Source organism: Echiichthys vipera (assembly GCF_963691815.1).
Source record: "Echiichthys vipera genome assembly, chromosome: 2".
Lineage (NCBI taxonomy): Eukaryota > Metazoa > Chordata > Actinopteri > Perciformes > Trachinidae > Echiichthys > Echiichthys vipera.
In genome coordinates this window covers 16,998,529-17,070,433 of record NC_139827.1, presented here as the reverse complement: position 1 = coordinate 17,070,433, position 71,905 = coordinate 16,998,529, and the positions used below count along the sequence as shown (strand labels likewise).

At 39.8% G+C, this 71,905-nt stretch overlaps 2 protein-coding genes and 6 pseudogenes across 13 annotated transcripts; 1 reads left to right on the top strand and 7 right to left on the bottom strand.

The window, feature by feature from the left end:
- Positions 1–331: 331 nt before the first annotated feature.
- Positions 332–3,260, bottom strand: LOC310964194 (annotated as a pseudogene). The gene is made up of 4 exons: positions 3,167–3,260; positions 1,274–1,446; positions 620–723; positions 332–497 (listed from the first exon to the last, which is right to left on the bottom strand). The product of its transcript is annotated as an uncharacterized misc_RNA (transcript).
- Positions 3,261–7,379: 4,119 nt separating this feature from the next.
- Positions 7,380–8,821, bottom strand: LOC310964187 (retinal cone rhodopsin-sensitive cGMP 3',5'-cyclic phosphodiesterase subunit gamma-like; annotated as a pseudogene). The gene is made up of 4 exons: positions 8,809–8,821; positions 8,530–8,702; positions 7,603–7,706; positions 7,380–7,497 (listed from the first exon to the last, which is right to left on the bottom strand). The product of its transcript is annotated as a retinal cone rhodopsin-sensitive cGMP 3',5'-cyclic phosphodiesterase subunit gamma-like (transcript).
- A 3,441-nt stretch (positions 8,822–12,262) lies between these two features.
- LOC310964177 lies at positions 12,263–14,387 on the bottom strand (annotated as a pseudogene). The gene is made up of 4 exons: positions 14,303–14,387; positions 12,862–13,034; positions 12,504–12,607; positions 12,263–12,380 (listed from the first exon to the last, which is right to left on the bottom strand). The product of its transcript is annotated as an uncharacterized misc_RNA (transcript).
- Positions 14,388–17,295: 2,908 nt separating this feature from the next.
- LOC310964167 (retinal cone rhodopsin-sensitive cGMP 3',5'-cyclic phosphodiesterase subunit gamma-like) lies at positions 17,296–19,575 on the bottom strand (annotated as a pseudogene). The gene is made up of 4 exons: positions 19,560–19,575; positions 18,553–18,725; positions 17,537–17,640; positions 17,296–17,413 (listed from the first exon to the last, which is right to left on the bottom strand). The product of its transcript is annotated as a retinal cone rhodopsin-sensitive cGMP 3',5'-cyclic phosphodiesterase subunit gamma-like (transcript).
- A 2,999-nt stretch (positions 19,576–22,574) lies between these two features.
- LOC310964157 lies at positions 22,575–24,675 on the bottom strand (annotated as a pseudogene). Its single transcript has 4 exons — positions 24,591–24,675; positions 23,156–23,328; positions 22,798–22,901; positions 22,575–22,692 (listed from the first exon to the last, which is right to left on the bottom strand). The product of its transcript is annotated as an uncharacterized misc_RNA (transcript).
- A 3,721-nt stretch (positions 24,676–28,396) lies between these two features.
- Positions 28,397–30,634, bottom strand: LOC310964148 (retinal cone rhodopsin-sensitive cGMP 3',5'-cyclic phosphodiesterase subunit gamma-like; annotated as a pseudogene). The gene is made up of 4 exons (XR_014593863.1): positions 30,631–30,634; positions 29,617–29,789; positions 28,637–28,740; positions 28,397–28,530 (listed from the first exon to the last, which is right to left on the bottom strand). The product of XR_014593863.1 is annotated as a retinal cone rhodopsin-sensitive cGMP 3',5'-cyclic phosphodiesterase subunit gamma-like (transcript).
- Positions 30,635–32,589: 1,955 nt separating this feature from the next.
- LOC310954839 (retinal cone rhodopsin-sensitive cGMP 3',5'-cyclic phosphodiesterase subunit gamma-like) lies at positions 32,590–33,115 on the top strand (the record flags this gene model as incomplete). Its single annotated transcript, XM_083924526.1, has 2 exons — positions 32,590–32,699; positions 32,998–33,115. 2 exons carry the CDS (start codon positions 32,590–32,592, stop codon positions 33,113–33,115), a joined length of 228 nt encoding a protein of 75 aa, XP_083780652.1.
- Positions 33,116–36,689: 3,574 nt separating this feature from the next.
- On the bottom strand, positions 36,690–71,619 carry rbfox2 (RNA binding fox-1 homolog 2). Of its 6 annotated transcripts, none has more exons than XM_083928957.1 (13): positions 70,560–71,619; positions 63,006–63,056; positions 49,784–49,990; positions 48,190–48,360; positions 47,632–47,685; positions 47,400–47,492; positions 43,540–43,627; positions 42,223–42,279; positions 41,956–42,109; positions 41,313–41,358; positions 38,775–38,863; positions 38,434–38,506; positions 36,690–37,708 (listed from the first exon to the last, which is right to left on the bottom strand). In XM_083928957.1, the coding sequence occupies exons 1-13, from the start codon at positions 70,809–70,811 to the stop codon at positions 37,664–37,666; spliced, it is 1,380 nt and encodes a 459-aa protein (XP_083785083.1). In that variant the 5' UTR covers positions 70,812–71,619; the 3' UTR covers positions 36,690–37,663. The 6 variants fall into 6 exon arrangements, 4 of the variants coding, with proteins under 4 accessions (XP_083785083.1, XP_083785084.1, XP_083785086.1 ...); XM_083928958.1 differs by having other exon boundaries at positions 48,190–48,357; XR_014593526.1 differs by lacking the exon at positions 36,690–37,708 and adding an exon at positions 40,826–40,862 and having other exon boundaries at positions 38,488–38,506.
- Positions 71,620–71,905: the final 286 nt, after the last annotated feature.

Sequence of the window (71,905 nt, the reverse complement as noted above, 5' to 3'; positions counted from 1 at the left end):
ATTTTTCACTGAGGAGTGAAGGGTTCAGCAGCTTCAAGGAGAAGAGCAGAGCAAAACATTTCAGGGATATCACAATGATAGATGTAAAACCCTCTTTCATATTACAAAATATCCATTTGATTCATTTTTTTCCTCTGTGGAAAAGCTCAGGTCCAGAGCTGCTGACACCACTTGTTATGGGGACGTTGGAGAACTGACGAAAAGGCAGATAAAGATCATGAGACAAGTGTAAATGCTGGATTTATTTTATTTCCACGTCAAACCTCTAAATATTAAAATGCTGTCTCATCTCAAGTACAAGATTGTCAGCAGCTCAGACGACAGTTGGATTACATGAGGGACAATAGTGGCATTAGGGGTAATTGCAGAGGGAAGAGGGTTAAACAATTCCATATTTGGCCAGGTCGCCGAGCTCCATGTCCCCGAAGGCTTCCCATGGGCAAACCACTGTGATGTCTGTGCCAAGACCCTCCATGCCGGGGATGTCGTCTCCGAATCTGAGTGCAGAGGATAAAAAAAATCTGATGAGTACAAACTGGAAGATTTTTTTCTTTCTTGAAAATAGGAAAATAAAGTTAAGACTTATGTATATTTGCGTATGATCTTAAATCCATCTCACCCCTTCTGGCCGGGTTTAGGTGCCTTGCTCTTGAAGGTGCGCATGGCCCTTGTCTTGAATCTGGGTGGTCCCTTCTTGTCGGCGGGAGCTGCAACGTCTGCCATTTTAATTAGTTACTGAAAAGAAAAAGAACAACATATATCAGATCCATGCAACATATTGCATATTCTGCAGCGTAGAATTACTTTTTTTGTCAATGGACTTGCTTTGATAAGAGCAGAGAACAGCTCCAGTTCCTCTTACATAAACTTAAACAGGGCTTTCTGAAGCAATTGAAAAGTGGTTAAAATATTCTAAACATAGCGCAAGTGGGTAAAAACAGATATTTCTGGTCTTCTGCCTGTCCTCCTGCCTGCTTCACCTAAACTAGGGGTGTGTCAACAGCCATCATCCAAATCCATCAAGTAAAGAGAGGACATTAAAGAAACAGAGGCTGGGGTTCGAGCTGCACCAACAACAAGGTGAACACAAAGAGCTCTGTGTGAAGTCTTTCAGTAAGAATCTCAGATCTCATTTCAGCTCTTTTCCAGACATCAAGAAAAAACAGTTTAAAGCCATCACTGTGTCTGTATTTCTCTTCTCTGAATCATCACATGTTATCAAAGCAGTAAGAGCCTCCCTGTACCAGCTGAGGAAATTGCAGTTTCATCTTACCTTCTGTTGAAGTCTCAAAGTGTTTTTATGATGCTGTCTGATGAGCCTTGTGTCTCACTTGTGGTGTTCCTGTGTCCAGCTTCTCCTTTTTAAAGTCCTCCGAGCGGCTAATCCCCTCAGATGTTCTGTGATTGCTGCATGTGCCAACTCTGCTCTGTGCTCTTCTGTACCAGCTCAGCCACGAATAGACGAGATAAAGAGGAGAGAGATATAAATATAAAGTGTATTTCAAGTTACTGTAGATAAGCCTGTCAACATGTGAATTACTGTAAATTATGGAGGTGTCGTTTATTAGCAGGAGTGAGTGCCAGTAATAAGCGTGACTATCAAGTTGAAACCTTAAATTCTGCTGAAAGATATGCATTGTCTGTCACAGTCTTCAACAATCAAGAACACACAAGTATTCAGCTCTAAATCCTAGGTCTCTTTGCTTGGACTCAGATAAAAGAGGGACAACACTGTTTAAGACAGTATCTGCCAACTGAATAATTGGGTAAAAATAAGCATATTGCGTAAATTAAGTAACATATGTAAGTTATGTATTTGTTTGACCCATCCATCCACCCTTTGTTTCTCCCTACAAAAACTGTGGAAACAACATAACAAGAAAATGACACACCTCTAAATGGCCCTAAATGACTTAGGGAAGACAGTTTAGCATTACAACTTGTTTGTAGCCAGATAAAGAATTTAAAAAAGAGTCAACTTAAATTATATTGAAAATTAGAACAACAGAAAAAAAGTACTGTAGCAGGCAGCAGTATGAGTGTCAGGGTAGTGACTCAAATGTGGGATATTTAAACCAATACTACATATTTCCTTTTCCTAAACCTTTTACAGCAGTCAGAATAGTCAATGTGCAGCAATATCTCAAAGAAAATAATGCAGCACGTGTACTCAGTCCAATACTAATGCTTGATATAAAATCAGAAAGAAGAAACGTGTAGAGGTGATTAGAGGAAATTAGGACACACAATAAGGTACTCAGTGTGATTTAATCAAGATGATTACTGTGCATGTGCTTTCTGTGACTTTGCAATGTCTAATCCTGCTTCAGCTGCTTCTGTCCTTATAAGATGCTTATTAACATTTGGTTGTGTTATAAGTTGATAAAACTATTACTATAAGTATGTATAATATGTATAAGCACTTATATGAAATGCATTATAATGCAATTATTAACAGTTAACTATGCACTTTTTAAGTTGAGCTTTTTGCAGCTAATGGATCTATATATATATAGATAACAGTGCCTTGTTATGGTTAATAAATCCTTTATTATGCTTTATGTTGACGTTTTTGAAGAGAGATTTAATGAGATGCAACAGAGAGCCAGAGTTGAACCTGAGCTTCTGTGATAAGGACATGGTACACGCACCTTATCAGGTGAGCAACAGGGCACGTAGTAGACTTGTTAACAGTCAATTATATTTTCACAGCTCCTGCGTCTCTAATAAACACTAAATGTGGTCAAGGCTGATAAAATATGAATAATAAGATACATATATGAATACAATATCGGTGAAGACAACACACTTTAAAGCCCCTGTCACACAAGCACTGCAAACCTGAAACTCTGGTGGGGGGGGGGGGGGTACTGTCATGATTCCATCCTGGCAGCCTGTGTTTTGTCTCCCCTCTCTGTGTTTGTCTGTTGTGAGCTGGAGGCTTGGTTTTCCGGGGCAGGCTTATCCAGGTGGAACTCATTGGAACTAATCACCTCCCTTCCTGTAAATTAAGACGGACCTGAGACTCATTCACAGCCAGATCGTTTCATCAGCAGAGCGGTAGTGTGTTGTGAACCTTGGCTTCTTAGATACTCAGTACTCAGTTTTTTCTCCATGTCTCCGTGAATCTGTTCATAATTGCTCCTGTGCTTTTTGCTTCAGTCACCCGTTATCCTTTCGACCTGCCTGCCAGCCTGCTTGCCTGCCTGCCAGCCTGTCTCCCAGCTTACCACCCGCCTGTGCTCATTCCCCATGGCCATTCTTTCCCACTCCTTTTCCCCTCGTTCACTGTGCACTGTTTGTGTGAAGTAAGCTTTATTAAATCCGTTAAAATGGACTCTGAGTTTGTGTCAAAAAACATTCTAGTCTGTATGTTTAGGTCATATCTCCATGACAACACTGAGGCTAGTTTTTATTTTATTGGAGGTTAAAGTTTATGAATATTTAGGGGTGTGGCCTCTTGAGTGACAGCTAGCCGCTAGTCTGCACTTCGTCTCGAACATATACGTCAGCCAGATGGACGTATATTCCTCTCCCCAACATCACATCAATGCCCTTTTTTGGTAAGAGGAAATGAGGCAAGATGGCGACTCCCATAGGCGAGTACAATTGGATCAGCTTGAGAGAACGGACCTCGATGGGTATGCTACATCCATTTTTTATACGGTATATGGTGAGTGGGCATCAGACACAGAGAATCACCTGTTGTGTGCTGCATGTGAAACCCAAACTCCAAGTTATGTCCGCAGCTGATTCTGCTGACATTGTCAGCAGTTCATATGTGAAAACAGTTCTTTTGTGAATGTTCATTATTAACCTTAACAAGGCATTGTTCTGTCTTTAGATCCAGTAGCTGCAAAAAGCATTAAACTGACCTTTTTAAAAAACAGCCAGACTGGCTGGATAATCTAATTTTAAGCTGATTTAGTAGGTGCACTGACAGACTACAACATAATTAACTCAAGAAAGACTTAATCATCTTACAGAGTAGTCTTTAAACAGCTTACACATTTCTTTTATGTTTTTCTTTTGTCCATAAGCAGTGATAATAGATTTAAGACCCCCCTCCAATGACAATCAAGTTTTTAACCTTGTTGACACATCTATATGGTGTTTAGAGAGCAGTCACTACCATGGCTGAGCATTTCTGCCGTGAAACTACAATGTATCAATGAAAGTCCCTAAAGTCTGGATTCAGACAGCCAGGGTCCCTTTCATCACAAACCTAAGGGACCAATCCTGTTAACTTGTGGCTAGGCATTTCGTGGCGTTAATAAAGATGAGAGCAACACATGACGCCATGCCCCCATTTCGGTAAAAAAAACTGCCAGCTTTGACTGATGGTAAATACAAATCCCGCCGTAATCTGTCCTGATTTCGCCTATTTTACGTTAAGCGGCCTGGAAACCTCCTGTAATGGCCAACGTTAGTCAGGCAGACAGCTACATTACGTCGTTGCTGAGCAATGATCGGCGTTATATGGAAAGAATCAAAGACTTAGAGAATGTTTTTCCACAGCTTATACAGCTTATAGAAGGAGAAGTGGGTAAACGAGCCCACTCAGTGTCCAGAGGTGACATAGCCAGGCTTTGTCCGCCGAAGGTTAAATGAGTTTGAAAATGTCTTTCTCTCACATACACACACCCTCACTGCATCTTTCTGCCACCATTCTATCAATAAATAAGGAAAAATTACTTGAATTTCCTCAAATGTAATTTAATTTATTTTTATAAACTGAGTATTAACTTCTGTTTTTCAAATTAGCGCCTATAAAACACTGAGGTCTTCTCCTTTGTTTTCACCGACGAGTGGGGGGGGCCTTTTACGTGACGTAGGGTTACTCTCTTCTTCTGCAGCGGTGGTGGACGGGGCTCGAGGGCACATCCAGAATTTGTTATTGAGGGAGTAAAGTAGATGTGCTTCCATCCCCTTTCAGAGAGTTTTTTAAAGACGTGTTTATGGGAAAATCGTTTTAAAGAAAATATTAATCATAGAACAGTATTTTTACATACTTATGTTTTTGTCGTGTTTTTTTGTACATGCCTCTTTAAATTTATCAGTAAATACCTCTTCAGACTTTGAAAACTACATTATTAAAATATTTCTGTAATTTGGCTGCAGTTGGTCGTAGAAAGATCACAGTCATTTCCAACAACACATTTTTCTTTACAGATCGATGAAATTCACATTATTACCCAGTATACATTTACTTTGATAGTTGTTTCACTGTTGTTTTACACTCTGTCATCAGTTCCAGCAGATTCTGTTTAGATTTCCCATTTAACAGCCTACTTCCGAGGTCAAAAGGTTAACAGAGTTATTAAGCAGAGGAGGCCAGATCAGAGCTGGGCCAAAGACAGAGAGGGCCAAAGAGAGAGCCTGAGGCATGAGGGGTTTCTGATCAGATTGGCATTAGGGGTGTCATCACAAATGATGTCCCTTTCTTGATGATTAGACACATAGGGCAATATCCTACAGCAAGGTAACATCTTTTTCTCAAACTTGGAGTGATGCTAAATTGTGCAAATAAATGAAATGTCATTGATGTCATTTTGTATGTGGTTGTTATACCACGGTTTGAGCCAATCCGATTCCATGATGATTCCAACTACCTGTTTTATAATATCATATTATAATCGCCTATCTTTTCAGGCTTTCCTCAAATATTTGCTTCATGTGTGTAACTGGAATATTTTACTTTATGAGGACTTTGCAAATTATTCAAACAACACAAAAATCACTCTTTAGCTGATCTGCAGGCCCATGAGAGGCTGTGAAAAGACATTGCTTTGATTTAAAGGGTCACCAGTCAAAAAGGTTTGGAACAACTGCTCTACAGAAAGCTGTTTAGAAAAACTAATATAAGAACACATGTTTTCTTAAATATTGCGGTGTTAAACACATGGTTAACATTGTGAATATTTTATTTTTTTAGGTTATGTGTAGCCAACAAAACTACTTCGTAGCAGGAGAAGTAAAATGTGCTAGGGCTGGAAAAGCTCATGATTTGCATGAACATAATTACGTTTGTTACGGAAATTAGCCCAAGTTACATATGTAAGTTAAGTGGTGAACATAAATATTAAAATTGACTTTTGGTTTGACTATGGACACAAAGACGTCTCCTGGTTGAAAGTTTTGTGTTTGTTGGATCCATTCACTACTCGACTTCAATGTAGGAGAATATAAGGAGCAATGTAAGGGTTTGAGCAGAGGAAAAATATTTTTTTTGAGCACATAAATTATCTATACTTATTATTATCTATACTATATTTTTTTAAGATTCTTTTTTTAGCAGTTTTTTATTATTTTATTTTATAGGAAAGGGCCGCTGCGTCCAGGTCTTTCAGCCTACATGGAGCGACTGCTCTAACCACTGTGCCACCGGCCGCCCCATAAATTATATTATGAAGAGAAATTATATTTTGTAACGCCATATGAAAGTTATTTCTGAGAGGACAGAAACTTGGACACTTGAGGAGAGAAAAATTACCCTTACTGACCAAGTAAGAAGGGTGGACTGGTAGCTGGAGAGGTGCTGGTTCGCCTCCAGGGCATTGCTGAGGTGCCCTTGAACAAGAGATCAAACTTCCAACTGCTCCACGGCCAGCCCCCTCACCCTGACATCTCTCAATTAATGCATGCTTTTTTTTTTTTAGCATGATTTAATGATGTTTATGTCTTATATTATATAATGTCCTACCGGCACCTCTGGTTGTTGATGTTCTTTTGATGTTGTTTTTATGTTTTGTTATTTTTTATGCTCTACGTGAAAAAGCAAATTCCCTATGAACCAATCATTCATTCATTCATTCATGTTAAAATTATTTTAAACATCAATGCAGCATGTTGTGTTAATGATAGTAAAGGACACAAAGACAGATGTTCTATCAGAAATATTAACATTTATTGTGTTTATGGAATAGTTTCTCTCTACTGACAAAATAAAGAGGTCTTTTTCAATGAGGAGTGAAGGGAATTATAGAATTTTTCATAAAAATATATTTTTCATACAAAATAAATATCTGTGCATGTTGAATCGGCAGCTTCAAGGAGAGCAAAACATCTCAGGGATACCACAATAATAGATGTGAAACCCTTTTTCATATTACAAAATATCAATTTGATAATTTCTTTCCTCTGTGGAAAAGCTCAGGTCCAGAGCTGCTGACACCACTTGTTACGGAAGAATTGATGAAAAGGCAGATAAAGTGCATGAGACAAGAGTAAGTGCTGGGTTTCTTTTTTTTTACCAGGTCAAACCTCTAGATATTAAAATGCTGACGTACTGTAAGTACAAGATTTTCATTTTCTCAGACAACAGTTGGATTACATGAGGGACAATAGTGGCATTAGGGGTAAAGGCAGAGGGAAGAGGGTTAAACAATTCCATATTTCGCCAGGTCGCCGAGCTCCATGTCCCCAAAGGCTTCCCATGGGCAAACCACTGTGATGTCTGTGCCAAGTCCCTCCATGCCGGGGATGTCGTCTCCGAATCTGAGTGCAGAGCATAACAAAATCTGATGAGTACAAACTGGAAGATTTAGGGAAATAAAGTTAAAACTTGTGTATATTTTGCGTGTGATCTTAAATCCATCTCACCCCTTCTGGCCGGGTTTAGGCGCTTTGCTCTTGAAGGTGCGCATGGCCCTTGTCTTGAATTTGGGTGGTCCCTTCTTGTCGGCGGGAGCTGCAACATCTGCCATTTTGATTAGTTACTGAAAAGAAAATATATATATATATATATGTCAGTTCCATGCAACTCTCACTTCTTTAAAATGTTTCTGTTTGCCACTGCTTCATAATAAAGGCATTGTTCTCGAGGCAGTGGCAGATCAGCAACGCTCATATTCTGAAAGGTAAAATTACTGTTTTTATCAATGGACTCTGGTGGCTTTGATGAGAGCAGTGAGAAGCTCCAGGGCCCCTTACACAAACTTAAACAGGGCTTACTGACGCCAAGGAAAAGTTGTGAAAATATGTAATATAGATGTAAGTTCCTGTAACAAGTATCAGAACTATCCCTTTAAATGAAATATGTGATCATTTATTCATAACTTGCGTTGTGATTGAGAGTTGCCGTAGAATTAAACATGCCTTGCCATTGCAGATTCCTCTGCTACCATCAACCAATAATCTCCCCTTTATAGAGGTGTCTTATTGTAAAATGCTTGTCAACATCCAAACATAACAGCAAAGACAAAATGCATTAAACATTGACAATTACAAAAGTACAACCAGTGTTCAAACTCCTCTGGGATCATCCAAATCCATCAAGTAAAGAGAGGACATTATAAGGAAACAGAGGCTGGGGTTCGAGCTGCACCAACAACAAGGTGAACACAAAGAACTCTGTGTGAAGTCTTTCAGTAAGAATCTCAGATCTCATTTCAGCTCTTTTCCAGCCATCAAGAAAAAACAGTTTAAAGCCATCACTATGTATGTATTTCTCTTCTCTGAATCATCACATGTTATCAAAGCAGTAAGAGCCTCCCTGTACCAGCTGAGAAAATTGCAGTTCCATCTTACCTTCTGTTGAAGTCTCAAAGTGTTTTTATGATGCTGTCTGATGAGCCTTGTGTCTCACTTGTGGTGTTCCTGTGTCCAGCTTCTCCTTTTTAAAGTCCTCCGAGCGGCTAATCCCCTCAGATGTTCTGTGATTGCTGCATGTGCCAACTCTGCTCTGTGCTCTTCTGTACCAGCTCAGCCACGAATAGACGAGATAAAGAGGAGAGAGATATAAATACAAGCTCTCGCCTCTACTGTACCCCTCTGCATCAAATTATTTCAAATTATTTTTAAGATTACAATAACTGCTCATTTTGGCTTATTCAGAAATCATTTATCTACTGTTTATGAAAAATAACTGCAGGTTTCAAACATTTTCTTGGTTAATTCTGTTTTCAGAATCAGAATGAAGTTATTTACCAAATAGGTTTTCACTTACAAAGCATTTGCCCTGGTGTTCGGTGCATACAATAAATATATGAAGAGTAAACAAAAATAAAGGGAAAGTACTTCAACACTCCATAAATATAGAACAGAAAAAGATTTCCAATGGTGTTTCTACTTTTACTCCAGTAAAGACCAACTTCCTCCACTATTACATTTAATTCCCATAATTCTGTGTCTGATGGAGGAAATATATATTATTATATTTTAGTTCTGTTTCATTTTGCAGTTTATTTACTGCCATGAAAATGTAAAAATGACATGAAGCTATACAGAAGTCCTATGATGTCAGTGCCCTGTGACCAAGAAAACAGTGGCAATCATGAAATACTAAATGTATATTTTTACTTTATTTTGGAAATAAACATGTTGTAAATAAACAGGCTGACTCAAGGATCTGGAGCATGTGATGTAAGAGATGAGAAGCTTTGTCACTTAGTTAAAAATAAAGATCACTAAACCATTCAGTTCTTAATCCCTCACCCTATGACACGGACTCAGATTAAAGTAAGTGAGACCACATCAGACTTAATTATCTTACACACCAATCTATAAGGATCTGACAAACATATTTTATATGTAAAGGTATGTTTGTCCTTTGTCCATAAGTAGTGGTAATAACTTTAAGAACCCCTCCAATGAAAATCAAGTTTTTAACCTTGTTGACATATCTATGTTGTAGAGAAAGAGAGATCCATAAGGATAAGGCATTTAATACATTCATTTATTACCTAATTAATTATTAATTAGGCTAAGTAATAAGTCCTCGTTAAAAAGGGCATCACGCCATCAGTTTAAGCATGTTGTACTACTATGATGTGATCACTGGGTGTACAAACTGTTTTAAGTTGAACAAACTTAACAAATCAATTTTTGGCCTGAACGTCAGCATGTGTCAGAATCTTATTGGCTAATTATGAACTTCAACAAGTCAAAATCTCATTGGCTAATCCACTCAAGACTAGTCTGGACCTGTTTGATGGAGGTTTCCTTTGTCTTGTTCTCACAGAGTAAGATTTTATGTTTTCTTCATTTTGCTCAACGACCATGACCATAAACTATTTTGTAATGATTGAAAGCAAATTTTCGGCTTTGTCTTAAAGTACAAAATTTATTTACATCAGCTGATCCCAGATGACATTGGGAGTGAGGCGGGGTACACCCTGGACAGGACGCCAGTCTATCGCAGGGCATATAGAGAAAGATGTAGACATACAACCATTCACACCCACATTCACACCTACACGCAATTTAGAGTCATTAATTAACCTAACACGTGCATGTCTTTGGACTGTGAGAGGAAGCCGGGGAACCCGGAGAAAACCAACGCAGACACTGGGAGAACCCACTCAGACAGGGAGAACATACAAACTCCACACAGAAGAGCCCCAGCCCGGATTCAAACCAGGAACCCTCTTGCTATGAGGTGAAAGTGCGAACAACCACACCCTAGTGCCGCCATTTCAACCGAATCATACATTTAATTTGTGAAAAACAATAAATTTAATTGTAACAGATTACAGTAATTTTTTTAAGTTGATCCACAATATCACTTTTTTTCAGTGTAGTTAATATTCCTCTGAAAGTATTGGTCAGTGACACAATTACATCAACACATTAATTAGAATATTTTGTGATAGTAGTCCAAATATATTTTGAGAATGTATCAAAATAACATATTATAATATACAGTACGATCGCTTGACACATGAATAAAGACTGCGATAAACTTAAAATATAATCCTTATCTGATTTCTTCATGACAGTACTTAAAGTATTGTTAAGAGATCACAACGTGTCTGTAATTTTGGCGATATTGATGTCAGAGAATTCAGAATCGTTTCAAGTAATATATTTCTTTGCAGACAATAAACTTTCACATTATAACAAAGTTTACACTTAATTTGATAGTTATTTTAAAAATGATTCTCTTTGGTCTTCTTCTCAGATCAGTTAGGTCTCTGTGAGCTGTGCTCAGCGTCATAAAAACGTTTCACAGGTTTGCTGTGAGAGGAATGAAAGAGTCATAAGGGCAATAAAATGTCTCTCAGGAGAGGAAGGAAAAAGGGGGATAAGTGTATCTTGTTCATCAGCAAACTGGTTAATTTCAGTTTTTGACAAAGTCTCTTTATTCAACTCTTAAATCTTACTCTTAAAGACAGGAGTCTCAAAAAGTGAGTTATTTATGAGCTGACGTCTTTTTTGTCACTCTTTAATGTGTTTTAGTTCCTCCCAAAGTTCAAAGGGTCATGAGAGTGAGGAAGGGAGGGGGAGATCATAGGAGGCCAAGAATCAGAGATTGACAGAGAGAGCGAGAGGCCCAGTTCACTTTTTGATTAGGCTTTCGGGATTTATGATCAGACTGGCATTAGGGTTTCATCACGAATAGTGTCACCTCCTTGATGACGAGACTAAAGGCGTGCAAATGCAAAGTTTGCAACAATGTCTTTATTTTTTAAGGAAACTTAGGAGTTTTAATGTAGACAGAACAATGCTGACATTGTTTTACAAGATCTTTGTTCAGAGTATATTAATATTTGTAACTGGTGATGGGGGGCAGCATTGTCTGTAAAAAAAAAGAACAAAGTAGGTTGCTCATGATGTTTTTATTATGTTTATTTTTTATGTTCTCTTACGGCTGCCATGTGGTTGTTGTTGTTGTTGTTGTTGTTGTTGAAGTTTCATTATACATCCTGTTAAATGGCAATAAATATGAATTCATTCATGTTTCTTTGTACAAAGCAACTTCCCTTGAAGGTTTCATTCATTCATTCATGTTAAAAATCTTTTTAAACATCAGTGTAGCATGAAGGACACAAAGACAGATGTTTCTGGGGAAAAAATAAGCATTTATTGTGTTTATGGAATTGTTCCTCTCTACTGACAAAATACAGAGAAGATCTTTTTCACTGAAGAGTGAAGGAAATTATAGAATTTTTCATAAAAATACATTTTAGACAAAATAAATATCTGTGCATGTTGAATCAGCATTTTAAAGTAGAGCAAAACATTTCAGGGATATCACAATAACAGATGTGGAACCCTCTTTCCTATTACAAAATATCCATTTGATTCATTTTTTTCCTCTGTGGAAAAGCTCAGGTCCAGAGCTGCTGACACGAGTTGATGAAAAGGCAGATAAAGTGCATGAGACAAGAGTAAGTGCTGGGTTTCTTTTTTTTACCAGGTCAAACCTCTAGATATTAAAATGCTGTATCATCTCAAGTACAAGATTTTCAGCAGCTCAGACAACAGTTGGATTACATGAGGGACAATAGTGGCATTAGGGGTAAAGGCAGAGGGAAGAGGGTTAAACAATTCCATATTTGGCCAGGTCGCCGAGCTCCATGTCCCCAAAGGCTTCCCATGGGCAAACCACTGTGATGTCTGTGCCAAGTCCCTCCATGCCGGGGATGTCGTCTCCGAATCTGAGTGCAGAGGATAAAAAAATCTGATGAGTACAAACTGAAAGATTTGATTTCTTTCCTGAAAGTAGGAAAATAAAGTTAAAACTTGTGTATATTTTGCGTGTGATCTTAAATCCATCTCACCCCTTCTGGCCGGGTTTAGGTGCTTTGCTCTTGAAGGTGCGCATGGCCCTTGTCTTGAATCTGGGTGGTCCCTTCTTGTCGGCGGGAGCTGCAACGTCTGCCATTTTGATTAGTTACTGAAAAGAAAAAGAACAACATATATCAGTTCCATGAAACTCTCACTTCATTTAAACTTCTCTGTTTGCCACTGCTTTGCATTTAAAGGATAGTTCCGGTGGCTTTGATGAGAGCCATCCATCAAGAAAAAACAGTTTAAAGCCATCACTGTGTCTGTATTTCTCTTCTCTGAATCATCACATGTTATCAAAGCAGTAAGAGCCTCCCTGTAGCAGCTGAGAAAATTGCAGTTTCATCTTACCTTCTGTTGAAGTCTCAAAGTGTTTTTATGATGCTGTCTGATGAGCCTTGTGTCTCACTTGTGGTGTTCCTGTGTCCAGCTTCTCCTTTTTAAAGTCCTCCGAGCGGCTAATCCCCTCAGATGTTCTGTGATTGCTGCATGTGCCAACTCTGCTCTGTGCTCTTCTGTACCAGCTCAGCCACGAATAGACGAGATAAAGAGGAGAGAGATATAAATACAAGCTCTCGCCTCTACTGTACCCCTCTGCATCAAATTATTTCAAATTATTTTTAAGATTACAATAACTGCTCATTTTGGCTTATTCAGAAATCATTTATTTACTGTTTATGAAAAATAACTGCAGGTTTCAAACATTTTCATGGTTAATTCTGTTTTCAGAATCAGAATGAAGTTATTTACCAAATAGGTTTTCACTTACAAAGCATTTGCCCTGGTGTTCGGTGCATACAATAAATATATGAAGAGTAAACAAAAATAAAGGGAAAGTACTTCAGCACTCCATAAATATAGAACAGAAAAAGATTTCCAATGTTGTTTCTACTTTTACTTCAGTAAAGACCAACTTCCTCCACTATTACATTTAATTCCCATAATTCTGTATGTCTGATGGAGGAAATATATATTATTGTATTTTAGTTCTGTTTCATTTTGCAGTTTATTTACTGCCATGAAAATATAAAAATGACATGAAGCTATACAGAAGTCCTATGATGTCACTGCCCTGTGACAAAGAAAACAGTGGCAATCATGAAATACTAAATGTATGTTTTTACTTTATTTTGGAAATAAACATGTTGTACATAAACAGGCTGACTCAAGGATCTGGAGCATGTGATGTAAGAGATGAGAAGCTTTGTCACTTAGTTACAAATAAAGATCACTAAACCATTCAGTTCTTAATCCCTCACCCTATGACACGGACTCAGATTAAAGTAAGTGAGACCACATCAGACACGGAGAATCACCTGTTGTGTGCTGCATGTGTGAAACTCTGGACTATGTCCAAACCGGATTCTGCTGACATTGTCCGGAGTTCATATTAGAAAACAGCTCAACAGCTATTTTGCAATTGTTCATTATCAACCTTAACAAGGCATTGTTCTGTCTTTAGATCCAGTAGCCGCAAAAAGCATTAAACTGACTTTTTTTAAAAACAGCCAGACTGGCGTGGCCAGCCCTGACTGATAATCTCATTTTAAGCTGATTTAGTAGGTGCACTGACAGACTTCAACATAATTAACTCAAGAAAGACTTAATTATCTTACACACCAATCTATAAGGATCTGACAAACATATTTTATATGTAAAGGTATGTTTGTCCTTTGTCCATAAGTAGTGGTGATAACTTTAAGAACCCCCCCACCCCACCACCATGGCTGAGCATTTCTTCCTTGCATCAGTGTGCCTATGACAGACAGCCAGGGTCATTTACATCACATACCTAAGGAACCCATCCTGTCAACTTGTGGCTTGGCATTCGGCAGCAGTGGTGGGCGGGGCTCAAGGGCAGATCCAGAATTTCTCATTGAGGGAGAAGAGTAGATGTGCTTCCATCCTCTTTTAAGAGGGTTTTTTTAAGACTTTTTGTGGGAAAACCATATTAAACAAAGTATTGATCATAGAACAGTATTTTACATGCTTGTACTTGCATGTGTTTTTGTTATTTTTCTGTGTACATGCTGTTTTAAATGTATTAGTAAATCTAAACATTAGTTCAGAAATTTTCTGAATGATTATCTAAGCAATAGTTTATGACAGGTATGTGAGGATTATATCACAACTAAGGTGTGTTGTTCAGCCCTACTGGGCTCGATGCCTGCACAGACTGAGGCAGTTCCTAAGGAACGTAGCCTACACGAGCATCTGGCATTCACCAAAGTCACACAATAATAAAAACACACTAACCAATCGAGTCAGCAGCAGAACAGCAACTTACGTACTTTGGCAGGTAAAATTTGATTTTTGTCAAAGAATTTTGGTGTTTTTTTTAAGAGATCATAGACATCAGCTTCAGTTCCCCGTAAGGAGGGTCGGTTTGTCGGCAGTGTAAATGATTTTTCCCAGACATGGTGTGATACTGAATTGTGCAAATAAATTAGACGTCATAGCTGGTGTATGTGGTTGTTATACCACGACTATGTACTAATCAGATTGCATGATTTTTTTCTACCTGATTGGTAATAACTTATTATGAAAAAAGGACCCTTTGACGCTGAATATCCATGCCATGGAAAAGCGTTCCCTCTCAAGAGACTGTGCAGTGCTCCCCCGGTGGACCGCGGCCCTGCTGCCTGTTGACCTTGACGAGACGACTGGTCTTTACTTTCCATAAAGGGATGATTAGAAATTGCATTTTTCATATCATAGCTTTTATCATGCCCATCCGTTTTCTGTGTTATTCTCATGTGTGTCATTTCATGTTATAATCTATCATGTATATTATGTATATAAATATATTCATATTTTGTAGTAAAACCCCCAAAACCCCAGCTGTTGTCTGTGAGCTTTCATTCTGTTTTGCAAAGTTTTGAAGTCACTGTTTTACGAGAATAAACGCTATCAGATTGCAAATGATAGAAATTGATTAACACAATTAATTGATTATTTTAATTGATAAGAGAAACTGGTAGAACATTATTCTTTTAATGCTAGCAGGTGACTAGGTTTCCATCGGGCTTAGTCCACATTACCTGTCTATACGGTGGCGGTGCCCCTTTTAAACGTGGAATAATTATTTTGCCTAATTAAGACTTAAAAATCTGATTAATTAATTTATTATGATACGTGTACAGTAGTTCTCTCTTCTTCTCCTACACAGTCTTCTGTCTCCAAATCACACACAGATATTCATTCACTCCAAATAATGTCCTGATACTGATGGGATCAATATCGTACCACGATATTCACATCACAGAGATGATGAAGCTCAGCAGGCCAGTGAAATACCTCACATTTAGATTTTTCCCTCCATTTTTAATAGACCTTGTAATCATTTTGTTCCCCTTTGTTCATCCCCCCCGTTCATCGCTAATGAAGGGGCCAAAGGTTTTGAACTGATGTTTGCTATATTTATTCCACATTACACGAGGCGCTGTTCCTTTGTCTGCACGCGGTTTAGAGGCTTCAACAGCTACTTAGTGCAGTGACACAAATTGATATCTGGAGGCCACACACACACACACACACACAAACACACACACACAAACGCATGCACACACACACACACACACACAAACACAGAGACATGCAGAGCAACTTAATGCCTGGCCCACACTAAAAGATTTTTCAAATCTTAACAGATATTAAAAGCATGAGAGACGCCACAAATAATGACATGTAAATAATAAATTAAATAGTTTATTCCTAAAGTATTTGGAGAGAAACAATTTTGCCAAAACAGAAAAGACGACTGATTTCAGAAGAGACTTCTCTCTGTTCACTGTAATTATAAAGGACATAAAAATTGAGAAAGCAAAGAAGTACAAGCACCTGGGCATTATTAGTAATGGTAAACTTTCGTGGAATGCTAAAACCAATGCAAGATTTGCAACAGCGTCTCTATTTTATAAGGAAACTTAGGAGTTTTAATGTAGACAGAACAATGCTGACATTGTTTTACAAGACCTTCTTGAGTGTATTGACATTTGTAACTGGTGATGGGGGGGGGGGGGGGCAGAATTGTCTGTACAAAACAAGAACAAACTAGGTTGTTTATCATGTTTGATGTTTTTTTCTTTTATGTTTTATGTTCTATTATGTGCTGTCATGTCATGATTTTTGTTGTTTCATTATACATCCTGTATAATGACAAAAAAGATGAATTCATTCATGTTTCTTTGTACAACGCAAATTCATTTTGCAATGAAGGCTTCATTCATTCATTTATGTTAAAATCATTTTAAACATCAGTGTAGCATGTTGTGTTAATAATAGTTAAGGACACAAAGACAGATGTTTATGAAAAAAATAAACATTTATTGTGTTTATGGAACTGTTCCTTTCTACTGACAACATACACAGAATATATTTTTCACTGAAGAGTGAAGGAAATTATAGAATTTTTCATAAAAATACATTTTAGACAAAATAAATATCTGTGCATGTTGAATCAGCATTTTAAAGTAGAGCAAAACATTTCAGGGATATCACAATAACAGATGTGGAACCCTCTTTCCTATTACAAAATATCCATTTGATTCATTTTTTTACTCTGTGGAAAAGCTCAGGTCCAGAGCTGCTGACACGAGTTGATGAAAAGGCAGATAAAGTGCATGAGACAAGAGTAAGTGCTGGGTTTCTTTTTTTTACCAGGTCAAACCTCTAGATATTAAAATGCTGTCTCATCTCAAGTACAAGATTTTCAGCAGCTCAGACGACAGTTGGATTACATGAGGGACAATAGTGGCATTAGGGGTAAAGGCAGAGGGAACAGGGTTAAACAATTCCATATTTGGCCAGGTCGCCGAGCTCCATGTCCCCAAAGGCTTCCCATGGGCAAACCACTGTGATGTCTGTGCCAAGACCCTCCATGCCGGGGATGTCGTCTCCGAATCTGAGTGCAGAGGATAAAAAACATCTGATGAGTACAAACTGAAAGATATGATTTCTTTCCTGAAAGTAGGAAAATAAAGTTAAGACTTGTGTATATTTGCGTGTGATCTTAAATCCATCTCACCCCTTCTGGCCGGGTTTAGGTGCCTTGCTCTTGAAGGTGCGCATGGCCCTTGTCTTGAATTTGGGTGGTCCCTTCTTGTCGGCGGGAGCTGCAACATCTGCCATTTTGATTAGTTACTGAAAAAGAAAAAGAACAACATATATCAGATCCATGAAACTCTCACTTCATTTAAACTTCTCTGTTTGCCACTGCTTTGCATTTAAGGTATAGTTCTGGTGGCTTTGATGAGAGCAGAAAACAGCTACAGTTCACCTTAAGTAAACTTAAACAGGGCTGTCTGACGGCATTGAAAAGTGGTGAAAACTTTCTAAATATAGTATTTTTAAGTGGCTAATATATGATCAGTTGCTGCCCCCATCCACAACAGATATTTCTTATTTTCTGTGCCTGTCCTCCTGCCTGCTTCGACCAAACTAGGGGTGTGTCGACCATCATCTACTTTAGGTGATACCCTTACTATTGATAAGTACCTCTTACTAACCCACTTTAAGATATCAGAACTATCCATTTAAATGAAATATGTGATCATTTATTCATAACTTGCGTTGTGATTGAGAGTTGCCGTAGAATTAAACATGCCTTGCCATTGCAGATTCCCCTGCTACCATCAACCAATAACCTCCCCTTTATAGAGGTGTCTTACTGTAAAATCAAAAGCTTGTCAACATCCAAAAACAACAGCAAAGACAAAATGCATTAAACATTGACAATTACAAAAGTACAACCAGTGTTCAAACTCCTCTGGGATCATCCAAATCCATCAAGTAAAGAGAGGACATTATAAAGAAACAGAGGCTGGGGTTCGAGCTGCACCAACAACAAGGTGAACACAAAGAACTCTGTGTGAAGTCTTTCAGTAAGAATCTCAGATCTCATTTCAGCTCTTTTCCCGCCATCAAGAAAAAACAGTTTAAAGCCATCACTGTGTCTGTATTTCTCTTCTCTGAATCATCACATGTTATCAAAGCAGTAAGAGCCTCCCTGTAGCAGCTGAGAAAATTGCAGTTTCATCTTACCTTCTGTTGAAGTCTCAAAGTGTTTTTATGATGCTGTCTGATGAGCCTTGTGTCTCACTTGTGGTGTTCCTGTGTCCAGCTTCTCCTTTTTAAAGTCCTCCGAGCGGCTAATCCCCTCAGATGTTCTGTGATTGCTGCATGTGCCAACTCTGCTCTGTGCTCTTCTGTACCAGCTCAGCCACGAATAGACGAGATAAAGAGGAGAGAGATATAAATACAAGCTCTCGCCTCTACTGTACCCCTCTGCATCAAATTATTTCGAATTCTTTTTAAGATTACAATAACTGCTCATTTTGGCTTATTCAGAAATCATTTATCTGCTGTTTATGAAAAATAACTGCAGGTTTCAAACATTTCTTGGTTAATTCTGTTTTCAGAATCAGAATGAAGTTAATTACCAAATAGGTTTTCACTTACAAAGCATTTGCCCTGGTGTTCGGTGCATACAATAAATGTATGAAGAGTAAACAAAAATAAAGGGAAAGTACTTCAACACTCCATAAATATAGAACAGAAAAAGATTTCCAATGGTATTTCTACTTTTACTTCAGTAAAGACCAACTTCCTCCACTATTACATTTAATTCCCATAGTTCTGTATGTCTGATGGAGGAAATATATCATTTTTTAGTTCTGTTTCATTTTGCAGTTTATTTACTGCCATGAAAATATAAAAATGACATGAAGCTTTACAGAAGTCCTATGATGTCACTGCCCTGTGACCAAGAAAACAGTGGGAATCATGAAATACTAAATGTATGTTTTTACTTTATTTTGGAAATAAACATGTTGTAAATAAACAGGCTGACTCAAGGATCTGGAACATGTGATGTAAGAGATGAGAAGCTTTGTCACTTAGTTACAAATAAAGATCACTAAACCATTCAGTTCTTAATCCCTCACCCTATGACAGGACTCAGATTAAAGTAAGTGAGACCACATCAGACACGGAGAATCACCTGTTGTGTGCTGCATGTGTGAAAGACAAACTCTGGACTATGTCCTAACCGGATTCTGCTGACATTGTCCGGAGTTCATATTAGAAAACAGCTCAACAGCTCTTTTGCAATTGTTCATTATCAACCTTAACAAGGCATTGTTCTGTCTTTAGATCCAGTAGCCGCAAAAAGCATTAAACTGACTTTTTAAAAAAACAGCCAGACTGGCGTGGCCTGCCCTGACTGATAATCTAATTTTAAGCTGATTTAGTAGGTGCACTGACAGACTACAACATAATTAACTCAAGAAAGACTTAATTATCTTACACACCAATCTATAAGGATCTGACAAACATATTTTATATGTAAAGGTATGTTTGTCCTTTGTCCATAAGTAGTGGTAATAACTTTAAGAACCCCTACAATGAAAATCAAGTTTTTAACCTTGTTGACACATCTATGTTGTAGAGAAAGAGAGATCCATAGGGATAAGGCATTTAATACATTCATTTATTACCTAATTAATTATTAATTAGGCTAAGTAATAAGTCCTCGTTAAAAAGGGCATCACACCATCAGTTTAAGTATGTTGTACTATTATGATGTGATCACTGGGTCTACAAACTGTTTTAAGTTGAACAAACTTAACAAATCAACTTTTGGCCTGAACGTCAGCATGTGTCAGAATCTTAGTGGCTAATTATGAACTTCAGCAAGTCAAAATCTCATTGGCTAATCTACTCAAGACTAGTCTGGACCTGTTTGATGGAGGTTTCCTTTGTCTTGTTCTCACAGAGTAAGATTTTATGTTTTCTTCATTTTGCCCAACGACCATGACCATAAACTATTTTGTAATGATTGAAAGCAAATTTTCGGCTTTGTCTTAAAGTACAAAATTTATTTACATCAACCGATCCCAGATGACATCGGGAGTGAGGGGGGGGGGGGGGGGTACACCCTGGACAGGACGCCAATCTATCGCAGGGCATATAGAGACAGATGTAGACATACAACCATTCACACCCACATTCACACCTACACGCAATTTAGAGTCATTAATTAACCTAACACGTGCATGTCTTTGGACTGTGAGAGGAAGCCGGGGAACCCGGAGAAAACCAACGCAGACACTGGGAGAACATGCAAACTCCACACAGAAGAGCCCCAGCCCGGATTCAAACCAGGAACCCTCTTGCTGTGAGGTGACAGTGCGAACAACCACACCCCAGTGCCGCCTTTTCAACCGAATCATACATTTAATTTGTGGAAAACAATAAATTTAGGTGTAACAGATTATAGTAGTTTTTTTAAGTTGATCCACAGTATCACTTTTTTTCAGTGTAGTTAATATTCCTCTAAAAGTATTGGTCAGTGACACAATTACATCAACACATTAATTAGAATATTTTGTGATAGTAGTCCAAATATATCTTGAGAATGTACTAAAATAACATATTATAATATACAGTATGATCGCTTGACACATGAATAAAGACTGCGATAAACTTAAAATATAATCCTTATCTGATTTCTTCTTGACAGTACTTAAAGTATTGTTAAGAGATCACAACGTGTCTGTAACTTTGGCGATATTGATGTCAGAGAATTCAGAATCGTTTCAAGTAATATATTTATTTGCAGACAATAAACTTTCACATTATAACAAAGTTTACACTTAATTTGATAGTTATTTTAAAAATGATTCTCTTTGGTCTTCTTCTCAGATCAGTTAGGTCTCTGTGAGCTGTGCTCAGCGTCTTAAAAACGTTTCACAGGTTTGCTGTGAGAGGAATGCAAGAGTCATAAGGGCAATAAAATGTCTCTCAGGAGAGGAAGGAAAAAGGGGGATAAGTGTATCTTGTTCATCAGCAAACTGGTTAATTTCAGTTTTTGACAAAGTCTCTTTATTCAACTCTTATATCTTACTCTTAAAGACAGGAGTCTCAAAAAGTGAGTTATTTATGAGCTGATGTCTTTTTTGTCACTCTTTATGTGTTTTAGTTCCTCCCAAAGTTCAAAGGGTCATGAGAGTGAGGAAGAGAGGGGGAGATCATAGGAGGCCAAGAATCAGAGATTGACAGAGAGAGCGAGAGGCCCAGTTCAGTTTTTGATTAGGCTTTAGGGATGTCTGATCAGACTGGCATTAGGGTTTTCAATAGTGTCACCTCCTTGATGACGAGACAAAAGGCGTGCAAATGCGAAGTTTGCAACAATGTCTCTACTTTTTAAGGAAACTTAGGAGTTTTAATGTAGACAGAACAATACTGACATTGTTTCACAAGATCTTTGTTCAGAGTATATTAATATTTGTAACTGGTGATGGGGGGCAGCATTGTCTGTAAAAAAAAAAAAGATCAAAGTAGGTTGCTCATGATGTTTTTATTATGTTTATTTTGTATGTTCTCTTACGGCTGCCATGTGGTTGTTGTTGTTGTTGTTGTTGTTGTTGAAGTTTCATTATACATCCTGTTAAATGGCAATAAATATGAATTAATTTATGTTTCTTTGTACAAAGCCACTTCCCTTGAAGGTTTCATTCATTCATTCATGTTAAAAATCTTTTTAAACATCAGTGTAGCATGAAGGACACAAAGACAGATGTTTCTGGGAAAAAAATAAACATTTATTGTGTTTATGGAATTGTTCCTCTCTACTGACAAAATACAGAGAAGATCTTTTTCACTGAAGAGTGAAGGAAATTATAGAATTTTTCATAAAAAATACATTTTTGACAAAATAAATATCTGTGCATGTTGAATCAGCATTTTCAAGCAGAGCACAACATTTCAGGGATATCACAATAACAGATGTGAAACCCTCTTTCCTATTACAAAATATCCATTTGATTCATTTTTTTCCTCTGTGGAAAAGCTCAGGTCCAGAGCTGCTGACACGAGTTGATGAAAAGGCAGATAAAGTGCATGAGACAAGAGTAAGTGCTGGGTTTCTTTTTTTACCAGGTCAAACCTCTAGATATTAAAATGCTGTATCATCTCAAGTACAAGATTTTCAGCAGCTCAGACGACAGTTGGATTACATGAGGGACAATAGTGGCATTAGGGGTAAAGGCAGGGAGGGAAAAGGGTTAAACAATTCCATATTTCGCCAGGTCGCCGAGCTCCATGTCCCCGAAGGCTTCCCATGGGCAAACCACTGTGATGTCTGTGCCAAGACCCTCCATGCCGGGGATGTCGTCTCCGAATCTGAGTGCAGAGGAAAAAAAATTCTGATGAGTACAAACTGGAAGGTTTAGGGAAATAAAGTTAAGACTTGTGTATATTTTGCGTGTGATCTTAAATCCATCTCACCCCTTCTGGCCGGGTTTAGGTGCCTTGCTCTTGAAGGTGCGCATGGCCCTTGTCTTGAATTTGGGTGGTCCCTTCTTGTCGGCGGGAGCTGCAACGTCTGCCATTTTGATTAGTTACTGAAAAGAAAAAGAACAACATATATCAGATCCATGAAACTCTCACTTCATTTAAACTTCTCTGTTTGCCACTGCTTTGAATTTAAAGGATAGTTCCGGTGGCTTTGATGAAAGCCATCCATCAAGAAAAAACAGTTTAAAGCCATCACTGTGTCTGTATTTCTCTTCTCTGAATCATCACATGTTATCAAAGCAGTAAGAGCCTCCCTGTAGCAGCTGAGAAAATTGCAGTTTCATCTTACCTTCTGTTGAAGTCTCAAAGTGTTTTTATGATGCTGTCTGATGAGCCTTGTGTCTCACTTGTGGTGTTCCTCTGTCCAGCTTCTCCTTTTTAAAGTCCTCCGAGCGGCTAATCCCCTCAGATGTTCTGTGATTGCTGCATGTGCCAACTCTGCTCTGTGCTCTTCTGTACCAGCTCAGCCACGAATAGACGAGATAAAGAGGAGAGAGATATAAATACAAGCTCTCGCCTCTACTGTACCCCTCTGCATCAAATTATTTCAAATTATTTTTAAGATTACAATAACTGCTCATTTTGGCTTATTCAGAAATCATTTATCTACTGTTTATGAAAAATAACTGCAGGTTTCAAACATTTTCATGGTTAATTCTGTTTTCAGAATCAGAATGAAGTTAATTACCAAATAGGTTTTCACTTACAAAGCATTTGCCCTGGTGTTCGGTGCATACAATAAATATATGAAGAGTAAACAAAAAAAAAGGGAAAGTACTTCAACACTCCATAAATATAGAACAGAAAAAGATTTCCAATGGTATTTCTACTTTTACTTCAGTAAAGACCAACTTCCTCCACTATTACATTTAATTCTCATAATTCTGTATGTCTGATGGAGGAAGTATATCATTTTTAGTTCTGTTTCATTTTGCAGTTTATTTACTGCCATGAAAATATAAAAATGACATGAAGCTTTACAGAAGTCCTATGATGTCACTGCCCTGTGACCAAGAAAACAGTGGCAATCATGAAATACTAAATGTATGTTTTTACTTTATTTTGGAAATAAACATGTTGTACATAAACAGGCTGACTCAAGGATCTGGAGCATGTGATGTAAGAGATGAGAAGCTTTGTCACTTAGTTACAAATAAAGATCACTAAACCATTCGCTCTTAATCCCTCACCCTATGACACGGACTCAGATTAAAGTAAGTGAGACCACATCAGACACGGAGAATCACCTGTTGTGTGCTGCATGTGTGAAACTCTGGACTATGTCCAAACCGGATTCTGCTGACATTGTCCGGAGTTCATATTAGAAAACAGCTCAACAGCTCTTTTGTAATTGTTCATTATCAACCTTAACAAGGCATTGTTCTGTCTTTAGATCCAGTAGCCGCAAAAAGCATTAAACTGACTTTTTTTAAAAACTGCCAGACTGGCGTGGCCAGCCCTGACTGATAATCTCATTTTAAGTTGATTTAGTAGGTGCACTGACAGACTTCAACATAATTAACTCAAGAAAGACTTAATTATCTTACACACCAATCTATAAGCATCTTACAAACATATTTTTATATGTAAAGGTATGTTTGTCCTTTGCCCATAAGTAGTGGTAATAACTTTAAGAACCCCTCCACCCCACCACCATGGCTGAGCATTTCTTCCTTGCATCAGTGTGCCTATGACAGACAGCCAGGGTCATTTACATCACATACCTAAGGAACCAATCCTGTCAACTTGTGGCTTGGCATTCGGCAGCGGTGGTGGGCGGGGCTCAAGGGCAGATCCAGAATTTCTCATTGAGGGAGAAGAGTAGATGTGCTTCCATCCTCTTTTAAGAGAGTTTTTTAAAGACTTTTTGTGGGAAAACCATATTAAACAAAGTATTAATCATAGAACAGTATTTTACATGCTTGTACTTGCATGTGTTTTTGTTATTTTTCTGTGTACATGCTGTTTTAAATGTATTAGTAAATCTAAACATTAGTTTAGAAATTTTACGAATGATTATCTAAGCAATAGTTTATGACAGGTATGTGAGGATTATATCACAACTAAGGTGTGTTGTTCAGCCCTACTGGGCTCGATGCCTGCACATACTGAGGCGGTTCCTAAGGAACGTAGCCAACACGAGCATCTGGCATTCACCAAAGTCACACAATAATAAAAACACACTAACCAATCGAGTCAGCAGCAGAACAGCAACTTACGTACTTTGACAGGTAAAATTTGATTTTTGTCAAAGGATTCTGGTGGTTTTTTTTAGAGATCATAGACATCAGCTTCAGTTCCCCGTAAGGAGGGTCGGTTTGTCGGCAGTGTAAATGATTTCTCCCAGACATGGTGTGATACTGAATTGTGCAAATAAATTAGACGTCATAGCTGATGTATGTGGTTGTTATACCACGACTATGTACTAATCAGATTGCATGATTTTTTTCTACCTGATTGTTAATAACTTATTATGAAAAAAGGACCCTTTGACGCTGAATATCCATGGCATGGTAAAGCATTCCCTCTCAAGAGACTGTTCAGTGCTCCCCCGGTGGACCGCGGCCCTGCTGCCTGTTGACCCTGACGAGACGACTTGTCTTTACTTTCCATAAAGGTATGATTAGAAATTGCATTTTTCATATCATAGCTTTTATCATGCCCATCCGTTTTCTGTGTTATTGTCATGTGTGTCATTTCATGTTATAATCTATCATGTATATTATATATATAAATATATTCATATTTTGTAGTAAAACCCCCAAAACCCCAGCTGCTGTCTGTGAGCTTTCATTCTGTTTTGCACAGTTTTGAATACACTGTTTTACGAGAACAAACACTTTCAGATTGCAAATGATAGAAATTGATTAACACAATTAATTGATTATTTTAATTGATAAGAGAAACTGGTAGAAAAGTATTCTTTTAATGCTTGCAGGTGTTGTGGAAATAGATTCTTCAATAAAGATCAACAAACAGGATCCGCTGTTTCTCCGTGGTTTATTTTGCCAAAGCATTTATCTCTGCAGACAAAAATCCGTTCATCCCTACATCCTCACAAAGTTGGAGTCTAGCAGAGAATGACGATGCGCCAAATCTCGCACAGTCTTTCAGGGAGAGGGACAGGACGCGAATAGCCTTGGTTGGGTGGCGTCTTTAGACCAAACAAAAACATGCCTTAGACATTACAATTCTGAACATTCTGTACCTCTCTCATCACAAGGTCTCTAACACAGGGTACAGATGCACAAATATGCCAATATATCATCATGAGTTAGTTATTTGCATTATCCATTAAGAAGGTGAGACAGAGGAGACACTGAACTGTGTCTGACCTGACAAAACTATGATTATGAATTACAAATATCCAAAATTCCCACAACACAGGTGACTAGGTTTCCATCGGGCTTAGTCCACATTACCTGTCTATACGGTGGCGGTGCCCCTTTTAAACGTGGAATAATTATTTTGCCTAATTAAGACTTCGGCCTCTCCCCCCGACTCCTCCCCCCACCCTCCTTCCGCTCTCCTCACCCATTCAGCCCCTCCCCTTGACCCCCCCCCCCCCCCTCCCACTGCTCTTCAATCCATCCCCCCACCTCTATTGTTGTACCTGTTACTGGCTATTTGTCTGTACATCATTACCCCATGCCCCCTTCGCCTTGCTTCCCTGTCATCCTTGTCATCCTTGTCTCCTGTTGTTTATCGTCTGTATATTATATGTCCTACTCTGTAAGCGACTTTGGGTCCCTGAAAAGCGCTATATAAAATAAATGAATTATTATTATTATTATTAAGACTTAAAAAGCTGATTAATTAATGTATTATGATACGTGTACAGTAGTTCTCTCTTCTTCTCCTACACAGTCTTCTGTCTCCAAATCACACACAGATATTCATTCACTCCAAATAATGTCCTGATACTGATGGGATCAATATCGTACCACGATATTCACATCACAGAGATGATGAAGCTCAGCAGGCCAGTGAAATACCTCACATTTAGATTTTTCCCTCCATTTTTAATAGACCTTGTAATCATTTTGTTCCCCTTTGTTCATCCCCCCCGTTCATCGCTAATGAAGGGGCCAAAGGTTTTGAACTGATGTTTGCTATATTTATTCCACATTACACGAGGCACTGTTCCTTTGTCTGCACGCGGTTTAGAGGCTTCAACAGCTACTTAGTGCAGTGACACAAATTGATATCTGGAGGCCACACACACACACACACACACACACACACACACACACACACACACACACACAACGCATGCACACACACACACACACACACACACACACACACACACACACACACACACACACACACACAAACACAGAGACATGCAGAGCAACTTAATGCCTGGCCCACACTAAAAGATTTTTCAAATCTTAACAGATATTAAAAGCATGAGAGACCCCACAAATAATGACATGTAAATAATAAATGAAATAGTTTGTTCCTAAAGTATTTGGAGAGAAACAATTTGGCCAAAACAGAAAAGACGACTGATTTCAGAAGAGACTTCTCTCTGTTCACTGTAATTATAAAGGACATAAACATTGAGAAAGCAAAGAAGTACAAGCACCTGGGCATTATTAGTAATGGTAAACTTTCGTGGAATGCTAAAACCAATGCAAGATTTGCAACAGCGTCTCTATTTTATAGGAAACTTAGGAGTTTTAATGTAGACAGAACAATGCTGACATTGTTTTACAAGACCTTCTTGGGTGTATTGACATTTGTAACTGGTGATGGGGGGGGGGGGGGGGGGGGGCAGCATTGTCTGTACAAAACAAGAACAAACTAGGTTGTTACTAACATGTTTGATGTCTTTTTCTTTTATGTTTTATGTTCTATTATGTGCTGTCATGCCATTATTTTTGTTGTTTCATTATACATCCTGTATAATGACAATAAAGATGAATTCATTCATGTTTCTTTGTACAAAGCAAATTAATTTTGCAATGAATGCTTCATTTATTCATTTATGTTAAAATCATTTTAAACATCAGTGTAGCATGTTGTGTTGATAATAGTTAAGGACACAAAGACAGTTGTTTATGAAAAAAATAAACATTTATTGTGTTTACAGAATTGTTCCTTTCTACTGACAACATACACAGAATATATTTTTCACTGAAGAGTGAAGGAAATTATAGAATTTTTCATAAAAATACATTTTAGACAAAATAAATATCTGTGCATGTTGAATCAGCATTTTCAAGTAGAGCAAAACATTTCAGGGATATCACAATAACAGATGTGAAACCCTTTTTCCTATTACAAAATATCCATTTGATTCTTTTTTTTCCTCTGTGGAAAAGCTCAGGTCCAGAGCTGCTGACACGAGTTGATGAAAAGGCAGATAAAGTGCATGAGACAAGAGTAAGTGCTGGGTTTCTTTTTTTTTTTTTAACCAAACCTCTAGATATTAAAATGCTGTCTCATCTCAAGTACAAGATTTTCAGCAGCTCAGACGACAGTTGGATTACATGAGGGACAATAGTGGCATTAGGGGTAAAGGCAGGGAGGGAAAAGGGTTAAACAATTCCATATTTGGCCAGGTCGCCGAGCTCCATGTCCCCGAAGGCTTCCCATGGGCAAACCACTGTGATGTCTGTGCCAAGACCCTCCATGCCGGGGATGTCGTCTCCAAATCTGAGTGCAGAGCATAAAAAACATCTGATGAGTACAAACTGGAAGGTTTAGGGAAATAAAGTTAAGACTTGTGTATATTTTGCGTGTGATCTTAAATCCATCTCACCCCTTCTGGCCGGGTTTAGGTGCCTTGCTCTTGAAGGTGCGCATGGCCCTTGTCTTGAATTTGGGTGGTCCCTTCTTGTCGGCGGGAGCTGCAACGTCTGCCATTTTGATTAGTTACTGAAAAGAAAAAGAACAACATATATCAGATCCATGCAACTCTCACTTCATTTAAACTTCTCTGTTTGCCACTGCTTTGCATTTAAGGTATAGTTCTGGTGGCTTTGATGAGAGCAGAAAACAGCTACAGTTCACCTTAAGTAAACTTAAACAGGGCTGTCTGACGGCATTGAAAAGTGGTGAAAACATTCTAAATATAGTATTTTTAAGTGGCTAATATATGATCAGTTGCTGCCCCCATCAGATATTTCTCATTTTCTGTGCCTGTCCTCCTGCCTGCTTCGACCAAACTAGGGCTGTGTCGACCCTTACTATGGATAAGTACCTCTTACAAATCCACTTTAAGATATCAGAACTATCCCTTTAAATGAAATATGTGATCATTTATTCATAACTTGCGTTGTGAGAGTTGCCGTAGAATTAAACATGCTTTGCCATTGCAGATTCCTCTGCTACCATCAACCAATAATCTCCCCTTTATAGAGGTGTCTTACTGTAAAATCAAAAGCTTGTCAACATCCAAACATAACAGCAAAGACGAAATGCATTAAACATTGACAATTACAAAAGTACAACCAGTGTTCAAACTCCTCTGGGATCATCCAAATCCATCAAGTAAAGAGAGGACATTATAAAGAAACAGAGGCTGGGGTTCGAGCTGCACCAACAACAAGGTGAACACAAAGAACTCTGTGTGAAGTCTTTCAGTAAGAATCTCAGATCTCATTTCAGCTCTTTTCCAGCCATCAAGAAAAAACAGTTTAAAGCCATCACTGTGTCTGTATTTCTCTGCTCTGAATCATCACATGTTATCAAAGCAGTAAGAGCCTCCCTGTACCAGCTGAAATTGCAGTTTCATCTTACCTTCTGTTGAAGTCTCAAAGTGTTTTTATGATGCTGTCTGATGAGCCTTGTGTCTCACTTGTGGTGTTCCTGTGTCCAGCTTCTCCTTTTTAAAGTCCTCCGAGCGGCTAATCCCCTCAGATGTTCTGTGATTGCTGCATGTGCCAACTCTGCTCTGTGCTCTTCTGTACCAGCTCAGCCACGAATAGACGAGATAAAGAGGAGAGAGATATAAATACAAGCTCTCGCCTCTACTGTACCCCTCTGCATCAAATTATGGAATTAAGTGCTCTCAAAACTTTTGTAAATAATAAATGAAAAAGATTTATTTGGTATTTCTTCTTCACTACACTACAATACTCATAATTATGTATGTGTGATGAGAGGAAATATATCATTTTTTTTTTGTTTAGTTTAAGATTATTTACTGCCATGAAAATATAAAAATGACATGAAGCTTTACAGAAGTCCTATGATGTCACTGCCCCGTGACCAAGAAAACAGTGGGAAGCATTAAATATAAATATAAATTTTCACCTGTTGTAAACAAACGTGTCCTGACATGGCTCACACGAGGATCTGGAGCATGTGATGCAAGAGCCGAAAAGCTTTGACACTTAGTTACAAATAAAGATCACTAAACCATTCAGCTCTTAATACCTCACCCTATGACACGGACTGGGTTTAAAGACACAACACTGAGACATTATCAGCCAACTGAACAATAATTAATGTGACATGAAAGGAAATGCCTGAGGGTGGTCAAACATTAAAGACACACTGCATAATTGTGTTAAAGCATCTTATTTTGCTTTTAAAACGTCCACATTTATGTTATTTAACAAAGAAAATAATTCCACTTTCTAGCTTTGTCAACTTTTTTTTTTACAATTTTTTTGTCAAATCCTTTTATTTAAGCTCTAACAATTCACTGTTTGTTTTAAAACTCAGCTGTGAACTTAATTTACAGTATTTTTGTATGATAATATTTTTTTTAATAATATTTTACAGTTATATTACATTTTTTTAACTCACCCATTCAGAAATCTAAAGTCATATATTTTTATTAACCTATTGTGGGATGTATATTTTATTGTATTTCCTTATTTCTAGCGTATTGTAGTTTTATGACACTGAAAGCTGTGTAGTTTACTGTCCATGTAAAAGCTCAAATAGGTACAAGAGTGGAAAATTAGCAATAGCTATAAAGTCTCATATCACTTTCGTGCAGCACGTCACTTTCATGTTTTGTGTATTAAATCCTACAACACCTCATATTATCCGGTAAATCTAATTGTGTTTTTCTCAGAGATGCTTCATTATATAATGTTGCAGCTGTCTTCACATGTCAAGACACACATTTCTGAGCCCCCTCACTAAGCTGGGACAGAAAATTATAGATGAGCATGTCAGGCAGATTAGTCGGGGGGCGTATATAAGAAGACACCTGGGCAAAGACCAGAAAGACACAAACTGACCAGAGAGACATCGTCCAGAAGCCAAAACAACAGGTAAGATCTAATTACTCTCTCATTTGTCAGCATTGGCTAACTTTCAATTCTGCTTAATTAATTGAATGGTGGTCCAGAAACGTGCTGAGAAAGCCTGAGTTCGAACTGTGAGGTACACATGACATGGATGTGATCTTTCAATTGTAAAAATCTAAATCTAAAGTATATGTGCTTTGGATGGGCTGTTGTGGATGCAAAATCAGCCAAAACATGATTGTTTTCTTTGGCTTTTTCTCACTTTTTAACTATATTTTGTGGTTTGTGCACTTCGCATCCTTTTGTTTTATGCATATATTGTCTGTCTCTTGATTTTTTAACTTTCTGAAAGGCACTTTGTAAATGCTGTTTTTAAGTATAATATAAGTGCAATTTACTACTTAAGACAACTACTTACGTTTTACCTCATAGACAGTCTTTACATCTACAACTCAGAAGTTATTCCTTTTAATCTGCGGGTTTAAGACATATTTTGCCATTTGCTAAAATGAAAAAAGCAAATACGTCCTGTATAGCATCATGGCCACATAGGACTTAGTAACATGGACTAGCAGTAATGACGTGTGATCGCAATAAATAAAAGCTAATTAAAACAAACAAAACTAATAAATAAGAACAAGTTCAAAAGAAACCAATGAGACAGTAAAACAGGAACGGTCTTGCTGGCACATCTCAATTCTGATGTGTGCATTACGTGAAATCAACGTCAATTATGTGGTCTTTTCATTCTTTTTTTTCTCCGACAATCATTACTATTCCTTATCCAGTAAATCCTGGAACGCTGCTGGTTTATGGTAAATAATTGTCCCGTCATTTTGACCAAAAAGAGGATCTAGATCTCTGGTTTGGGATATATTTCGGTACTTTCATCATTATGTGTTGGAGGTAACACTAGAAAACTTTACACACATATTATACACACTGTACATCTGCACACAATAACTGTGTATGTACATTGTTAGCTGTATGTTAGCAGCATACTGTCACTAAATAAGGATGTTGGCTGTGAAATATAAAAATTAACTGATTAACTGAGAGTTTAAGAGAAATCCAACAAAAACAAGTTGCTTGTGTGTTCTAAGATGCCATTAGAGAGATCAAAGTACATTTCTGGTAACGTCCAAGGCACTGCTGGTCTTTCCTGTAAAAAAAGGCTTATAGCTGAGGTCAGATAAAGGTCGGATTAAAGCAGACTGAAAATTAGTTGTTAGGGGCAAAATCTCCTTAGACTGTGTGTTGACTTCAGTGGGTCTCAAGATGTAACGTGGTCAAGAGTAATCTTTAAAGCCAGGGTGTAAAAATAGACAAAGCTGTTTGTGTAACAGAGTCTAAAAAGCTTTATGACCTAACCTGGGGGTGTTATATCGTCTGAGCATTGAGCAGTGGACTAAAAGGAGGAGGAGGAGGAGGAGGAGGAGGAGAAAGGGTCTTACAAATCAAGACTAACAGACTGACTGTTCATTGATTTTCTCTCAGTGCATAAAAGATGGCAGACGCAGCAGTTGCAGCTTCCGCCGACAAGAAGGCACCTCCCAAGTTCAAGCAGAGGGCTGCTCGTACCTTTAAGAGCAAGGCGCCTAAGCCCGGCCAGAAGGGGTAAGATGGACTTTAAAGCCACCAGTGGTGGAAAGCAAAGACATTTATTCAAATACAGTACTTAAATACAATGTTGAGGTACATGAGTATTTCCACTTTCTGCTACTTTATACTTCTACTCCACTTGACTAGTTGCTTGTTACAGATTAAGATTCTACTTTTATTTCACACTGTTCTATTGGAGCTTTTAATTAAGTAAAGGTTCTTAATATTACTTCCAAAACTAAAAGTCACGTATGAAATTTAAAAAAAAAATCAAGTGAAACTAAGAAATTAAGACGTTTTCTTTCTTTTTCAGATTTGGAGACGACATCCCCGGCATGGAGGGTCTTGGCACAGACATCACAGTGGTTTGCCCATGGGAAGCCTTCGGGGACATGGAGCTCAGCGACCTTGCGAAATATGGAATCGTCTAGAAACCCTGCAACATTTTCACCAGAACTATTTTACCTTCCTGCGCCGATTTTCCTTCGTTCAGTCCTCCCCTTTTCTCTTTCACCGACCAAAATGTATGAGACCCACATGGGTTTTGGGAAACACTGCACAAAGATTGATACCCAAAGCTGATGTAAAATGTGGCGAAATTGGCAAATGTAATTTTATAAAAGTTATATTTATATTATAATTATATGATTCACTGATTTGAGCAATAACTCCAAACTTCCTTCCCCAAATACTTTGCACTTGGCTTGTGCATTTCTGAGAGACAGACTGAATCTGTCGTAAGCAGGTTTGATCAGTGTTTTGCAGTTTATCACCACTAAACCTTTGCTCCGCTCTCCCGCTTTTTTACTATGACCCTCCTCCTCTTTGGAACCATTTCTTTTTAATGTACAGTTGTTTATGATGTATATTTCTATTTTTATGAACTATGAATTGGTCATGTGTGCACACTATCAAAGGATAGTGAGTAGAACTGTCAATAAATATTTTCCCCAAAGAAATGTTGTCTTCTTTTAAGCAGACAGTTGAACTCAGTGGGAATTCCTAATTCATCCTGAAGAGAATAATGGAAGACAAAACTTAAATTATATAATATATACTGTATACAATATCGACATCTTTCAGTCAGTTGGTCCACTTTAGTCTAGACTGAAATATGTCCACAACTACAGAATGGAGTAGCATGAAATTCTGTACTAACTCACACAAAATAGTTTCCAAAGCAAGTCATACCCCACTACGTAAGCATCAACACTTAAATAAGCAGCTAGCTAAGGTAAGCTATGAAGGGTAATAGTTAGGTTAGGTTAAAATAGGTTAGGTAGGGGTTAGGGTAACATCTTGTTACTTATAAGGTTATAACTTATGAGTTTAAAAAAAACATCTGTGTTGACACCAAAACAGTATGTCATTTGTCGTTTGGTGAGTATGATCTAGCAACTACTAACATTCATGGCTCCCTTGAGTTTTCCTCTAGCTCCACTGAGGGGTTGCCATTTGTAGTTCTGACTGAAATCTCTCAGCAACTATTGAATAGATTTTGATACACTGTCTTAAATTGACAAGATGCCCAAATACCTGAAAAACAAATTCGTTTTTAGCATTTGGTAGACAGAGGTAAGATGCCGTGGATCGAGTCCAAAAAATAGCTAAAATTAGTAAGAGTGACTGTCAGTCCAGAAACTCCGGACTCAAATCGAATGCTTATGTTGCCCCGGATGTGTAAATAAGCGAAGTCCTGTCCTGCTTCATAGACTGTGTAAAAAATGGACGATGATACTAAAATTTAAATTAATCAGCACATGCCGTTACTACACCTGTGTGAACACAGAAACAACAAACACAACCCAAAAGCTTCATCACAACAAAACATTTTTATATAAAACATTTTATATGGACATTCAATAACAAAAAACATAATGGCAGTCAAGGGGGATATAGACATGACATAGGGAAAGGACTGTTCATTGAGAAACCATAGCAACTATGAAGAATAGCAACATAGTTTACTATAATACAGTGGCAAGAAAACCATGACAGCAAAATGAAGCAGCCACATGTTTTTTTGTGCGGCAGCCATTTTGTTTGTCAGCAGGTCTTTTTTGCCAAACAGCACTGTGCTCTTTGTTGTGTTAGCTAGCGTCAAACTGCTAGCTGCCTGTCATCAGAGTTTAGTGGTAAAGAAGAACGCAACTGGAGTCGGCTGCTCAGGAGTCAAATATGAAAGACACAAGATTCATGCAAAACTTTTTTTTAACTTGACAAGTATCGCTCATGCTGGTTTGTCCATGCCTTCAGTGGCTTCATTAGTCCATCTTTGTATATTTTGTGAAGCACTTCTCAATCTGAGAACAAGAACGTGCTCGGGACTGTAAGTTAGCATCTTTGGCTAGTTTTTTTTTTTTGTCCAGAGCACATTCTGTAGAAATTTGGAGATATTACAAATAAAATGTTGAATGTCATAAAAACAAAATCTAACAGCAGCACAAAAAAACATCTATTTACCTGTTTTTCCAAATGATAGATATGGAAAACAACGGTAGCTTTGAAATTAGTTCATAGGTTAAAACAAAAAAACATAACGGCCCCACTGAACACACAACTTAGATCATATCCCACATGACATTTTGTTTTTCACCAAGTTGGAATATTAACCTGCTTATTTATACAACATAACACTTTCAGACATTTTACTGGATATCTCCAAACATTTCCTATGTTGGCGTCCTATGCTCCCAAGGGCCTATAGTCTAGCTTTGTGCTGAGTTGTGTGTTTTGGAGATATACGTAAGTGAAGAAGTATGTAAATGTAAGACATACATTTCAAGGAGTATAAAATAGGCTTCAAGCTGTAGGTGATATCGATATATTCATCCAGGGAAACATACATTGAACATTTGAACGAGGGAAACAATAATTGCTGAGAACGTAAAACCCTTTGAAAGGACTCCTTAATGAGTCATATAATATTGAATGGGGGAGATAGGACCCTGGGAACATAGACACGCTCCCCTGCAAACAAACTTGGAGCGACCATTATGGCCGAGCTGACAGATTTAACCACTGAAATGTAAGGAGTCTGCTTCAAACTAAAAAAAAAATAATTACTAAAATAAATGAAAAACTCAAAAGGAAAGAAACACAGTTCTACACGCCTATGCTCATTCATTCCAAATGTATCAGACATCAAAATATAGGCAGAGAAAAATCCAGCCACTCCTGTATTTTTTGAAACATAATCAGATGTCATGCTAACAGATCCTATTATCAACCCAAACGATCAATTTTGTATTTAACCAAGAGGAGAAAAATTGGTAGTGTTACATGCATACCTTTAGTTCACTTCTCAGGAACGCTCTCGACTCAAGATCTTTACTCCAAAACTTGAAATTTAACTTGCACCTTACTGAAAAAAAGAAACACTTACAGATATAAAAAACAACAAACAAAAGATGAAAAAGAAGTAAATAAAGACAGCCATTGGATTATGATAACCACAACAAAGATAGTATATTTATACATACGGCAGAAAAATGTGCTTTCTACAAATCTTTGGAACAAAAACAAAACCCAAAAAAAAGCCACGTTTGGAAATATAGAATACAACGGTATACAAATATGCACAATAGTAAGGTGTTTTGCATTAAATATTTTCTATGAACTCGCTGACAGAATCTCTCTCTTGCGCAGTAATCGCTGCTGGCAGCATCTCAAACACATTTACCGACTAAAGTATGTTTCAGGAAGACTCATTCAATGTTGGACTTGCTCTATAAAAGATGGAGCATGAGGGGAAAATCCAAATAATAAATCTCTACACTAAAGGATCAACAAATACTTGAACCTTGGGGTTGTGGGTGGATGAGTTTGTTTGGACCTAAAGCTGAAATCAATTAAAGAAGACAATGTTTTAGTGTTGAACTTACTGTAGTGTTGTCAGAGGTGATTGCACACAGAGTGATGTGAAATCCACATGAGCAGGATGATGTAAAACTATAGTTGTGTCATGTAGTCAAAAAGTTGGAATATTTGTAATATAGAGGTTTATTTTCTGATTTGAACCCCAAGGTTCCCTGTTGGATCTACATGTCCTGTCACAGCAGTGGCTGCCGAGTCAAACAAAATAATGGTTTTATAAGAATATTAATGAGAATAATTACAATAAGAATAATAATAAGAATAATAATTTGGTAGCTTTTTATCCTAAACTAATTTCTTTGCATATCATAACAATTTAAAGGTTCACCATTTCCACATACTAAGAAAACTTGAGGTAAGGAACAGCTCTAATAACCCTCCCTCCCTTCAGCTTTTGGACGTAATTTCTGTAGCGTTATAAACCGTCACATATCATCCCTCCAAGCTGCCATGTTCAGTCTCCCTCTACCAGAACAGGGCAAGAATGGAAATCCTCTGTCATTACCATCCGCCCACGTTAATTATAAAAGTCCATCAGTGGGTGTTTTTATAGCATTTTAGTGACTCGTCATTCTGGTTCAAAGTGTTTTTAAGGTGCTCTTTCGATACACCTTCCTGCTTCCTACCGCTCCAACGCTTTGTGGACACTTAGATTCCCTCTCCTTCAGAGTTGTGCGTGTGCAGGCAACACAGCACTCAGCTCTTTCTCATACATGGTTGACAGCTGTTTAAATGTCAGTTATCCACATACAGCCTTTGGAAGAACATCTGGGCTCCCTCGCGAGTCTTGTGCTGTTGAGTGCCAAGGGATTAAGAAGGGGGAACTATAATACAGCCGTGCAATAGGGAAGGTGGCCATTTTAAGTCTTTTTTTTCTTTTTTTTATGTAAAGGCCATCCATCAGTCTTGAATTCAGCATTCCTCTATTTCTGTAGTAGCGTATATAAGAAAATGCGGGACTGCTCTGGGGTGGGATCAGAAATATCTTTGTTATGGTTGACTCCACACTTTAAAATTGGGTGCAGTCCACTTCCACGACAACAGAGGGAGCTCTTTCAGAGTAATTCAATGGAAGAGAGGAGCTCCTGGGAAATGTAGTGTCTTTAGTAAGGGGCAAATCTACTGTAGCCTCCCCTGTACAGTGTGGCCTGAGAAACAACAAAAAAAACACATTTGGTGAATAAATATATTTTTTTCAAAAGTACATTCATTAAAAGTGAACTATTTGGTAATATCCTATTTTTTCCTTATTGTCAATCAATTCCATAAAAGGACCAAAACCAACAATCCTACTAAAAAGTATTGTCTGTGTTGCCAAACCCTGATATTACTCATCCCTTTGTGTCAGGTCTCAGTTGTTGTCAATGAGCCACAAAGGCGGACCTCCTAAAAAAACTACCTTAAACCCTCCATTTGGTAATAGACACTGGGTTTTATTGATAAACATAATTTTAATTAAAAGGCCCCATATTTTGCTCATTGTCAGGTTCAGACTTGTTTTTGGCTTCCTACTATAACATGTTTAAATGCTTTTGATTTTTCTCATACTGTTTGAATATACCTGCCCTCAGAAAAAACGGGCATTTGTGGATTGAGTTTTTTGATACTTCCACAGTCTTGTAAGTGTAAACACTGAAGGCACTAAAAAGTTACATTTACTCAAAACTACAGTGCCCAGCTGTTATAGGCAATGAATAGTTAAAATTAAATAGATTGTTATTTGTGATCCGTTTTTAAATATTTACATGGAATATTCATGGAATTTGAAATATTGAAAGACCCTTTTTGGGAATTGTTGACAATAAGAAAAATGTAGATTATCACTTGCTTAATCTTTTAAACGTGTGTCAATGTGTGGGCTTTAGGAACTAACCATTGCTCCAACACCGTAGGCAGCTGGGGCGAGTGCAGCATGGTAGGGATCTGCGGTGTAAACTCGTCCGTAGCTATCAGAAAACAAAAAACACATCAAACATTTGGTATCGCACATTATTTTGAAGAAAAAGAAAATTTGGCTCAGAGCACAAAGTGACTAATATACTGTAGCTGTGGGGGAAAAGAGAGGCTTTGTTTTCAAAGATTCCCTGGTCTTTGATTTGAACCTCTAAACTTCTTCAAGTAAACATCTCCGTAATAACTGTACAGCTCTTGTGTTTACTTTAAATGTGATTTGTCAAGTTACTTTATTCAAGATGTGCTGGACAGCCCACTCACCTGTCACTGTAAGCTGCTGCTGCAGCTGCTGCTGCGGCAGGAGTCGCTACTGCAGTCGGCTGGGCGTAACGATACGCTGCATAGCCGCCCTGTGATGAGGCCGTGAAGAGGAGAGAGGTGGAAGAGGGTAGTGTGTGTGTGATAGAGGAGAAAGACACGATGAAGAGATGGGTGGGACAAAACAGAAGAGTAAATGATTGTTAAAAGTGTGCTGGATTTCCTCTACACACTAACAGACTAGTAGTTAATCTAAAGGGTTACATTGTGAGAAAAACTGCTGAGAAGAGAGCGAAAGATTAACAAGCAGACAGTCAGCAAAACTGGCTAATCTGGTGCAGTACAGCATTCACAAAGATGTAGCTCAGGCTCTGTGTGGGTCTCTCTCTCCATGACTAACCCGAAAACATCAATTGTACATTATGTGTTACTGGTGGTATTGTTCCCCTGTGCAACGTTAAAGTGCATTATCTCCCCCACTGTGCGTTGGACATGGAGGGAGAGAGAGTTCATACCCATAACTGTGCCCCACCCCTGTTCCCCTACCAAAAACACACAGTTAAAGAAAGGGGAAGGGGTGGCAAGATGATTGTGTCATTATTTATGTTTGGATGAACAGCTGATGAACAGACACAAAAAACTACAGGTGTAAGAAGACAGTCAGCCAGTCGGATTAAAAAGGGCACACACACATACATACACACGCTCATGTGGCCAGCGACAATCACTGACGGACACAGCATGCTTTCCCAAACTCAGAACGTATAGCGTATTAGGCCAAACATCCCTAGAAAAAAAAAAAAAACACCGCTGCATTCTACCATAAAGGATCAGTCACGACCAAGTCCCCGCATTCAGGACCACACAGTTGCTGCTATGGGAGGAAGGCTGGACTGGGGAGGTGGGGGGAGGGAGGAAGGATGGGGTGAAGGAGGAGGCCATGTAGAGAGGGATGAACAGATAGAGGTGATGTAGAGAATAGACAAGAGACAGAGTCATAAAGCAAGGAAGGAGAATAATATGGAAATAGAAGAAAGAGCAAGTGCTAATGCCAGATGACTCTTGAAACAGAGAAGGTTTCAATTGTTGAAGGAAGGAGAGAAGTATGTATGGGGGGGGGGGGGGGGGTCAGCCTTGTAGATATGTCTGCATGCCGACATTGATTCAGTTAGCATGCCACAGGTGAAACAGATAGGGAGATTCCTGGAAGGGGTCTGAATTAGCCGCTGATAGAAACCGCCCTACATCCCTCCGACTACTGTTTTTTTCAGTAGCAGCATTTTTCTATCTATTTATATTATGTCTTGTTTGTGCTTGTATTTCAAGAATGGCAACGCAGCTTGCTGATACATAATTCATATGTAGAGTTTGTGTAAAAAAAAAAACTTTTAGGGTGAATTAATGAAAAAAGTTTAACAAAGACGAGATGCACTGTTTTTTTTTTTATTATCTCAGTTTTGGGCGCTCCTTTTTACATGTTTTCTGATTTTAGAATAAAAGTGTGTGATGTAAAATATCAAATAATATTATGAAATGTATCTAGCCACAAGAAAATAATGAAAAGTATTCAATTCATAGATGCATTTTGCTGAGAGGTGTCACCTAGGGACGAATCCAAAATAAAACAAAATGTCTTTGTTTTCAGACTGAGGAAAATAATATGAGCGTGTACAAAATGTACATAGTTAGCTGGATGTAGTGTCATGGAAAAATACTTATCACAAGTGCAGATTATGGTTAAAGAAAGTGCCCCACTGTTCCAAGTAATGACCTTCAAGACTGCACCTAATTTAAATTCTAAACTGTACATCCATCTCTCTTGTAGATAATTTGTGAATGGAAGATTTATATAAAATTTTCGTCACAAATTCAGATTTCAACTTAAATATTTTCTCCCCCTTCCGCAACTCCACCCATGTCAGAATCCAGTGAGTTAGTAGAAGAAGACAGAGAAGGCATTTCAATCTGAGATGGTCAATAATGTCTAGCAGCACGCAGTCATTGGAGACGAGGAGGATGCACACTGGCTCTCACACAGAGTGTGTAAACCCTACCTGGGGCAATCTGCCACTAATGTCCTGAAACACTAGTCTACAGAGAGAACAGAAACAGCTATTGTCAACCTGGTCACACACGCATACACACACATACACGCACACTCAAAATCACATTGGTACAAACTAAACTCACAAATGCACAGAGACAAACCCTAGAGGAGTCTACTCTTGAATGGACACTTTGATGAAAGTGTGTGTGCTGCTGAGTGCTCCTATTTTTATTTGTGTGCATCATTGAAGGGACTTTTCATATGAGATTGTACAATATGTGAGAAAAAAGGGTCGTGAGTTAAATAAATTTGTACTTAAAAAATTAGATAATTTAAGATTAAGTTTAAGAAGTCTCTGTGATGAATCAAAACACCCAAAAGTACACATCTCTATGAGTTTGGTCCGTGCTGTTTCACACTTGATAACCCACAGACAAGAGGGGGGAAAACGTAGGTGAGGAGTGAGGCAGTAGAGGAGAGAGAGGTATACTTACATAGAGATCAGCTGCACCGTAAAAGCCATCCTGATAGGCCATCACACTGAGAGAGAAAGACGAGAAAGGAAGGAAGGAAGGAAAAGGAGAGAGGAGTGGTGGTGGAAAGTCGAAACAAACAAACAAAAAAAGATGGTGTGATGCGCCACCATGTGGGCATTGCAGAAAACAACAGACAAGAGTGAGAGAGGTGAGAGAAGGGTGCCAAACAGATTGTGAAAGAGAGAAAAGAAAGAAAGGTGAGATCGTTACACACCGTGCAACATGCAAGACAAAATACCACCTCTTTGGATGCAAATGCACCAACTGTAGAGTGATACTACCGTTACTTCAAACGTCTATTAAAAGAAAATACTACTCAATTTGATCAAGAAAAGTATCATATTATCATCACATTTGAGGTACAAGGAAATGGTATTTCAGCTCAGCAAAATATCAATGTCAATATCTCAAAACAAATATATTCAAACACACAACATGCACAATTATGAAGTTTTTTTTTTTACATTTTTAAGTGAACACATGCATTTAAGAAGACAGTCATAATATTATGTCTAATTTTAACTATCAATAGCACTTTGTGTGTGTGTGTGTGTGTGTGTGTGTGTGTGTGTGTGTGTGGTGTCTGTGTGCGTGTGTTTACCCCGGGTAGGTAGGGATGGCAGGTTGTGGCACGGCTGCCCTGACTGCGCTGTAGACGGGCCGGGCACGACCCCGGAGATGAGCACCTCGAAAGGTTGCAGCGGTGGAGGCAGCTGCTGCTGCTGCTGCTGCTGCTGGGTATGGAAACCCTGGTACTGAGAGACAGAGTAAGTACAAACAGCAACATTACAATATTATTTGTGCATCTTGATTCCATCAGTCTAAGTAAGTATATTATATAGTATGAAGCAATTCCTTGTTACCATACCTGTATAGAGTTCAGGGCTGTACATGGCCCCAACCATCGGGCTCAACTTCCATCCAGCTGTAGTAGGACAAAAAAACGACAATATACATTTAAAGCAATGTTTGACTAAAGGAACCAGACGTTTTATGATTTGTGCATTTGTTCAGAGTGATCTCTACTGTTCATTTCATTGTAAAGCGAGAATGTATAAAGCTTTCTGGCACATGCCACTAACCGGACCGAAAAAATTCTACATAAAAATGTCATCGTTTTGCAAAGTTCTATTGTCCAACTTTTAAAAAAATTAGTAAATGAGGGTTTTGTTTAGTTCTGTGGGTATAACGCACTACATTGAAAACTAGTGTCAGTATCGGCTGATATTGCCTTGTTGAGTGCCATCAGCCTATTGGCACATTCAGCGATGGCAGTGCCCGATGTTTATCTGTTGCACCAATCAATTTCCAATCATATGCCGCTTACTGCCCCTGCGGATTCGGATAAGAAGCCACTGGACAGGACTCTGGCTTGGAGTGCTGTAGGAACATGTGGTTTGTTTTCAAATAAAAGTGAAATAAAATGTTTTATACGGTGTTAGACAAAAATCAAGATTGTTGTATTCTGTATGAAAACACAAGATGTGAAAGATGGCGGCAAACATATTTCTAATCTGTTTAACAAAAATAATGTTATTGTTGGGAAAAAATCTTCTCATTGAGTAGGTATTGAAGATTATAGAAAGGCTTCTGAGGCTGTTGTTTTTAATATGAAAGGTTATGTTAAAACATTATAACATAATTTTATTATAAATAATACTTTATAATAAATATTCCTATGTTTCCTGGAACCAAAGGGGGAATAAATGACTACAAAACAAAATAACAAACATCATCGGTACCTGCAATCGTCCAAATTGTTATTTCGGCCCAGAATATCACACCGTTATTGCGTGTATTGTCTCTGTGCAGTTTGTGTTTAGTGGTAGTCTATAACATGCAGCATAGTTTTGAAATGGCAAAGGAGAAATGTTGCTTTTAAAACATTTCGTAAAAGGCTTCACACTTGCTACCACAACCATATAAATAACAAAACTGATATATTTTATTAATTTTACTCATTAGCAATACAGCAGCCACACTGACAAGGCTGTCTGAAGATAGTTGTTGTTAATCGGCCTAGTGAGTGCAGGCATCGGCTGCTGCCAATTATATCAAAATTGCATTACTCGGCCCGATTAATCGGGTCTATCACTAATGGTAATATTAATTTTAGCCATATTATCCAGACCAAACAGCATTTATCAAAACAACAATGAAGAATTGGTTGTTGTTACGGTCATACCATATGGCAAAGTCGCGAGGCCCTCTCCGTTAGAGTAAGGGGTGGTCATCTTCTTGTTCGTCATCACTCTGGCTGTGGCATTATTCACCTGGACAGCAGAAAAAGTAGTCAGGTGCGGAGTCGACCCAGTTTAACGGACAAACTGAGGAATTATCAAAATTATGCAGAATCCAATCACATCAAAGTTTGTTTTTTAGGTTCAAGTTAATGTATTCTGAGATAGTCTGCACATGATGATCAGTTTTCATATTGAACTTTAAGTGTGAGGTGTCATTACACTTGAAATAGTTTTTACTTATGACAGAGGTTAATTCTGTTGATGAAGAGCGATGGTATTTGATGCATGCGCTTCTTTTGAGGGAGAAAGACATTGAAAAACAAGGATCCTGGTGAGTAAGTCAGGCAGTTTTGCACACAAACAATGCAACCATTGGCACACAGAACAAAGAAAACAACGAAACATTTCAGAACAAAAGCATTCAAAAAGAAATCAAGACCATTGTATTGCTACCTTTAAAAAAAGGAGGGAAAAAGAAGGTGAATTAAGCGGCAGATTCATCAGTTGAACACAATGCAAAAAACATCAATTGTAGAGTTCATACACAAATTATACGCAGCCAATCAAGAGCGCATCACATCACCAGAGGTGAGCAAAACTAGCCAATCAGCAAGCATCAGATGCAGCAAGAGACCAATCAAAAAAGGTTGGCAGCCCTCCCAATCCAATACACATCATACAGAAAGAGGAGGGAGGGGAGGGAGAGAGAACGATAGAGAAAAGAGAGAAATATAGAGGGATGCAGGAGGAGGAGCCAGTCCACATGAAAAGACACAGAAAAACACATACATGATGTGGAGAAGAGAGAGAGTGAACAATCCATCCAAATGTGCAATTCTTCTAATGAACAAACAGAAACAACAAGATGCGATACACACATACAAAATACATCTAACTGTTTGCCTACATTGGATCTAACTGTACAGGAGCGACAATGGAGAAATGATGAATGGAGCACGGAGAGAGAGAAGTCTAGATAAAGACAGAGAGGATGGGGGATGCAAATATCATTCCTCAAAAAAAAATCAAATCAAACCATGGTTGTGAAACACTGCTCGGCATTCCAGATCAGTGTCGCACACCAGCGAGACCTCGAAGCACACAACCACCAGCACACACCATCCAGAACCAAACTGATCAAAAAGTAAAACAAGGACACCTCTTTACAGAAATCAGAACAAAGAAAGGCTGCCGGTACCTAATCAATCGCACAAATTTTACATTTGCTTTGTTGGGGTCTAAAGTTTATTCATGGCAGCCTTTTTTTTCTTTCTTAAATAAGGCTAAATGCTAAATGTGTAGAAGAAGATTTACTTTTAAGTAGAATAAGCTTGCATCCTCTTGGGGGCGCACACTATACATCCACATGTACATCTTTAATTTGAATGTTTAGTCTAAAACAGCCATACCTCAAGAACTGTCTGCTGTCTACAAAGTGGCACAGAAAGTGATCATCAAGTACTACAGTAGACCATGATATACAGTCAACTAATATCCTCTCTCCAGTTAAGCTAACATAGCACTCATGCTTCAGCATGCTGTCCCACTAAGGTGCAAAAAATGCAGCTATTGGCTGACACATGACACAGAGAGATGGCATAGTTCTATATGGCGTCATATAGATGACGAGAAAGAGAGTAAACCATGCAGGATACAGCTCTGGAATGCTGAATGCAGTTAGAGAGGTGATTGGAATGAATGCATAAGAAGTGGTCGTCATAATTGTTGCACTTGCAGATAGATGCAGTACATTCAGTTATACAAGTGGCCTTTATAATGCCATGCGATCAATGACTAATCTCATAATCGTTTCATTCACCAACTCCCCAATCAATCACAGGATTAGCCGGTTCTGGAAATCAATCAATCAATCAATCAATCAATCAATCAAGCTCCCTTCAGTAAAGGGGTCCTTCATTTGGGTGTTGGGTGCATTTTATCTAAAATTTTGACGGATGGGGTGGAGGGAGGGGTCATTCAAAGATGATGCCATGTGTACACAACTTACCGTTGCCAGGGAAACGGCGTGAGGACACGCGAGCAGTTACCGTGGAGACTGACAACAACAACAACATACAAAAATCATCAGGGAAATAGAGAAAATATATGTAAGAAAGAAATGATGAACCAAATGATAAATAAATAAAAAACATAAACAAGAGGAGGTAATGAAAAGCAACCCCCACCGTGTGGTAGAGAGGAAGTGATGTCACCTACAAGCATCAGCCATTTCACAACAATCTGGCTTCTGTTGGTTAAAACTCACTACAAACACTGATCATAAAAGTTGATAACGTAGCAAACAAATGGAAACAGAAAATTTAAATCTGCCTTTCGGGGGGGGGGGGGGGGGGGTCTACCCATTATTATTGCTTATTCAAATAACTGACAAATTAATCCCTCTAAATCAAACTTAATCTCTTTCTTCAGTGCTACCTGACTACATCATAGGACAGAGGGATTGACAGAGATATGGGGGAGGGATGGACAGCAGGAATGCAGGTGCATATGGGGACACACAAACTGGGAGAGACAGACAGACAGACAGACAGACTGGCCTGGTGAAGAAGAGTGGAGAGAGATGAAGTAGAACAGATAAAAAAATCAAAATAAAACAAAAGAAAGGAGAGGGAACGATAGCTATCTATTGCATTCTCTTCACATGTTCATTCTCTCTCCGCCCTCCATATTTCTATTCCTGCACACCCACTCACACACAGACAGAGAAGAGTGCAAGACATTTGAGATCATGCAGAGGAGCTTTAGTACCAAGTACAAATAAATAGAAAGCGTGATTTTAAAATCAAGAGCCAGAGCAAATGGCAAAAGCATGGCGTATCTGATCTCCCAAGGCCATTTGCAACTGAAATCCGAGCTCATGCTGACAAATATAACAAAAAAAAAAGATGTCACAACAAAATGCACTTCCATGGTGTTCTTTTTCAGGAATGGTGGATGGAAGTGTGTGTGTGTAAACAAAACATTTTTTACCATCCATCTTGCAAGTCTTAAATTAAACAGTCAGCTTTTTTTTGAAGCATTGGGAATGACACCACACTTCTCGTGGCAGTCTCATTCCCCAAAAAACTGCCCCCTAAAAAAATGCTTCCCATCATGCACCTGTCCGTTAACACATCAAACTGCCACCCAGAGACACCCGTGTAATATTAACTGATAGAGTGAAACACGCCGTGATGATATCTGACCGTATGATCCTTTCATGCAACATACAGGAGCCTCTCATAGACACCAGCAAGCACTTTTTCAGATGAAAAATAACTGAGAGGCTATAAACTGCCATTTCAGTAATTAACACAACCATAAACCAAAACCCCATCGTGATCATGGAAGAAGTGATGATGGTAATGGAAAAGGTGCAGGAAAACCAAACGAAAGAAAAGAAAAGATCCTACATGCTGTGACAGAAGCGGATATCGTCGTAGTCGCACTGTCGTCTCATCGGCCATGCCAGCTGTGGAACCACTTCACCCAGCATGCTTTGCAAACCACACAGCTTTCAGATCAAGGTGCAATGGACAGCCCACAACATCAACAACAAAAAACAACAAGAGCAGCATAAACATCAACAGGAAGTGCCGTCAAAAGAGACGTCTGTGTGCTTGGCACCACTGCACCATGCTATAGTGAAGCCAGAGGGGTTAGAGTCGAACACATACAGCCACCCGGAAACCTCTGGGGCAAAAACGACCAGAACAAACTCATTCTCATTGTCGGACATGGAGGGGAAACAGAGGAGAAAATGGTCACCGTTTAAAAAAAGGGGGCGAGGATGGTGAGTTACCTCGATTTTACGTCCTTCCACCAGGGTACCATGAAGCTTCTCTCTGGCCCTCTCTGCATCCGCACTCGTCTCAAATGTAACAAAGCCGAAACCCTGAAAACAGAGATGAGGAAAATGGAAAAGGAGAAAAGAAGGGGGAGTGCGAGAGAAGGTTGAAAATAGATGTTAAGCTTTTACTAAGCTCATTTTTGTTAACAGATTTGGAAAATTACACGTTGTTCCAACCCCCTACCTTGGACCCCCTCTCGTTGAAAATGATCTCGACGTCGAGGATTTTGCCATATTGCTGAAAAATGAAAAGAAGAGGCTGAACAAGCATGTAAGTATTGTACTGCTTCTTGCCACGGGGTGTCAGCACTGTTCAACCATGATGAGCTGGCACAGAGCCAGCTCTGGCAGTATTTTCTTCCACCATATCTCTCTCGCCTCTGCTCTTTTCCTCTGCACCACATTTTAGAGACATTCCTCTTACAAAAAAGCTGAGCAAAAGGCAAGGTCTGGTTTTAAATAATCTTTCTACAAGATGACATTTCAGGGAAAGGGTTAGATTTTTTAGTCAAATTGTGATTCCTTTTAGCCGAAACAGACACTGCAGAGCTTCATTATTTTTATTTAAAATCCCACTTGAGGACAGGAAATAAACAATGAACAGAAATCTGAGGACACAGTGCCTAAGTCACTGGGTTGATCCTCAGTCATTCTTTTTACTAACTGCATGCTTTTAATACATATCTGCTTTTCTGGGTTATAGTTATGTGATGTTGCACAGTGGGGGGGGGGGGGTACGTACCCCAAACATCTGCCGTAGGTCAGGGTCTCGGAAGCGGAAGGGGATGTTGGACACATGGAGGCGTTTGGGTGTCCCCTTGGCGTCTGAATCATCACCAATGCTCCCTCCACCACCTACTCCTCCTGAGCCAACAACCGACTGACCGTCAATCTGGGAGGACCCATCTGCCTGCTGGGACAGATGGACAGGGAAGAAAGGAAGAGGCAGAGTCGTGTTAACACACGGTAGCTGTAGGCCTGCAACAACAAGTATTTCCTCTCTATTAATCTGCAATTTACTAGATTCATCAATTCATCTTTTTGTCTAGAAAATTTCTGAAAATTATGACAAATTCCCGCAATATATCCGAGAACCCAAAGATACGTCTTCAAATCGCTTGTTTTGTCCGACCAACTGTCCAAAGATGTTAAACAAACAGAAGAAGAGAAAAAATCACATTAAATTTTCTGCTTGATAAGTGAGTAAACCTAATAAATTCAACTTTTTTTATACAGGCGGTGTTTCTTTTATTCAGCCTACACTTAATTATATAAAAATGGGGTGAACAAATCAATAGAAAACAACTGTCAGTATATCAAAATAACAAACCCAAGCTCCCAACGTGACCACAGAGATGAATCAACAACTCTATAAAACAGTTTCAATAAAAACTGAATATTAGAGCCTTTGTGAAGGTGGAGGACTGTTGACTTTGACTGTTTTATTTTATCTATCTAATAAACTGTGTCTAAATACAGCAATCAACCACCAGTAGTGTGGACAGTGTGAAGTATAATAAGACAGAGCTGAGAGTAGTTGTAAATATTATATATTTATAATTATAATTGTAATAATAATTATTATTATTGCAGTAGAAATGTACTACAGCAGGAACTACTACTTTTGAGTTTTGGGCAGATTTAAAGCCCCTAACACTCATTCACATTCACCTGTGCAATATCTACTGCTTGTGTCCTGTAAATATGCCTTGGACGTATTTATTTTTTTAGATATATACATATTTATTTATGGCTTCTTATATGTTATTACTAAATTTAATATTGTAAGAGGTCATTTTTTTACATTTACTGTATCAGTATTCTGTTACTGCATTCATTGCCTCTTTTATTTTTTTATTATATTTTATATGTCTCTTACGTTTACTACTTTCCATTTTTCTTTAAATGGAGCCTCCCAGCAGAAGTATTTCACAAGTTTTAATTGTATAACCGGAGTGACAATTCAAACTGAAAATAAATATTGGGTTCAAATGCATGTCGCGTATTTGTGAAGTGGGGGGGATTTCAGATGCTCTTTAAAAACAAATGTATGGTCACAGCTTCACGTTACCTTACACGTAAATTAGGACACACCTTAATCAGTCCTACACGGAGGTTTGCAGATTTTTTTATTTGGGGAAAGGAATCGTATCTGTGATCTCATTCTGTGAATCACAATTTCTATCTTGAGAGGAAAAGTCGGATTGGTCCATCTCCAGTGATTTACTATTATTGTTTCATCTACAACACACATTCCTCTACACTCTCGCTCTCTGCGCCCTCTGAAGGCAAAGACCTGATGTGGGCTGCACACAGAGGAAGAGACTACCACTCACTTGGACATTGAGGCTGTTGGCAACGTTGGCGACGCTGTTTGCTGCTCCGCCGGCTTCCACGGGGCCCTGGACGGCCCCCGCTGCGTACAGGCTACCCCCGTAATCCAGAGCCAGGCCGTTCTGGGGAGGTGGCGGCGGAGGTGGAGGGAATGCAGAGAAAGGTGGAGGTACGAGTCCCTCCTGACCGCCAGCACTATCCTGAGAGCCCTGTTAGAAAAAAAAGAAAGAAGAGTAAGGAAGGACTCAAAGCTAAAGTAGCTGGCTGGCTAACTTCCACAGTATATTTTACTGAGAGCATCAGCCAACCACACAGAGATCACTTGCCCAAGAGCTTCAATCTAAAAGTCATGCAGGCGTGGAGATTATATTTTAATTTCCCTGTGTATGTGTGCGTGTGCAAACGTGCACATGTATCCACACACCCCACCCATTAAATATTCACTGCAGCCACATCTATTATTGAGGGTCAGATGCCTCCATACTCAAGAGTTGTACAACAATGACTGTCTAACGCCTGCACACACACTCACAAACACCTCTGCACACAAACCACCTTTGACACGCAAACACCCACACACCTAAACGCTCACACAAGGACCTACTGTTAGAAAGGAAGCATGCCTTAGTATTTTATGAACATTATTACCCCAAGAAAAACTGTTCAGATATTCGAGTGCGTAGGAGAACCACACACACACACACACACACACACACACACACACACACACACACACACACACACACACACACACACACACACACACACACACACACACACACACACACACACACACACACACACACACACACACACACACACACACACACACACACACACACACACACACACACACACACACACACACACACACACACACACACACACACACACACACACACACACACACACACACACACACACACACACCACACACACACAGCTGTTGGCCATGGGGCATGGATTCCCTAAATGGTAATAGTTAGAGAGAGCAGGGATACAGCAGGGACGGGAGAGAACGGGGGGATGGGATGATAAATGGTGATGAGTGATGGAAGAAGCCTGGCCCTACCTCTGATCCATAGCTGCAGAAGATAAAACCGACCATCACTGTCTCTCGGATCTTTTTATAACTCGCTAACTGCACTGGATGGCCAAATTCACTTGTGTAACTTGCTGAGAAAATACTTTGGTCTGGTTTATTGACATTATAATATACTTATAGCAAAACTAAGTCTATAGTCATGCTGCTGCTCTGGTGCTTTGAGCTAAATGCTAACAACATGCTGACCATCTAACTTGTTAGCGTCCTAACATTTAATGGGCTCAACCCTATGTTACTAGGGTATGTTATGCATCTCTTGATATAAACTAACATTGTGAATGTGCACATTCAAATGTGCAAAAAACCCAAAGTGAGATGGATATTTTAAATACAGTTTAAATGTTGAAAATCTGTACAACCACTGTGGAAATAATAATGTCTAGAGTCAAGAAAACTGTCAGTCCGCAAATTTGTGTTGAAATTATGTTTTGGTTTCAAGGAAAATAAAATCAGTAAGCTATAAGTTGTAGGTGGGTGATTAACATGTTGATCCATGGAAACATGGAGGAGAACATAAAATCGTGTAAAAGGTCTTCTTACTGTGTCATATTGAGAAGATAATGAACATAGGAATCTGGGAACGTCGATACGCTCCGTTAGCAAACTAAGCTAATTATCAAACCCAAAGTATGATGGGAATGTACCCCAGAAACGTATGGACAAATAAAAAAATTGACCTGATGAGTGGAAAGTGATATGCTCACAAAAGTATTCCTTGTATGTGTGTACCAAATTTCATGGCATGCCACTCGCAGGGCTAATAATAATAGTAAAAGAAAAACAACAAATCCGACCAGGATATAATGCTTAAGTCCTGGACTTATTTCCATTGTTGACCCTATTTAAACAGTTCAATAACCTTTATCTTTAAGAAGACAGGGAGTCACTGTCTTCCATTAAGATAAATTTGAAAAAATAACTAAAGAACCCCTCTGCCAAGGCCATAGGTGCAAACGTGGTGATAACTGTTGCCAGTATTTGCATGACAAGAGTGGACACCCAAATACCAAAGTCCCATCATGAAAGACAACAGTTCTGAAATAAGTCTAAGATGCAAAAAAAAGGGAGATTATATTCACTGGTAGTGTAAAAAAAACATATGGCTAAACAATGGCTGCTATATCTGACAGCCTCTTCACCTTCTTTTTCCGTTAATCTCCTTGTTCTTGTCTGCCTCCTATTTCTAATCACCGTTATCATTATTAACAAAAGTAATAGCACAAAAAACAGGTAGTCATAATGATAAAAATGCATTAGTAAAGGAAATATTCTATGATTTTTTCTTCCACCACCAAAATGGGCATCACCACAACAAGACTGCGTACTAGACATCTGCTTGGCTACACTGACTTTGTGTGTGTGTGTGTGTGTGTGTGTGTGTGTGTGTGTGTGTGTGTGTGTGTGTGTGTGTGTGTGTGTGTGTGTGTGTGTGTCTGTGTGTGTGTGTAAGGCTGCGGCGATGCCCATCTGAGTTGCACAATAGATCTCTGTCCCTTTGGGAGTGTTAAAAGTGTGTGGGAGGGTGCATGTTTGTGTGTATGTATACGTGTGTGTGTGTGTGTGTGTGTGTGTGTGTGTGTGTGTGTGTGTGTGTGTGTGTGTGTGTGTGTGTGTGTGTGTGTGTGTGTGTGCGTGCGCATGCCATCTGTCTCCCAGCTTTTGACCTTTCTTGGTGTCACACCTGTGACATGGTAGCCGGGCCCCTCGACTCAGTGACAAACCGGGGGATGCACGCGGTCGACTCGGGTCACATCGATATTGTGACACGAGAGCAGCTACAGCAGAACTGCAGCGAGTCAACGGTGAAAGGGAAACTTTGTCTTGTAAATAACACAGGTACACAAAAGTAAATACAACTAGACGTTCTGTATGATATTAATTATGTACAAGATTCAAAATTTTAAAAATGTGACAGCAATAAGCAGAGAGGTAAGACGTGTTTTAACATCTCAGTAAGACTGAAGTAATCCATAGGACTGAAGGCAAAGGAAATTCTTGTAATACATGTATCTACTCATTTCTTTAAAACGATTCGATTTATGCGCCAATCAAAGCTTACTTCATGAAGTCAGTGCCTTGCTCAGGGGCAACTTGGTAGTGCCCAGGAGGTGAACTGGCCCCTCTCCAGCTACCAGTTTTCACCCTATACATGGTCTGTTCAGGGACTTGAACTAGTGACCCTCCAGTTCACAAGTCCCCAAAATGACTTTTATCTCACCTATTTGAATATCAAAGTATATATAAAGGTTTTACTAATCAAACCTTAGCAATTAATAAATAAAAGTGTTACATGAAACTGATAATAGGCATTTAATTGTGATATTAAAAAGTAATACAGATAAGACTTTAGGATCTATTACTTTTAAATGAATGTCTCTTAGCAGCTCTACCACAGTGAGACACTGCAAATCAGTAGCTCATGTTAATCAACAACATCTTTCAGCTCTGTTCTCAATTTGTATAATCAATTGAAAGAAAATGTTTTTTGCCATCAGAAACTACTTTACCAGGGTTATTCGTCTCTTTTTTACAACGTAAGAGCAAAGTGTAGCAGATGCTTTGAAGTCAACCTTTTACTGCAGCACTGGTCTAATTCCCACAGGGTAATCATAACTAGCAATCCTGTTATTATCTCACTCCCTCCTCAGCCTGATAACATACAATAAAATGTGTTCACCAATAACCTGCACACATCCTATTTTCATACCTAACTCTACCAGGTGAAGAGTCTCCACCTCAGCCAGAATAGAAACCACGTTCTCCATCTTCAGTGCCTCGCACTAGAGCCATACAGCCGCCAGATTACTGACCACTGAGTCCAAGTTTAACTACATTCACATTTTGAAATAGCAGCTGTGTCCTCTCCTCTAAACCCTGCAGCTGTATGAACATCTTTCAATCTTGTCCACGTGCATCCAAATTAAGATTTTGATAAGTGGTAACATCCCTCACATCCTTGCCTACCTGTCCTACCCCATGCAGCAGCAGCACGACCGTCTTATACCTTGCTTGTCATAAAATGTTAGCTCATTATTTGCTGTTGGTCAGTATACCCTATACCTTGTTTTGATTATATAATATCAATATGCAAGGTAATACACAGCTCGGCAGATTCTCAGTCCCTTCTGCTGCAGCCAGATATCACTCCTATTTTAAATGCACTTCGCTTTCCGAGGTAAAACAAATAATTAATTTTAAAATACTTCTTATTGTTTTTAAATAAATTAATGGTTTAGCTCCTTCACACATTATTGACATGCTCATTAAATACACACTAGACAGAACCCTAAAATCAGTACATAAAGGTCTCTCTTTTTTTACAAAAGCTTTTAGGTAGGTTTAAAATTTGGATTAATGGGTAAGAATAATTTATGAGCTTTCGTTTTAAATATTGAAGCACATTAAGTCTACACCTGTCATGAAATGTGCAAATATAAATAAACTTAACTTCCCTTGTTTTCTGCATAAATAACTTTTATTTAATGGCATTGTATTGGATAGATATTGATTTCAAGGTGTTTTCATCCTTTCAAATGTGTTTTATGTATAATTCTATGCTCTAATTAATGAACAATAGCATAAAAATAGACCAGTTAATTGTTAATTGGTGAGGACTTTTCTCTCTGTAACACTGTTACATCACTGATGGTAATAATGTGAACATGAGCTGAAATCCTCTGATGACACATCGTGAATTCATTATATTTGAGAGCGAGAGGGAAAATGAGAGCAGAGATGAGCAACAGTAGTCAGTTGAGATCCGGCTTTTAACTGCAGGAGACAAAATACATTACGTGCTAAATGATACACTGGTTGGCTTTGCCTTGCATCAGTCCCTCCTAGTTGAACAGGGTAAAAATGTTAGCGGGGTGGAGCAAGTCATTCTGGGTCACCAGGTAAGAGCTAACCTGGATGACAAACAGAAAATAGGGAAACAAGATCTGCCCCTGTGTTGTGTGAGAAAGGGAAAGTTGATCACCCAGGTTGGGTCAAGTGATGGTATGGGGAAAGTAGAAAGGGGAAGATAACTGAGACTATACCTCATTGATGCAAATTGTTGTACCTCAACAGCTATTAGATGAGTTGTGAAGAAATGTGCTACACACGTTTATGTCCCTCCCGGGGTGAACTGTAGCAACTTTGGTGAACACTTGAGTTTTCATCGTCAGGTCAAAATCCCTTAATGTTGAATACTTGGTTTAGGAATGAAAACCTGCTGAATTATTAGGGCTGATGCATTCTGGTCATATGGTCGATTGTGTGGTTGATATGCTCTTGTCTGACCACATTCTCATTGGTCGAACAATCAATGTAACTTCCATAAGGACATGTGTCCACAAAAGCATTTTATCTCAGCTGAAAATGCCCGCCAAAGTGTGTTGGATGGGGAGACATTTTGATCCAGCGAGTCATAAGGAGTTCTGATGCAGTATACTGGCGTATACCAGCATGACTGTAGACACTAAGCCTTATTTAAAATCCAAAGCCATCATGTGTGTTACTTGCTGCAAAATGAATTGAACTTGAACGGTAAGTAAATACAGAGGAATTAAACATTTTAGGATACTCTGGGAGACTATATTCGTGGGATGCCCCTGACATAATGATTGGTACAGAGATTATTGTTGTCTCCAAAACAGAGGGAAAGCAAAACACGCTACCTTTTGTCAAAATTTGTTGGGAAAAGTACCCTCCTACTCTGCATTAAAATGTCCATCACAGCTCCAGTGTTGTCGTATTGAGTCCCACCACTGATGACTCATGACACAACTCACTTATCAACTGATGATGAGTCAGTAAGGGACTTGACAAGTTGTGATGCAACGCAGACAGAATTATAGTGACTTGAATTTTTAATACTGCACACTTGAGGTTTTGATATCTTGGCTGCAACATTATATATTATTTCCACAGTCTATACCGCTGATCATATTATATCCATATTAATCATAACATCCTACTTATTGTTGTTGCTGCTCATGCACAGAAACAGACTACAGCCTAGCAGGGGAATGGACAACCCCGGCTGTTGCTGCTCCTTCTGCCAGACTAAAATAGAAGCGGGAATACGAGCCAAAAACAACCTTGTATTTGTGTTCGACGATTGGCCTTTTCAGAGGAGATCCATTTTAGCCGCATCTCAACAGTCCTCATTCTACCTGATACATTGTGTCAACAGCTCGGTATTTGCAAAAAAATAGAGCGTGCTGTTTGTTATTTCGGCTCTCTGAAGCCGTCAAGTTATGTGCCTTTTGCTGGCTGACAGTGGCCTTTGTGCTTTGAATCAGGGTAAAAGCATCTGCTGAATAAATGCACATAGATAGTAGGATAATAGGGGGAACACAAAGACAAAGACGTAGGGCATTCCTGGTCAATTTGAAGAAAAGTGCTGCCCTGTAGACAGACAAACTGTAAGCTAAGCATTTGTGCCAGCACTCAGGTTTGTGTACGTTTTGTATATGTACATATGTCGTGTGCATATCAGCATGTGTGTGTTTGTGCTTCCGCTCCCCTGGAGTTGGGGCGTTAAGGCATTAAGGGTTGTGTAAGTGTATGCGTTGGCCAGGCAAAGCCAGTGACTCAGAGCGGTAGCTGTATCTGGCTTACTTTCGGGTCAGTTAGCAGCAGCAAGTGTGTCTGAGGAGGCATGTTATAAAATTTGCTCGTCTGCAGTCTCACTACGCTACAGGAGGAGACGATGAGGAGAGGAGAGGAGAGGGCTAACTAGGGCAACACTGGGTCATTTCACATGAATAATGACATTTCAGTATCATGCTTTCTCGGGCCTCCAGACATTAGTCTAAAGCCTAATTCAACAAACTTGACGCTGGAAAATGTGATTCATTCTGTTAGCCGCAGCTCACATTTTGGCTCAATAATCGTATTAAATGTGGAAGCCGTGTTTCACTCAGATCTTGGCTTCTGGCTCTGTGCTGATGCTACCCGAGCTGCAAACAGCTGGAGAAACGTTTAAGGCATGTCTGTGGCATACCGATGAGCCAGGAGACACCCTCTTGTTAAATTATTCCATCCCATGTCAACCCCTCCTCCACCTCCATCACTCTTCCTCCTCCCCCTCTTCTTCTTCTGTGCTCCTCTTGCTGCTGTTCTCCCTTTCCTCCCACTCTCTCTGCTGTGCGCTTCACTTCTTTACGCTTCATAAAATCCAGACGGGACCCTTGCATACGTCCCGCCCCCCACGCATGTCAATCGAGCCCATTTGCTTCATAGCAACAACATATCGGGGATGCCTGGTCTCCTCCTCCAACACTCTTCTCCTTCTCCTTATAGGGTAACATGTCTGCTTGTCAAACAAACCCCTCCCAATACACCCCTATCCTTTTCCTTGTAAGGTCCCCGGATGGTTCCCCTTCTTCACACAACATTTCTAGGAGACCCCCCCACCCCACCCCCACCCACTTCAACATACATGTGTGCAGGGGCACATGCATGACTGGCCCTGTCATCCGTCCACAAGCTGTGTCAATGTTCGCTCGGCTCCACTGCAGAATTTTATGAAAGGTAAACACTCCAAAACAAAAAGAATGATGACATTATTTGCCCACATTCATCCCTCGTTAAAAGCCATCCCAAACAAACATGTGCAGGTGAGCACACAAATACGCAGACAGAAGTGTATTTACCCAACATGGATACGCCTCTTTCAATACATTAGGTATGACCATGGAACAAGTTCGTCTTGTTTAGGGCTCAAGCAGGGCTCTAATAATAAAGCACTCATTTGGTTGTTGAGCGTGGTTAAAAAATCTACACAAACGAGCCGTAGAACGGTGTTGTCACTGTCAACCGCACCATCCAAAGAGTCAGCGAGGGCAACCCCTATCCATTTCAAAAGCATGGTCCTTTTGAAATACATGCAGATGCCTCACAGCGAGTGCTTTTAGAGCCATTAGCAATGCAAATAGCTGCTAAAGAGGCATAACATTACAGCAACTTCAGGGCTGGGGAATTTCATAACCACCTCGTTTTTTAGAAGCATAGTGCAAAAGGTGTTTACCTCACATGGCTCTCTCGTCGACATTTTCCTCACTCCTCGAACCATTCAACAAGCCATACAAAATGAATGACTCATGCAAGTTGCCCTGGCAACACGGCTCATTGGGATCATTTACCGACCATCATTGTTAACCCTGCGAAAGAATCAATAACAACATTTGTGGAGGGTGGGAGGTGGAGGAGGTTGGGTGGGGGGTGTTGAAACATCATGACCCGTTTACAGTTTATGAAAGCATGGCAGTGTGTATGTGTGTGTATGTGTGTAGTTTTACAGCAGGTAGGCGTCTCTCCCTTGCCTTAGGGCACACACTTAGGTGGGGCTTGAGAAAATATTTCAATCTTTGCACCCGATCTGCTCCTCCAACTCTCTTGCAGCAAGTTCGGGCCAAAAACATTAGCATACAGCAATGATAAAAGGGCTAATAAATTACTGCTGTCAGATGGCAACTCTGAACATTTATATATACACACACACACACGAACACACACACACACACACATGCATAACTGCAAAGTCAGCTCTACAGTCTGAAATTGCGTCACAGAGCAAACCAGCTCTCTCCAGTTGACCTAATATTGCGGCTCTCCATCTCTTTCAACTCCTCTCATTTGTCCAATCGGTGCATAATTGCAGCTTCCTCATCCACTGGCTTCCCTGGCAACTGCCCAAGGGTGTCCCATCACCTTAAAAATCAATTTTCTATTCTCCCGCTCCCCATTCTCTCTCTCTTTTCCCAACCCATCCCCCTCTTCCAGGGGCTCTTAGAGGAAAACATTGAGATAACAGCTGCCAGGGCCCCAGGGAGAGCAAGAGGAGGGAGAAAAGAGGTCAAACAGTAAAGAGAGCAGGAATCCAAGGTACAGCTGAAAGAGAAGTACATGCACAGGCAAAGACAGGAAGAAACGCACGCACTAGGAGCCTGACTCAAGTTAAATGAAATGTAATGATATGAACGAGACACTTCGCGCACCAACTTTGCAGCCCACTGTGTGCTTCAGCTTCTGTGCGTTTGTGAAATGTGTGACACAGAAATTACAGTGAGGAGGTGTTAGCTGAATAGAAGAGATGCAGAAGGGAAAAGGGGAAGAGGAGAAAGAAAGAGAGAAAAGGACAGACAACTGTTCCGGGGACACCTGTCCCTTTCGCTCACAGGGCTTGAGCGATGTACAGAGACAGCTGCAGAGGCCATAAAAAAGAAAGGCTTTTTTACGTACCTCTCCTCCCCCCTATTCCTTCACTGTTTCCACTCCAAACGTCTAAAAGAGTCTACCGCAGAAGCAGTCTACTGCCACATCCAGCTGTAGAGACTAACATGCTGTACTGTGTGCATACATAATACATGGCAGAGCACAGTTTCTGCAGTTCTTCATGTTCCGATTGTGTGCGCATATAGCTCTGGGCAGGAGAGCAGATGCCACAACAACATCGTACAATAATACATCTCCACTCATGCATTTCACCGTAGCAAATCATAATCATAGCGATACAGCCTCGAAGCCTGCATCTCGCTGTCATCTACGCCTACTACGCTAGTTTCAGTGTTTATATCCCTAATAGCGACTGGGAGCAGAGTCCTAACAAGAAAATGAAACGCCCTGACTGGACCACACTAATAAAGGTGGTCAAGATAAGTCCTCATCTGTTAGTAGTTAATGAGCATTTCATGCTCAGTGACAGTGCTGCCCGCTCAGATGCCGTTCCATGTACAGTGGAGCCCAAAGAGATGCAGCAGACGTGTACACAGAGGAGGATATGAAAGGGAAAAAAAATAGATAGCAAGATAAACACTCACCGACAACACGGAAGGATAGTACAGTCCCATCATCATATTCTGTGCAACAACTCAAACTGTTGTCGCTCCTCTCCTTTCCTCTTCTCACGCTGCCTTGCTTTCCTCTCCCTCTCCAAGCCTGTGTCACCTCACCAGCTCAGTCTCTCTTGTCTGTCTCACAGATTCAAAATCTCCCTCGCTCTGCCCCCGCTCGCTCTGTCTGCCATGCCAATCCCCCCTCCTCCTCCTCCTCCTCCTCTGCTGGCCTCTGTCCCTGTCACTCTCCCTTACTTGCTTTCTTTATTTATTTTCCCCCTCTCTCTCTCCCTCTCTCTCTCTCTCTCTTGCTGTGTGTGTGTCTCCCACTCACTCTTTTCTTTCCCTCTCTGACTCGCTCTTTCCTTTCCCTCTACCCCGAGCCTTCTGCTTTGCTGCTGTGCCCTTGCTTGCTCATCTCTTCTCCAGTCCTCCTCCTTCTCTCTCACCCAGAAAGCCTGACGCCTCCCCCTCCTACTTCTCGGCCTCTGTCACACCTGCAAACTTTCCCCTCCCCTCTGCTTCTCTCTCATGTCGCAGTCCTTCCCTCCTCCCTTTCTCTCTCTCTCTCTGTCTATGTCTCTCTCTCTCTTTCTTCTTCTGTTCTCTTTTTTCGCCATGTAGGTGAATTAACTGGGGCTGCTGGCACCACTGGGAGAGGAAGACTCTCCTCTCTTTCTCTCCCTCCCCTTTCAGAGAGTCACCATGTTACATAAATGTGCTGGCAATTTACATGTTTGTCTCGTGTTTCAATCAGCACCCAGGTCACCGTTCTGTAAACTGCAGTCTGACTAGGTTGAACCTAGAAATGTTTCCAAACACTTCCCAACAGCTCAAGTCTGAACACAGTCACATTAAAGTTATAGTCCTTATGCTTTATGCTTAGTTTGGGTCTATCGAACATTTTAGCATCTTTCAGCTTGTTTTGGTTTGAATCTTTCAATCTCTTCTTTCCTTTCAACTTCATTTCCAGCAGCTAAGAGTTGGCTGTTTGCAGCGAAAAATGCTCAAAAACCCCACTGTTCACTACCTGCCCAGCACCAAACCACAAACTGACACAATTAGCGATGAGCTGGTCAACATAGTGTGTGGTGGAGATTTAGCAGGTAAAGAGCCAGATATCTTTCTCAGACACCTTTAATTACGTGGGTTTAGACCGCTGACGACAGGAAACCATGCCTCGAGCAGCTTCTCTCAGAAATGCAACACAGGAACAACATGTGAAGCAAAGTCAAACAAACCGTGCGATGAGAGGATTCATCATTTCATCATGTCACATTATTAAAATAATGAAGAAAAAAAGAGACAGTCAACTATATCCTTCAACATGGTAATACTGAACTCATACACTATTTGTCTTCAGCACAACATCCAACAGATGCATGCATCTTTTCCTGTGAATTTCTTGTGCGTGGGTAGCCAATTTAAATCTTGCATGGGAAAGGCGGACTCCACCAGTAACAACGACAACTACTATCACTACTGGAGGGCAAATTACATAATGTAATTGATGACATTTAAACACTACATGTTGGTTATAATGGGGTTTAATATGGGGTTTAGATATGCAAATTCAAGCCTTTTTCAAGCATTCCAAGGTGCATTATCATGCTTTTCCAGCACCCTACAGCTGTGGTAAATTACATATCTATATACAGTTTTCAGTATACTGATTATTACAATTCTCATCGCATTAAATCCGAGCATATGTTGCGTCATGATGTTTTGTGTTTCAAAATCTATTTGTAAGCAAACTTTGCATCATATATATAAAAATCTGTTCATCCTGTTCATCCTTAGCACTTCTGAAAAGGGCTCGTCCCTCTCTTCACACATCGGGCCCTGCTGCTCTCCAGGCTCTTTCTTTCAGGAGAGTTTGATCACATCATTCTCACACTGCTGTTGACAGTTTAGCACCTCAGTGTTGTGGGAGCATTGTTGTTCTTTCTCCTCTGCCTTTTTTTTCCACGTCCCTGAAGTAGCCCTTGACTGACTTCTTTAAATCCCAGCAAGAGATTTCTCACACAAGGTAACGTGTCAGCCTCTAGGATTATTCTTCGAACATTATCATGAGCAAGGAAACGGTTCAAAGCAGCATCTTCCTACAGTGAAATAAAAACTGGCTAATTGGCTTCCACGCTTCAATATCTGCACATCAACACGAAAAAAGAGTGCCAGAAGAAAAGAAAAAAAACTCTGAAGCAAGTAAGAGCGTACAAGTGAAGCCTTAAGACAGATAAAGCACAGATAAGCAGCCAGAGTTTGCTGGGCATTAAAGAAAGCGAGGGATGAGAGGATTATGGGCAGAGCATGACAGGATGAGTGAATGAACGGAGGATGATCTAAGGATTAGCCGCATAAAATGAGCAGTCTAAAAACACAATCGGCAGGCTAATACAAACATGAGTAAACAGATTGTAGTCTTGCATAGAGACAGTCACACAAAATATACAACAGTTAGTTCCTTTTATATCGGGGTGTCTCTGTGTTTGTTTGAGGAGAGAAAACTAGAATATCTGCATGTTTAACAGAAAAAAATACGTTGGGTTTAAAAGCTCAAAGATGATTAATAATGATTAATTATTGTTATTGTAATCACTGATTGTTGAGAATAGAGAGAAAAGTGTAGCTGATTCTGTCATTTAGCTGTCAATCAAAAAAGGATTCCGCCTCAGACAGCTCATCCAATCATCATGCAGAAGCCGAGCGTCCGGGCCAGCCCACTGTCCCACAGACCCCAAGAGACGCTGAGCGTCCAATGGGCGGGACAAAGCCCAGCATTTATCCAATGAGCGTTGATGATTTTTGATGTTCCCTAGAGTCACGGCTGGTCCTCAAATTTGCTCAAATGCTGTGGGCATGGCTTATATCCCAAAACATGTAATAACTCCTGAGCACTTTGTGGTATTGCAACCACATACGGTGGACGTGTAGATATGATGTCTGAGTAGCCATGACACATTTGGTGCCATTTGGCCAATAGGTGGCTGTAACAGGGACTGCTGCATTATTTAACCATAAAAGAAGGAATCTCTATCTGTGTCATATGACTGTCATTTTGCATAGCTCAAGAACTGCTCATCCAATCGAAGCTGCAAGCAGCAGTGCTTTCAAAGCTCTAAATAGGCACTTGCACTAGTAGCCTTTATTCATATTCTATAGCACTTTATTCAAAATCCAAGCACTTGTCAAAACTTGATATTACCACATTGAAATGCAAGTGTTTTCAAGGACTTCCAGCATCCATATCAAACATGGAGTTTGAGCATTTTTGAGATTAAATTATGTCCTTACCTGACTATGAGATGGGTAGCCATGGTAACCAAGGGTCAAAGGGTCGTTGTTCTGAAAGAGAGGAGAGCAAATTTTTGGATACATGTAAAGTAATTTGCAAAGCAAAAATACACTTGGTGTAATTACTATGTATTCTTTCACACTTTTTTCACTCTACAGTTCTGTAGTGTTACTGACTCCTAATCAAATTAACCTGCCGTGTGACACACTCTTCCTATCTCCTCCAGAGTTTTCCACCCAGCGGATCTTTTGTCTGCTTGTAAAGACGTGATAACAGGGGCGAGTGAGATCAGGCGAGCAGGAGATGAAAGACGGGCAGAAAGAACAAGCTCTCACCACGGCTCTTAAATCATAAATAGGTCAGGGGTGTCAGCGAGCATGAAGCCTGTTGGTGTGAAATGGCATCATGAGCCCTGATGCAATCTCCGACACATTCCTCTCAATGTTCTGGCTCCTGTGTTCAGCAAAGATGGATACATCAATCATCTGGTGAGTAATTACAGTGTAACAAGATGCATTAAAAAAAACAAATTTTGTTTAGAGCTAAATAATAAACAGAAATCATGTCCCCACTCCCCAAAATACTTTGTAACTCACTTTATTTGTACTCATAACACTGTGTTCCAGCTTTTATGTTAATTTATCCCATTAAAATGTAAGCTTTACGCAGCAATTACAACACGCTTTGAAGGGGGAAACAGATTTGCCTGGCTCTGGCTTCATATCACTAGTTTAGAAAACAACTCAGCTCTTCCCTCCTCTCTCTCTCTCTCTGTACTAACCCCCCCCCCCCCCCAGGATCTTCCTTTCATCTGGAACCAATGTCCCTCATTTGCTCTGTCCCGAGGGGGGACACTTTGCTCTGCACGCTTTACAGCTTCAGTTCGCCTGATTAATACTGTAGCCATCTAACTTTGGACTCCATGGGGCTTTTTCGGTAAAGCTAACCTCAATGTTTCCAAATTCAAGAGGCCTGGTTGGGGAGGGGGAAGAAGGAAGCATCTTTTGCGATTGAAAAAAGCAGTATGTGTGAGTCTATCTCAGAGCCAAAAATGTACTTAGTGAACTGGCTTTGGGAGGCAGAAGCTCTAAATAATGAATCACCTCTTAGGCTTGAATAACATGAATAAAGTATAAACCTTATTTTACTGCAAGGCCAAAGTCTAAACACAACGCTCTGGAGGTATGGAGTAGAGGAACTAAACCAAAAGGAGGAGAAAAAAGACTTAATGGGCGGTACACAACGTCAAAGTAAAGGGAACATCTGGAATTCATATTACGACAGGCCGAGGGTGACTGGAAATACAACTGGAAATGGACAGCAAAGGGGGGAAAAACACAGAAAATAGATGGAGGGAGCGAAGACAATGACTCATACATGAGTGGAGTCATGTGCTTAATTTCCTTAAGGAACTGGGAGGAATGAGAGAGGGACGGCTGCTCAAGTCCAGTGTGTATCAGCCTCACTCTCAACTCCACAGTCACTCGCACAGCACACAAGAAGCATGAAGATTTTGCACAATAGTTAATAATGAGTCTACCTTTTCTTTTTTCTTTTTTGGCAATGACAAACTAAGCTGATTCTAGTCTGGGGTTGGTGGTCGTTTCTAGGGGGTGGGGTGGCTAAAACAAGAGGACAGACTGCAGGGAAAGACTGTGTGAGCAATCAGGAGAAAGTAACAAAATGACTTGGAGTTAACAGATGGCAAAGAGGGGGAGGAAAGGCGAGCTCAGTGGGTGATTGTGGTAGGGAACAGGGCCGACACCATACTAAAAAAAATCTAAAAACAGGCAAGGGACGAGAAGTTCAGTTACCTCCAATTTTCTCCTTCACACCATCTTTTCTCAAGGTGACGGTAATCCATTTTACACATGAACCCTGCTACACTTCTCAAAAAAACTACAGGTGGTGGTAGGTGTGTGTGTGTGTGTGATTGTTTTGTGATTGTGTGTGCGATGTCTAATTTAGTCACAAGACTCGTGTCTATTCATATCGTGCCTTGGGACTGCAGCTCTTCTGAAGAGGAGTGGAAGAGGGACTACATTTGACTGCTATGAGAGTCATCCTTCCACACTGTGAAGCAGGGCGCTCCATACACCCAGGAGGACGTGAATCCATTTCATCCACAGAGCACTTATGTGCCAAGTCTCCAAACAGTCGGCCAGATCATCTGAAGTTTATTTTCCCTCAATGTACTTCACATCCCTCCGACTTTCCACAGGTAACCTACACATGCCTTTTCAGGGAGATGTTGGCTGCAGGCAGAGTGGATTTTGGAAGCTGGCACGATAGTTCGGCCACAAGAAGAATAAGAATAAAAGAATAAGAATAATCTTCTTATCAGCAAGCAAATCACACCCAATGTTATCAAATTGGTGTCCAATCTGCTGATCTGCATTTTAAGATATAGCTGTTATTTTTGTCCCCCAATTTATTTCAGATCTGATTGGGGTAGATGAGTTGGGGATGGGTTTTTGCACGTAATTATTTTCTGCACAACCTAATTGCTCATCATGATTACTTCAGTTGAACAACATTCTACTGAAACTAGAGCCTGTTACTGGACTTTTGGGACCATGTTGAGGCCCATATTTGGTAGAAACTTTTGACTGCTGTTCATTAGGGCTCTTGGGCCATATTCAAGGACTTTTCAAGGATTTTCCAGACCCTGTTCCCTCAAATTCAAGGACCCAACACCGCGTAGTTAGAGACCCACATCAAGGTTAATTGTTGTTTCAACAGAGTTTTTTTTTAATAAGAACTAGCAGGCTGACGAGTGAAACAATGATGCAACTGAGAGACACAGTAGAACCTATCTACTAATGTTAATTACTAAATATCAAAAGGACTTCAATTTCTATTCTTGTATAAAATATAAGAATGCAAACACATTCGATGTGCATGTCTATTTTTCAACATTTTCACGGCCTTGACTTTTCCTGAAATTCACAAACTTTTAAGGATTTCAAGGACTTATTCAAGGACCTGTAGGAACCATTTTAGCAGGGATGCATTAGAGAGAGCACTGAAAACACCCGCTCAAGCGACGCAATAATTAACATATTTCTACATAATGTGAAGCACTTTTATGCTGATTGTGTGAGGACCGCTACAGATAATTATGATCAGTCTGCTTTCTTGATTCATCGATTTATCGTTTAGCCTATAAAATGTCAGAAAATGTGGGGAAATGTTAGTTAAATAGCCCAGAGCCCAAATAAATAGACTTAAACTTCTCTTTATGTCTAAGTAAGTAAGTCTAAAAAAAAATCTTCACACTAGAAAGTTTAAACAATCAGTCAGTTATCATTGTTCATTGTTTCATTAACTTATTTAAGTTATGATACTGTCATGTGTTAAAATCCCTATTTGTCTGTTATAATATATACATAGCATATTGTTGTTATGATTTCCTCTATACAGTATACAGAGTAATATCCACCCCAAATACACTGTAAATCATTCTGTGTCCAACTGGAAAAGGTCATCAGAGAACAGATTGTACCACAACACATATTAGTGCTCAGACTGAAGCACAAGTTCTAATATATAAATAATAAAGATTTAGATTTAAATAAAAAAACAACACTTAACTGCAATTGATACGTGAGGACTTTACTTTGACATCAAATCTGCCCCAGAGCAGAGCATCAAAACATACAAGCTTCTCCCTCAAACATAATTCAGTCAACAGACCTCCGCTGGCAATTTATCCCAGAAAAACAAGGGCCCAGAAAATAAATAAATAAATATTCTCATCTCGCAGCAGGAATTAATTTTTCTTGCTGACGTTTTCTATTTTAGACCTGCGGCTGAGATGAAAGTACAGAGGGGTGATCCACCTACATTAATGTCCGAACCAAGTCACTCTGCACTGTCACTCCGGGCAAGACCTTATTAGGTTGGAGAGAGTCACGGTTCCTACGCGGAGTGACAACTAAACACGAGCCGCTCAGCAGCATGCTGGATGGATATCGAAGCAGACAACCTCCTCTCAACATTTTACAAACTCTGACTCAGGCTGGAGACGCAGGGTGTTGCTATGAACCCCCTGTCACTCGGAAAAAGGACTTCCCCGGTGCAGCTCTGGAATGCAAATTGACTGGAATTGTGTCGTTTTATGAATTGGGAGCTCTCTCAGTGGGAGTCTGTGCAGCAGATAGCTTAACATTCATTTAAAATCCATACTATTGGATGAGCACAGTGTCAGCAGCAGGAAGCAAGCAGCTAATTTCTAAGGACAGCCGTGACCATTTGAACTCATACTGCTGAATGCACTCAGTGAGCTTTATTCGCCGTGTTAGCTGAGCATTCAGTCACGTACTGCATGCTGCACCGATTTATATATGCATTGCTGCTCTGCTAAAACTTTGCAGATTGGACTCGACGGAGCATTTCCACCCCCGCATTGTGATGACATCATGGCCTAATGAGAAAAACAGCAGTGTCAATGGCCAACTGGGAAAGATCCCATTATTGGGCTTCAGTAATACAAATGGATTGCTCTTTACCAAAACCACACCCCATTGTGTTGGCTTCAGTTACAGGTCAGAGTTCAACTCCTGCCATGATGCAATAAATGTTTTTTCAAAAAGACATCAAGGGTGGAGAAAAGGAGACATGGTGCTTTATGAGAGCCAGGATACTGGCTGCTGTAATATTTTCCATCCTTTACCCTCCTGTGAAGATTAGCTTTACAAAGTGTTTGTGTGCATTTTTATGAATTTCTTTGAAAGCCAAGTGCTCCAATTTAAAATGTCTGAAAATTGAACGTTACTCAATCTAATTTGCTTCTACGATATCGATAGTATCTCACACACGCACACACAACATTTTTAAGAAAGCTGCACTTAGGGCGCACTCACATTGTCCATCCGTACCGTGCCCAAACAGGTTTTACTGGTAAAGCCTAGTTTCGCTTGACCAGTGTGAGTGCAACCGCACCGCGCCTAGCTGCGGCCAGCTTGACGGCCACGGAGTGTTTGGGAGAGGTGGGCTTTTGTAGAGCGTGTTTGCACATGTACAAGCACGAGCGTGCGCACGTGTACGACCACGAGGCCTACGGCGGCTCTGACGTCATTTTATGTGCGCCTGTTCGGATATAGAAATGTTTTTTTCTTTTAAAAGACGGACCATGCGCGGACATTTAAAACAATGGCGGCGAAAGGTTCACGTTGGTGTGATGCGGAGGTGGAGTGCTTACTGCAGATTTGGTCGGATGAAAATATTCAAAAACAGTTGGACAAGACGCACAAAAACTCCAAGGTCTATGGAAAAACGGACGGTCAGTGTGAGTGCGCCCTAACAAACTGACAGCCAATATAGTTTTTGGGGGCATAAAACAGAAATTTGGGGTTGCAACTGACTGGTTTAAAGTATTTAGGGCTGTCCTTGATTTAAAAAAATCTCAGTTGACTGGTTAATTTGATAGACAGATCTGTAAAACTGAGTTGCTCCACAAAGAACCATGCAAAAGCACCACTTTAAATATTGTGTTAAGCAGAGATGTGCTCATAAGATTCTTGGAAATAAGTCATTCAGTATGAAAAAAGCAGGGAAAATGACTAATCCACTGAAGAAAACTTCGACTTAGACTAAAACGATGATTAGTTGACTAAGAGGAAGCAGCCCTGCCAGTATTTTCATCTTATCTCGATTAATCATTTAGTCAATTTAATTAAACAATGTCCATCACACTTTCCTGAGTTTATATCATCTTTATCATCTTTAAATGCCTATTACCATTTCCTAAGGTGATGTCATCAAACAGTGATTAATCGACTAATCAACTATTTTGATAATCATTTTATTGCAAATATGGCAGAAAAAGCTGTTTATAGAGATTCCCTGTTTTTCTCGGTTTTATATCATAATAAACTGAATATATTTCTTAATCTATTATTAGTTGCGGCCTAGAGCACAACCCAAACACGTATTCAATTTACAATTAAATGAAAACAGAGGAAACTGTAAATATTTATATATTGAAAAGCTGGAAACAGCCATTTTCTTTTGACATTTTCGCTTGAAAAATATGTTTTGTTTAATTAGTCAATAATGAAAATAATCTTGATCTGGTTCATACCAATGTATGTGTGTGCATGTGTGTTGCATAAACCCTCTGCCTTAGATAAGGATCTCAGGATCAGTGTGGTTATAATGCCCCCTCCAGTATGAGATGTGATCCCATTAGCTGGAAACAAAGCCTCTTTACTGCCAGTGATAGGGCAAATCTGTTCCTGCACCAACTGAGAGTGCAGAAGGGAGGGGGAGGCATCTCTCCCACTCTCATTTCCGGACTGTCCAGCCAGCTCATGTTCAATACATTTTAAGGGCTGAAGCTATTGATCTGTGCTTCTCTCTCCACCACACACACTTCCACTCACATCTGTTTTTAAGTGCATTACGTTCCTAAGCCTGACTGTCAGCACTCACGGACAACACGACGATGTAAAGCCAGCCATTTAGTTTTCCAAACAGGAGCAAACAGACCACTTCACGTCCATTACTGGTGCTTTCAATGATAGAGAAATAGCTTTCTGTTTTCCAATGGAGTGCTTTGCCTCACATAATATACCATAATGATGTCCAGAGCATCCTCCTGCCCTCCTGTGATGCTCTATTAAGAAACATTTGACCATTTTTGGATCAATGAAGCGGGGGAAACCGCACATTTATTTTTGCTGACATTGGGAGAAAAATAGGTTAAGAGTCTATCACATTTGCTCTTCCAAGCGCAGAGTGAGACCAAGCACAGCAGCGATGATGATGATGATAAAGGCATGGGTCTGAGAATCAACGTAACTCCATTGATTAGCTATGTGCTGATTGCCCTATAATAAAACTAGATGATTTGTTTACCTCAACCCCCTGTCCCTCCTGTCTGCCCCCCCCCCCCTCCCTTCCTCAAAGATCACACAAGTAAACCCTGACATCAATCTCCATTCTAAACCAAATGTTGTCCACACAATTATGCCACATGGCGGAGGGTGTTTTGCATAATAAAAAGGTCACGTTTGTTTACATTCCCCACCCTCAGCTGAGACACACTATTCATAAAACAGAAGATGTTCTGTGAGGAGTTTTGAGTGGCAGGATGCCTGTTGTGTATTGATTTATATAAAATTGACTTTTGCAATTCCTCTATAAACCGTAGGTAAATGCCTGAGCTACAACATAGCAGCTACAGTGCTATATTGTAGTTAAACAGACATGTGAGCCCCATGGGGGTTACACACTTACTATTGCATCCCCCTTGTAAAACTGAATTAGCAGCGTGTGGAGTCATTTACAGCTTTGAAATGTGGTGGTATGTCCGCAGTGCTGATGGGCTGAGCTGTCTGGGCCATAGGGGGGCCTTTGTGCTGAAGCTATAACGGCAACTACTGCATCTTGACTTTGAAATACTATTAGGATGACAAAAGGCAATAATGGAGCATCTAGCCTGTAAGTAAATATACATGCACTTCAATAACTCCACCATGCTTGAAACCACCAATAGACCATGCACCACGCGTTAACTGTATTTGGACAAAAGAAATCCCATTCCTCACCTGGCCAACCTCGCCGATGCCTCCTGAGCCGTCGATTCGGGGACGCTTGCACTCCGCCCCGGTCGAGTCCACCAGAGCGGCCGCTGTCTGTCCGTCAGGCTCCGGGTCTCCGCGCTTCATGCCCCGGACAACCGCAGGAGCGCCGCCCGCGTTGGGATGCACTCCGGCCATGGTGTCTAACTCTCTATCCCGGTCCATGAGACCCCGGGACACAGGCAACATGATGGATGCAACGTCGGTCGACATTAACATTTAAAAACCTTCTTTTGTCTCCTGCCTTGAGCTAAACTGTAGGGGGAAATAAGTCTATAGTGTGCACCTTTGTGCTTTTAAAGACTGTCCGTGGACGCGTTATACAGTTAAAATAGTGATTTAATGCTGCGAGGAAGCCTTACTGTATTTTCTACTGGGCCTTTGTATGACCCCACTGAAGAGTTGATGTATCTGTAAAATGTTTCGTCTCTCTGGTTTGAAAAAGGGGGGAGGAAATCCCATAAACGCTGCTTTCACCTTAGAAACACTGGAAAATGTCCCCTGAAACACCAGCAGGTTTGTCGGGTTGATTTCAAGCTATGTAGCCCGTTTGCTGACCGTGTATTTATTTACTGCAGGGCTGCCTAAGAGGCCTACGTTTATTTCAGATCATAACAAACCAATTAAATAAACACCGATCAAAACACTGGGTCCTGAGCATTAACCTACCGTCCAATGTCCAGTTGTCGTCGGGTTCTCTCTAGGAGTGTTTGTTTTTTTTTGTTTTGTTTTTAAGAGCTCAACATCCTACCGCAACCTCAAGACGAAAACCCCCTCAACATGTCTTCCCTGTCGCCTTTTTTCCTCCCTGTCTTATTAGCCACAGACTTGCACCACGGAGCGGAGGTTCACTGAAAGTCAGTCCGCGTCAGAAGCTCTCTCTTCCCCCCATGTTAGTCCGCGTCACTAGAAAAGACGATTCTCCCCCAAAACAACAACCAAACGGACGGAGGGTCTGCGGTGTTTCCTTCTCTCTCTCTCTCTCTCTTCTGTAATTTTCTTTCCTCTCTCCCTTTTCCCGGTGTGATCTTGTAGCGTGTGTGTTACAGAGAGGAAACTGTCCTCCCTCCCTCCTCCTACTCGCTTGGTGTAGTCATTCCCCTCCTCCTATCTTCCGCTCTCCCTTTGAACGCTGAGCCAGGCAGCCATGCAGCCTGCAAAACACACGCAGTGTGCCGCAGTGCTTCCATACATTTACCGAGGGGGGTGTGTGTTTGTGTGAGGGGGGGGGTCTTATATGGCTCCAGAGACAACACCACATACCCCAAAACCTCTCAGTCCCAAATGTTTCGTTTCCTTTGTGCAACATTTCG

Coding starts and splice junctions, on each gene's coding strand:
- rbfox2 (XM_083928957.1), bottom strand. CDS start 70,811: ATGTTAATGTCGACCGACGTTGCATCCATCATGTTGCCTGTGTCCCGG. Junction 43,628..47,399: donor TGGAAGGACGTAAAATCGAG/GTAACTCACCAT, acceptor TCTGCTGTCCAG/GTGAATAATGCCACAGCCAG. Junction 38,507..38,774: donor GCAGCAGCTTACAGTGACAG/GTGAGTGGGCTG, acceptor GTTTTCTGATAG/CTACGGACGAGTTTACACCG.